This window comes from Hevea brasiliensis, chromosome 5 (assembly GCF_030052815.1).
Source record: "Hevea brasiliensis isolate MT/VB/25A 57/8 chromosome 5, ASM3005281v1, whole genome shotgun sequence".
Lineage (NCBI taxonomy): Eukaryota > Viridiplantae > Streptophyta > Magnoliopsida > Malpighiales > Euphorbiaceae > Hevea > Hevea brasiliensis.
Genome location: NC_079497.1, coordinates 109,252,674 through 109,306,400, shown reverse-complemented (window position 1 = coordinate 109,306,400; position 53,727 = coordinate 109,252,674). Strand labels below are relative to the sequence as shown.

At 36.4% G+C, this 53,727-nt stretch overlaps 3 protein-coding genes across 6 annotated transcripts; 1 reads left to right on the top strand and 2 right to left on the bottom strand.

Annotated features, from left to right (window-relative positions):
- Window positions 1–16,458: 16,458 nt before the first annotated feature.
- On the bottom strand, window positions 16,459–19,226 carry LOC110631983 (transcription termination factor MTEF1, chloroplastic). Of its 3 annotated transcripts, none has more exons than XM_021780047.2 (2): window positions 18,531–19,226; window positions 16,459–16,771 (listed from the first exon to the last, which is right to left on the bottom strand). In XM_021780047.2, exons 1-2 carry the CDS (start codon window positions 19,137–19,139, stop codon window positions 16,760–16,762), a joined length of 621 nt encoding a protein of 206 aa, XP_021635739.2. In that variant the 5' UTR covers window positions 19,140–19,226; the 3' UTR covers window positions 16,459–16,759. The 3 variants fall into 3 exon arrangements, with proteins under 3 accessions (XP_021635739.2, XP_058003381.1, XP_058003382.1); XM_058147398.1 differs by lacking the exon at window positions 16,459–16,771 and adding an exon at window positions 17,091–17,951; XM_058147399.1 differs by lacking the exon at window positions 16,459–16,771 and adding an exon at window positions 17,091–17,946.
- A 140-nt stretch (window positions 19,227–19,366) lies between these two features.
- LOC110631985 (2-Cys peroxiredoxin BAS1, chloroplastic) lies at window positions 19,367–22,818 on the top strand. Its single transcript, XM_021780049.2, has 7 exons — window positions 19,367–19,691; window positions 19,841–19,915; window positions 20,193–20,274; window positions 20,370–20,449; window positions 21,663–21,788; window positions 22,209–22,322; window positions 22,489–22,818. The coding sequence occupies exons 1-7, from the start codon at window positions 19,482–19,484 to the stop codon at window positions 22,603–22,605; spliced, it is 804 nt and encodes a 267-aa protein (XP_021635741.2). The 5' UTR covers window positions 19,367–19,481; the 3' UTR covers window positions 22,606–22,818.
- Window positions 22,819–24,603: 1,785 nt separating this feature from the next.
- LOC110632006 (cytokinin riboside 5'-monophosphate phosphoribohydrolase LOG7) lies at window positions 24,604–29,570 on the bottom strand. 2 transcript variants are annotated; one of them, XM_021780086.2, is made up of 7 exons: window positions 29,367–29,570; window positions 28,169–28,266; window positions 27,195–27,225; window positions 26,747–26,846; window positions 26,522–26,592; window positions 25,097–25,240; window positions 24,604–24,786 (listed from the first exon to the last, which is right to left on the bottom strand). In XM_021780086.2, exons 1-7 carry the CDS (start codon window positions 29,472–29,474, stop codon window positions 24,688–24,690), a joined length of 651 nt encoding a protein of 216 aa, XP_021635778.2. In that variant the 5' UTR covers window positions 29,475–29,570; the 3' UTR covers window positions 24,604–24,687. The 2 variants fall into 2 exon arrangements, with proteins under 2 accessions (XP_021635778.2, XP_058003380.1); XM_058147397.1 differs by lacking the exon at window positions 29,367–29,570 and adding an exon at window positions 29,101–29,279.
- Window positions 29,571–53,727: the final 24,157 nt, after the last annotated feature.

The window sequence follows — 53,727 nt, the reverse complement described above, 5'->3', positions numbered from 1 at the left end:
AGTTCAGAAGAACATTCTTACCAAAAGTTTGTTATAAATAGCTTGTATGTTAGACAATATAGAGAGAAATAATTCCTATATTGTTAAAATACAAGGGAATGACAAGAGTGAAATATGTATAGAATTATATATATATAATTCAATTTATATTATTCTATTATGGCACTTGACAAGTATATGTGTGAAATAAAATAATTATCATATTGTAATTTTCGTAAATAAATTACGAACAGATGTGTTTATTAACAAGTAGATGTGTCTGTTAATAGACAGACATGTCAATTCTATACAAACAGTCACAACTGTTTGTATAGGTGTCTGTTAATAAACAGACATGTCTATTCTATACAAAAAGTCATAACTATTTGTATAGGTGTCTGTTAATAAACAGATATGTCTATACAAATAGTCACAACTATTTGTATAGGTATCTTTTAATAAACAGACATGTCTATTACATAAACAGTTGTATCTATTGGAGATAGACAGATGTGTCTATCTAGTAAAGGTGCCATGACTTTTCATTCTTTATAAATATGGATGAGTTTTTTCAATCCAGATATACTACTTCTACTTCTTCTTCTTTTCTTCTAGTCTCTCTAAATTCAGTTCATATAAAGAGTTCTTAAGGGAAATCTTCAGGAGTTGCTGTCTGCAGATTTCAGGCTTTGTTGTATCCTGGAGGTATATTACCATAACCTTGCAGCAATCTAGTGGGGGCAATTAATACCTTAAAGATAGTGATTCATCATGCCTCAAAGCCTATTCTACACCCACTGCCTCAACAATTTTAAGGTATTAATCGCAATAGAGTCTAATGCTGTTTCCGTGATGAATCAAGAGTTCATGAAACTTGATCATTTTAAGGAACAAATTATGTTCACTGAGAAGGTAAAAGCAGATCAAGAAAAGAAGATGAATTGCCATGCAGAGGTCATATTCTCAACAACTCATCAGATAAGTTATAAGATTTGTTTACCTCTGTCAAGTCTCCAAAAGAAATTTGGAATTCGTTAGAATTCGAATATAATACAGAAAAAAAAGGTATGGACAAATTTCTCATTATGAAATATTTTGAATTCTAAATACTTGATAATATGTCTGAAGAAATATAAGGTTATATTATGATACTAAAGCTCATGGTGAATGTGATAAAGAGGGTAATAAGATTTTATGTACATAAGTGGTAAAACAATTTTATATGCATAAATCCTAATTCATATTAATTGTATCTATCACTAACTAGGTGGGGATATTGTTAAAAATATTAGTGATAATAAAATTTGTCACATTTTGATAGAGTTATGTTTGTTCATTAAAAGGCATCAAAATGAACTATTCATTACCGATAGCTATATCTGTTTTAAAAGGTGTAAATGAACAAATATAATTGTTTTAAAAGATACAAAGTGAATAGGTGTATCTGTTCTAAGAGGTATAAGTGAATAGTTGTATCTATTCAAAGATGTATAAGTAAACAGTTGTATATGTTCTAAGAGGTATAAATGAATAGTTGTATCTGTTCTAAGAGGTATAAGTGAACAGTTGTATATGTTCTAAGAGGTATAAGTGAATAAATATAATTATGCTAAGAGATACAAAGTGAATGGTTGTATCTGTTCTAAGAGGTATAAATGAATGGTTGTATCTGTTCTAAGAGGCATAAGTGAACAGTTGTATATATTTAAAAGGCATAAGTGAACAGATGTAATTATTCTAAGAGATACAAAGTGAACGGTTGTATCTGTTGTAAAAGGTATAAGTGAACAGATGTAATTATTCTAAGAGATACAAAGTAAATGATTGTATTTATTCTAAAAGGTGTAAGTGAACAGATGTAATTATTCTAATAGATACAAAGTGAACTATTGTATATATTTGAAGAGATGCAAATACTTCATAAATAGCAGTTTGGAACAAAAAGAATCTATTAACTTTTCTTTTTTTGTCTCTTCTCTTGATTTTTACAGACAATCAATATTTATTCTTGGGAAAATTTTAAAATTACTGTCTAGATTTATATTTTGGTTATTATCCTTGAGGGATCTGCCTAAAACTACCCAGCTATAACAGAGTAGGGGTTTTACTCTTTGTCAATTTCATTATATTGAGGAAAGCAAATACTCCATATGATATTTATTACAAATTGACTGAAAATTTTGGTAGAATAATTATTCAAATTGAGTGTGTTAGTGCTATTGGTAGCTTAATGCATGTTATGCATTGCACTACTCCTGATATTGCTTTTGCAATGTATAAATTGTCAAGATATACTAATAATCCTAGTGTGGAATAATTTCAAGGGTTTTTGGATATTTAAAAAAGGAATTATAAACTATAGATTATTCTGTGATAAGTTTTCAATTGTGCTAAAACCATATAAAGAATTGTATCCATGCAAAGAGTTATGTCCCTTGGCCAAAAGATGTAACTAAATGAAAAGATGCAATTCTTCTAAATAGTTACATGCATGAAGAGATGAACTAATTGGCCAAAAGATTGGTATATTTTGAGTAGTAAAAATAAGAGCCTTACAAGTCATTTGTAAGAAGTGACAAAAGAACAAATGAGTATGCATTTGTGTGTGTGTGCAAGTTTAGCTTGGTTCTTTATTGTTGGATACTCTCATTTTAAACAAGTTATGGAGCAATTTATTTCTGCAAATAAGGTACAAATCTTGACTGTGAATTATTTATGCAGTTCATGTTATAAACATGTGATTATATGGTTGACTAGTGAAATAAATATGGTGGAGATCCTAAAGTGTTACAAATGCCAATTGGATATGTAGTACTAAGGATAATAAGTCAACCTTTGGTTGGGTGTCCACTTTAGGTGGAGGTTTTGTTTCTTGGGCATCAAAGAAACAAACTTGTATAACTTATTCTACGGTAGAATCCGAATTTATAACTTTGGCGAATGTTGGTAAAGAAGTAGAATGGCTGAGAAACTTGTTATCGGATATTAAGTTGTGGCCACAACCTGTGCTATCTATTTCTTTATATTGTGATAGTCAAATCACGATGGTTAAAGCTTATAGTAAAATATACAATTGAAAGTATATATATATATAAGCTTAAGACATGAAAATGTAAGACAATTAGTCTCTAATGGTGTTATTACCATGTTTATGTTAAATCCTATAATAATCTAGCAAATCCTTTAATAAAAGGGCTCTCGAGAGTTATGATCATAAGTACATGTGCTGATTAGGATTTAGAATATTCCATTAAATTTACTAATGATGGGAACCCTACTTTATAGTATTATTACTAAATAAAGTTTAAAGGGTAACAACAAGTCATTAGTAAATAGTGTAATTAAAGTACTTAATGTACTAAGTTAATGGAATGAGGATGAGTGTTTATACTCTTAATGAAGTTTAAAATTATTACAAAGGAAACTTCACCTATATGGACATAGGAAGTGGTGCCGCTTCAACAAAAGTGAGAATAACTTTTGTAAATGTTCATGAAAACAGAAGGTAGCACAAGGCCATATTCATGCTAAAATTTTGGTGAACTTTTTAAGTCGAACTAATTGATTCGTGTGTGTAGTATTTCCGGTTCTATTTAATAGGAATCTAGGTTTAAGCTAAGGCCACCATGATTTCTTTAGAACTTTAAGTATTTACACTGAGGAAAAGTTTAAATCGAAAGACACTTTTCATTATGCATGAAACAATGGGATCTAACAATACAAGCTAAGTGGGGGATTGTTATAAATAGCTTGTATGTTAGACAATATAGAGAGAAAGAATTCGTATATTGTTAAAATATAAGGGAATGACAAGAGTGAAATATGTATAGAATTATATATATATAATTCAATTTATATTATTCTATTATGGCACTTGACAAGTATATGTGTGAAATAAAATAATTATTATATCGTAATTTTCGTAAATAAATTACGAACATATGTGTTTATTAACAAGTAGATGTGTCTGTTAATAGACAGACATATCAATTCTATACAAACAGTCACAACTGATTGTATAGGTGTCTGTTAATAAACAGACATGTTTATTCTATACAAAAAGTCATAACTATTTGTATAGGTGTCTGTTAATAAACAGATATGTCTATACAAATAGTCACAACTATTTGTATAGGTATCTTTTAATAAACAGACATATCTATTATATAAACAGTTGTATCTATTGGAGATAGACAGATATGTCTATCTAGTAAAGGTGCCATGACTTTTCATTTTTTATAAATATGGATGAGTTTTTTCAATCTAGATATACTACTTCTACTTCTTCTTCTTTTCTTCTAGTCTCTCTAAATTCAGTTCATATAAAGAGTTCTTAAGGGAAATCTTCAGAGGAGTTCTTTGTCACAGATTTGTGCTTTGTTGTATCCTGGAGGTATATTGCCATAACCTTGCAGTAATCTAGTGGGGGCAATTAATACCTTAAAGATAGTGATTCATCACGCCTCAAAGCCTATTCTACACCCACTGCCTCAACAAAGTTTGCATTGGATAGTTATCGGTACATCTCTGCCACCAGATCAGCGTCATCTTGTGAGTTTGTGTATCTGGTTATATTCCTAATGGCCTGGAGCTTACATATCAGTTACTGATACAATTGATTTGTTGTTGCACTATTGCAAGTTATATTCCAATCTGGTATGCAATGAAACATGAAGCGCTAGTATTTGACTGTGCATTGTTGGTACGATCCCTAATTTCATTGGACAGTGTTTAACTCTATTAACTTTGGAGTTAAATGTGTCATTTTAAATAATTGAAGGATTTATTTAGAAAAAAAAAAGTTTAAGGATTTATTTAAATTTTGGACAATAATTTAAGGACTAAAAATGAGCCATTTGCTTAACTATTAAATATAAATAAATTAATTTATATATGACAAGTAGTATGTGACAGCAACAAGGATAAGTGTTACGTTATCACGTGACAACTTTAAGAGAAATTATATATATTTATATAGAGAGAAAAAAAACTTGTAACACCCTAAAAAATTTTAAATTTTATTATTTTATGAGTAATATTGATATTTTAATTATTTAAATTTTAAGAAAATTATTTGAGATTTTTCGGATTTTAAAAATCGGGTTCGATTTTCAAAAATATAAACATTGATGTTTTTTAAAAATTAATTTAAAGACCACGTGGCAAAACTAAAAATATATTTGGAGTCTACGAATTTTTCTGAGTTTTCTGGATTTTTTTTGGAATTTTTGGACCTCGTTTTCGGTCCCGAGGCAGAGTAAAAATTCAAAATTTTGTATTCTGAATCAAACCAGACCGGATCGAACCGATCGAATCGGACCGGCCTTCTTCTTCCTTTTTCTTCCTCTCCCGCGCGCGTTTCTCCTCCTCCCTTCCTCTCTCTTTTTCTCTCTCCTCCCTCGTCCCCTTGCCGCGCCGCCACCTCCCTTGCCACCCCAGCTCGTCGGCGCGCCGCCTCACCCCTCCCCCACGGCCGGCCGCCGCCTGGAACGCCGAAAAATGGCTCCTGAAGCGACGCGCACGTGCGCGCGACCGTTCGTCTTCCCGGCCAAAATCCAGCCGATCCGGCCACCAATCGGACCGGGTCTTGTGTCTAAACTCATATACTTGTCGAGAGCTTTCCATAGACACCAAGAACACCGAAATCCATCAAGCGGTTTATCCAATTTTTGCCCGGGAAGTTTTAGCCCATTTTGACTTTTGGGATAGATTTCTCACAAACCGTAAACCCCACGAGAGTACCAGAGCGCTCCACTCGTCGAGAGCTTCGCGGCAACATAAATTTCAAATTTTTCCCACATCGTTTTTCGGTGGGTCCCATAGAACTTCGCAGTGTTTTCCGAGCATTAAATGAGCTTAGAAAATTCTGAAAAATTTATGTACTAACCCCCGTGTTGTGGGCTTCGTGTAGGTATCCTCAATTCGCAGAAATTCGACAGTTGTCCGGGTCTGTGAATTTTCGGCCAGACAGACCCGCTACCCGAAAAGTCTTCGAACTGGATCTAGATTTTGGCTACCCCACCATTGTCAAACATCCCGAGCGCATTCCTGAAGTCGAAATCGGCAAAGGTAAACCCGAACCTTACTTTTTCACAATTTTCTAGTGCTTAAATAGGATTAAAAATTCATAAAATATTCGTAGTAGCTCAGAAAATTATGATTCTTCTTGCAATAGCCTAATAATATTGCTAAGGACCGCGGGGCAAAGTTTTAGAATTTTTAGAGTTTATTTGGGCAGTTTTTGCAAGAATGATCAATTATAAGGACTAAATTCAAATTTTACGTATTGTGATGGATGACTGATTTGATGGGCCCAGGAGGGGCTGTGTGATGTGATTGAATTATGGATATATGAGTTGCAAATATAAAAGTGTGTTTTGAGCCCTTTTACAGGTTGGGTAGGTCCTAGGTATAGGGGAGACTCTGCCGGATTTTCGGTACAACTTAGGACGTATTTGGTCTTTTCATGATTTGTATTGAGTCAATTGTGTTAAATAATTGTAATGTAATTGTCAGGTGAGCCGATGCCTTTCTTCCTCCGCCTACCGCCACAAAGGACCGTTGTCAAGTCTGTGAGTAAAATATTAATTTTAATTGTAATTTCACTATTATTATATGTTCAAGCATGCCCATGCATCACTTATATGCATATATCTATGTAGATAAACTTTAGGCACAATTTATGTTGCATTCATAACTGTGAAAGTGCCATGTATATTGTTGTGGTAATTTGGAGCAATGTGCGTGCGTTGGCGTGCATGTGATGTGGTGTGGACTATGGATAAGACGGGTAGACACGGCTTGAGATCTTCGCTGGGACTCGGTCCTTCGGGGTAGACAAGGCTTGAGTTCTTCGCTGGGACCCCAATTTGGTTATTAAGTAAAAGTCCGAGCTGAGTTCTTCGATGGCACAGTTGGAATTAAGAGAGCTGTATAGGGGATCAGCTCCCATATATATTATGATTGATATTACCGGGTGCGTGAGTGCTCCAAATTACCTTTTTGATGTTATGATGTGAAATTATTGCTGGTGTTGTATTTCACTTTACAGGATGCATTAGTTTTAGATAGTTATAGAGATTATGGTGAAAATTGATATTTTACTCTCTGAGTCGAACGCTCACTCCTGTTAAATATTTTTCCAGGCCACAGGAGGATATTTTTGAAGTTAACTTGCTTTTCTCCATCGCAGGTCATTTTCTCATGTTTGTGTAATTCTATAAACTTCTACAAATTTCCGCATGTGTTAGAAATATTTAATTGATTCGGGTTTGTAATATAAATTGTTATGTGGACCTGTAAACGTATAATGATATGCATGTTTGATGGACTGGATGAGGGAGCTGAGCTCCCATATATTTTTATGATGATATGAGTATGTGGAGGGTGAGCTGAGCTCCCCAATTGAGTATTTACTGTGTTTACAGGTCGGGTGAGTCAAAAACTCCCCGTTGGAAGGTCCATTTTATGGCCGAACTTTGTCCGGTTGATTTCTTGATATTGGGCCCAAATGGGCCTTAGAGTTGGATTAATGAATAATTAGGCTTACTACGGGCCTCGAGAGCTTTAGGCTGGCCCAGGTCCTAGTGCCGGTCCGGCCCATAGGTTGGGTCGTGACAAATGTGGTATCAGAGCTTAGGCTCCAGATTCTTAGGGATTGATTGTCTAAAGTGTTAGGAAGAGTCTACTAGGAGTCACATGCGGAAAATAGGGTCCATAGAGTTTCTGCTTTATATATTGTGTGTAAACATGAGTCTATAGAGCTATGTAATGTGCAGTTTTGAATTTTGTGGGCTAATGCTGCTGAATTTTAGGAAAATGCGTAGAAGTAGGAGAGCTGTCACTGCACTAGAACCAGATGTGCCTGACGAAGTGTCAGCACAGGATGAGGCGCCTGCCCCGAGGAGGCGGGGTAGGAGGCCTAGAGCTGCTCAAGTAGAAGAGCAGCTGCAACCAGTTCAGGATCAGTCGTTTATAGCACAAGGTCCCATGGACCCCATGGCAGCTACTCTAGCTGGGTTGCAGAGAACCATCCACATGATGGAGCAGTATATGGTCCACCCTCCACAGCAGCAGCAGTCCACCGCACCAAGAGAGGAACCTTACAAACAGATAATTAATTTCAAGAAGTTGGTGCCTGGAACTTATGATGTGTCAGATGATGCATATTGGTTTTTGGATTCCTGCAGACAGGCAGGAACAGAATTGTAGTTGACTGATAGAAGACTAATAGAGTGTATGCAGCATGTCATGGGGCCTATGCCTAGACAATGGATGAATGACTACATATTACCTCGGATGGAGGGTTTGTCGTGGACTCAGTTTGTGGAACTGTTCATCTATCGGTTTGTGCCAGAAAGCTTCATGGATCAAAAGCAATGGGCCTTTGAGGCTTTAAGACAGAATGGCAGGTATGCCCCTACAGTAGTAGCTACAGAAACTATGAAGGTGAAGAGGTTCCTAAAGGGGCTTGATAGGAGGTATGCAAAGCTGGCCATGATGTCGGATCAGTCTTTTGATGTGGTGGTTGACCGAGCCAAACAGATTGAAATTAGCTATGCTGTGGATGACAGCGGAAGAGCAAAGAAAAACAGAGCAGAGGGTTCTTCAGGTGTTCCCCACATGGGTACTACGGATAGTGGTGGCCAAACTAATTACAGAGGAAGAAGTAGGAATAAGAGAAGTGGTTTTAGACATAAATCCCGAGGGTTCAGACCAGGGTACGGATCCAGCAGTGGTCACAGTTCAGGGTACAGCAGTTCTGGGTCTGGTTCAGGATCCTCTTTGGCACCTTGTGCACAGTGTGAAAGAGGACATTCAAGACCTTGTATGATGGGTTTAGGAATATGCTTCAGGTGTGGCCAACTAGGTCACTTTGCTAGGGAATGCCCCATGTTCAGCGAGCTACATATGGGGTCACAGGGTTCTGTTGCAAATGTTCCTCGTCAGTTGTATCCGGGTGCTTCCAAAGATGGCAGTGATGGGCCAGGCCAACAGGGCCGAGGACAAGGGGGACGTGGATTTGGAGGCAGATCAGGAGGTAGAAGTCAGTATCAGGGTTCTGCCACTCAGGGTAGGGGTCAAGCTCGGGTTTTCACCCTGACCCATCAGGATGCTCAGGCTTCAAATGCAGTTGTGGCAGGTATTCTTCTGGTCTGTTCCTATGAGGCTCGTGTTTTAATAGATCCGGGTGCTACGCACTCATTTGTCTCCCCTGTGTTTGCCATGAGATTGGGTAGAAACCCTACAACCTTAGAATGTCCTTTGTCGGTAGCTACCTCACTTAGTGACAACATAGATGTAGATATGGTTTTTTCGGGTAGCTCAGTAGTAGTGGATGGAAAGATCCTCCCAGCAGACTTGGTTCCTCTACCAGTGATAGATTTCGATGTAATTCTGAGAATGGATTGGTTGGCAACTCATTATGCCACTTTAGACTGCAGGAACAAAAAGGTGCATTTCCACATACCTGGTGTGGAAGAGTTTAGCTTTGATGGTGACAGGAGCGTGGCTCCATATAATTTGGTGTCAGCAATTAGTGCTAGAAAAATGTTGAGGCGTGGATGTCAAGGATATTTGGCATTGGTGAGAGATACATCTGTAGAAGGTGTTAACATAGAAAATGTTCCTGTTGTCAGAGAATTCATGGATGTCTTCCCTGAGGAGCTTCCAGGGTTGCCACCAGGAAGGGAAATAGAGTTTTGCATTGATGTTGTGCCGGGTACGAACCCCATTTCAATACCGCCTTACAGGATGACACCAGCAGAATTGAAAGAGCTAAAGGAGCAACTATAGGAGCTTTTGGACAAGGGTTTCATACGTCCGAGCACTTCATCCTGGGGTGCTCCTGTTCTATTCGTGAGAAAGAAGGATGGGTCATTGAGGTTGTGTATTGACTACAGACAGCTGAACAAGGTGACTATGAAGAACAAGTATCCACTTCCTCGGATCGATGATCTGTTTGATCAGCTCCAAGGGGCTAGATTCTTTTCCAAGATAGACCTGCGATCAGGCTACCATCAGTTGAGAATCAGGAATGAGGATGTGTCCAAAACAGCATTTAGGACGAGATATGGTCATTATGAGTTCTTGGTGATGTCTTTTGGACTCACTAATGCACCAGCAGCCTTCATGGACTTGATGAACAGGGTGTTCAAACCGTTTTTGGACCGTTTTGTCATCGTATTCATAGATGACATTTTGGTATACTCTCGGACCGAGGAAGAACAGTGTGGCACTTGAGAATGGTGTTGCAGACTTTGAGGGAGCACTAGCTATATGCCAAATTTTCAAAATGTGAATTTTGGCTAGAAAGCATCTCATTCTTGGGACACGTGGTTTCAAGTGAAGGTATTCAAGTAGATCCCAAGAAAATTAAAGCTGTAACTGATTGGCTTAGGCCTACAACAGTTACTGAGGTGCGAAGTTTTCTGGGTTTAGCTGGCTACTATAGGCGTTTTGTGCAAGATTTTTCCAGGATAGCGGCTCCCCTAACTAAGTTGACTAGGAAGAATGTTCCATTCATTTGGACAGATGACTGTGAGGAGAGTTTCCAGAAGCTTAAGGAGTGTTTAACCACTGCCCCTGTGTTGACACTACCTATGAGCGGTGAAGGATACGCCGTGTACTGTGACGCCTCCAGAGTTGGCCTAGGGTGTGTTTTGATGCAGAATGGAAAAGTAGTGGCTTATGCTTCAAGGCAGCTGAAGAGGCATGAACAGAACTACCCCACCCATGATTTGGAAATGGCGGCTGTAGTCTTTGCACTAAAAATCTGGAGACACTACCTGTATGGTGAAGTGTGCGAGATATACACCGACCACAAGAGTTTGAAGTACATCTTCCAACAGAGGGATTTAAACTTGAAACAGAGGAGATGGATGGAGCTTCTGAAAGACTATGATTGCACTATCCAGTACCACCCTGGGAAGGCCAATGTAGTAGCAGATGCTCTGAGCAGAAAATCTTCTGGCAGTTTGGCGCACATTTCAGCAGAGAAAAGACCGTTGATTCAGGAAATACATGAGTTGATGGATCAAGGTTTAGTCCTAGATCTTTCAGATGAGGGGGTATTGTTGGCTCATTTTTCAGTGAGGCCAGACTTGCGAGACAGAGTTAGAGTTTCCCAGCACAGAGACCAACAATTAATGAAGATCATAGAAAGAGTACAGCAAGGTGAAGGTGGTGAGTTTGGATTTGCCAATGATGGCGCCCTAGTGCAAGGTTCTAGGATATGTGTGCCCGATGTGGACAATCTCAGAGATGAAATCATGCGAGAGGCACACTATACACTGTATAGTGTCCACCCAGGCTCCACCAAGATGTACCATGATGTGAAGGATATCTATTGGTGGAATGGCATGAAGAGAGACATAGCAAACTTTGTGTCCAAGTGCTTGACTTGTCAGAAGGTGAAGTTTGAACATCAGAGACCGTCAGGGAAGCTGCAAGAGCTCTCTATCCCAAAATGGAAGTGGGAAATGATTACTATGAATTTTGTGACTGGGTTGCCTCGTACCACGTGAGGATATGATTCGATATGGGTAATTGTAGACCGTCTAACCAAATCAGCTCACTTCTTGCCTGTGAAGACTACATATTCTGTTGTACAGTACGCCCGACTCTATATTCGAGAAATCGTCAGATTGCATGGAGTTCCGGCTTCCATAATATCTGACAGAGGGCCACAGTTCACTTCTCGATTTTGGAGAAAGTTGCAGGAGGCACTTGGCACACAGTTGAACTTCAGTACGGCTTTCCACCCTCGCATGCATTTGACAAATTGAAGGACAATCCAAACACTGGAAGACATGCTTCCCATGAGTGTTTTGGATTTTGGAGGTCAATGGAATGATCAACTAGCTTTGGTGGAGTTTGCCTACAACAACAGTTACCATTCAAGCATCGGGATGGCACCCTATGAGGCACTCTATGGAAGAAAGTGTAGGTCTCCTCTATGTTGGACGGAAATGGAAGAAGCAAAGGTACATGATGTAGACCTAGTGCAGTACACTTCAGAGATAGTCCCTTTAATCAGTGAACGATTGAAAACAACTTTTCAAGAGGCGTAAGAGTTATGCACCCTGCATTTAAGGGATGTGGAGTTTGCAGTAGGCGACTATGTATTCCTGAAGGTTTCTCCAATGAGGGGAGTCATGAGATTTGGAAAGAAGGGCAAGTTGGCACCTCGGTATATCGGACCTTTTGAGGTTACTGATAGAGTTGGAGCAGTTGCCTACCGGTTGGAGCTACCACCCAACCTTTCTCATGTTCATCCTGTGTTTCACATCTCCATGCTCAGGAAATATATTCCAGATCCTTCCTATGTACTTCAGCCGGATGTAATAGAACTAAAAGAAAACTTGACGTTTGAGGAGCAACCTGTAGCCATAGTGGACTATCAAGTGAGACATCTAAGATCAAAACAGATCCCTATGGTTAAGGTTTTATGGAGGAGCCAGTCAGTGGAACAATGCACCTGGGAGTCAGAACGGGACATGCGTAGCAAGTACCCTTATCTGTTCAATGTGTAATCATGTACTTTATTCTGCCTTGTGTAAAATTCGAGAACGAATTTTCTGTAAGGGGGGAAGAATGTAACACCCTAAAAAATTTTAAATTTTATTATTTTATAAGTAATATTGATATTTTAATTATTTAAATTTTAAGAAAATTATTTGATATTTTTCAGATTTTAAAAATCGGGTTTGATTTTTCGAAAATATAAACTTTGATGATTTTTAAAAATTAATTTAAAGACCACGTGACAAAGCTAAAAATATATTTGGAGTCTACAAATTTTTCTGAGTTTTCTGAAATTTTTGGACCTCGTTTTCAGTCCTGAGGCAGAGTAAAAATTCAAAATTTTGTATTCTGAATCGAATCGGACCGGCCTTCTTCTTCCTTTTTCTTCCTCTCCCGCGCGCGTTTCTCCTTCTCCCTTTCTCTCTCTTTTTCTCTCTCCTCCCTCCTCCCCTTGCTGCGCCGCTACCTCCCCTGCCACCCCAGCTGGCCGGCGCGCCGCCTCACCCCTCTCCCATGGCCGGCCGCAGCCTGGAACGCCGGAAACGGCTCCTGAAGCGATGCGCACGCGCGCGCGACCGTTCGTCTTTCCGGCCAAAATCCGGCCAATCCGGCCACCAATCGGACCGGGTCTTGTGTCTAAACTCATCTACTCGTCGAGAGCTTTCTATAGACACCAAGAACACCGAAATCCATCGAGCGGTTTGTCCAATTTTTGCCTGAGAAGTTTTAGCCCATTTTGACTTTTGGGCTAGATTTCTCACAAACCGTAAACCCCACGAGAAAACCGAGAGTACCAGAGTGCTCCACTCGTCGAGAGCTTCGCGGCAACATAAATTTCGAATTTTTCCGACACCCTTTTTCGGTGGGTCCCATGGAACTTCGCAATGTTTTTCCGAGCATTAAATGAGCTTAGAAAATTCTGAAAAATTTATGTACTAACCCCCGTGTTGTGGGCTTTGTGTAGGTATCCTCAATTCGCGGAAATTCGGCGCTTGTCCGGGTGCGTGAATTTACGCCGCATGCACTACTACCGGAAAAGTCTCCAAACTGGATCGAGGTTTTGGCTACCCCATCATTGTCAGACATCCCGAGCGCGTTCCCGAAGTCGGAATCGGCAAAGGTAAACCCGAACCTTGCTTTTTCACAATTTTCTAGTGCTTAAATAGGATTAAAAATCCATAAAATATTCGTGGTAGCTCAAAAAATTATGATTCTTTTTTCAATAGCCTAGTAATATTGCTAAGGACCGCGGGGCAAAGTTTTAGAATTTTTAGAGTTTATTTGGGCAATTTTTGCAAGAATGATCAATTATCAGGACTAAATTGAAATTTTACGTATTGTGATGGATGACTGATTTGATGGGCCTAGGAGGGGCTGTGTGATGTGATTGAATTGTGGATATATGAGTTGTGAATATAGAAGTGTGTTTTGAGCCCTTTTGCAGATTGGGTAGGTCCTAGGTATAGGGGAGACTCTGCCGGATTTTCGGCACGACTTAGGACGTATTTGGTCTTTTCATGATTTGTATTAAGTCAATTGTGTTAAATAATTATAATGTAATTGTCAGGTGAGCCGGGACAGTCTTCTTCCTCCGCCCAGCCGCCACAGTGACCGTTGTCAAGTCTGTGAGTAAAATATTAATTTTAATTATAATTTCACTATTATTATATGTTCAAGCATGCCTATGCATCACTTATATGCATATATCTATGTAGATAAACTTTAGGCACGATTTATGTTGCATTCATAACTGTGAAAGTGCCATGTATGTTATTGTGGTAATTTGGAGCAGTGTGCGTGCGTTGGCGTGCGTGTGATGTGGTGTGGACTATGGATAGGACGGGTAGACACGGCTTGAGATCTTCATTGACCGGTCCTTCGGGTAAACACAGCCTTGAGTTCTTCATTGGGACCCCGATTTGGTTATTAAGTAGAAGTCAGATTTGAGTTCTTCACGCACGCTTGGAATTAAGAGAGTCAGATAGGGATCACCCCATATATATTATGATTGATATTACCGGGTGCGTGAGTGCTCCAAATTACCTTTTTGATGTTATGATGTGAAATTATTGCTGGTGTTGTATTTCACTTTACATGATGTATTAGTTTTAGATAGTTATAGAGATTATGGTTAAAATTGATATTTTACTCTCTGAGTCGAACGCTCTCTCCTGTTCAATATTTTTCCAGGCCACAGGAGGATATTTTTGAAGTTAACCTGCTTTTCTCCATCGCAGGTCGTTTTCTCATGTTTGTGTAATTCTATAAACTTCTAGAAATTTCCGCATGTGTTAGAAATATTTAATTGATTCGGGTTTGTAATATAAATTGTTATGTGGACCTGTAAACGTATAATGATATGCATGTTTGATGGACTGGATGAGGGAGTTGAGCTCCCATATATTTTTATGATGATATGAGTATGTGGAGGGTGAGCTGAGCTCCCCAATTGAGTATTGACTGTGTTTACAGGTCGGGTGAGTCAAAAACTCTCCGTTGGAAGGTCCATTTTATGGCCGGACTCTGTCCGGTTGATTTCTTGATATTGGGCCCAAATGGGCCTTAGAGTTGGATTAATGAATAATTAGGCTTACTACGGGCCTCGGGGGCTTTAGGCTGGCCCAGGTCCTAGTGCCGATCCGGCCCATAGGTTGGGTCGTGACAAAACTAAAGCCAAACATTTCATTCTTTAATTTCAATTTTAGTTGAAATTTCAAATTTACATTTAAAATTAAGCATTTTTACGTTATTTTAACACAGTAAAAACAATCTTTAAAAAGGAAAAAAAAAAAAAAAAAGCCCTCTAAAACAATCTTACCCTATATAAGGTCCATTGACAAATACTTTATCAGGATGCCATTTTGTACATTAAAAAAAAAAAAAATCAGCAAAACAGAGACCACGCACATTATCTAATATAATACCAATAGCATTTAAAAAAAAGCCTTAAGCCTATATTTGAGTATAATCAATCTCACAAAAATGAATGCTAACGTTTTTCATTGAATAGACACCACGCACATTTATCTTTCCATATGATAAAAGCATGATCACATTTCTAGTGGAGATATATATTTTAAAATAATTTATTTTAAATTTGTTTTGAGTGTTTAGATGAAAATAATTATATTAAGTGGTAATATATTTATAAATTTACGTTTTATATTTATTGTATTTGACATTAAATTGATAAAATTGTTCATACATATCTCATATAGGATTTAAAATATAATCGTGACTCAATTTGTATTTCAGAATTCGATTTCTATTATCGTGACTCAATTTTTTTTAATTAATTTTTAGTTAATCAATATATATATATATATATATATATATATATATATATATATATAAAATATAATACTATTAGAAACATAAAAATATGGAATTATGAATTTGTGTTTTTGTTATATATATGTGTATAAGTTTTTTGTTACACACTATTTTTTAGTATTGACGTCAAGAATTGATATATATATATAAATATTTTATTATGTTTAAATTTTATTAAGTAGCATTAATAAGGATAAAACTACCCTTAATGTCCAATTATTTTAAAATTGTGACATATTAAAAAATTGTAAAATATATTGATTATTAAAATTTATTTTTAGGTTAAGTTTTATTTATAATTTATTAATTTATGTTAAATTTTAATTGTGATTTTATATATTATATATACTTATTTGTATATAATTAAAATTAAGTAATAAATAAATAAATAGCCCCACAAAATAAATTTTTTAGCTTTTGTCAGTAAAAAATTCCTAGCTCAGGCTATCAATTATAAAAAAAAAATACCGATAATTGTTGGCACAACGGTAAGGCGCATTATGTTCTGAAGGAGAGAACACAGATTGGATCCTTATAGAAAACATTATAGAAAACATTATGAGGAGGAACGGGTCCATTCTATTTTGTTCATCAAAGCATATTCAAGATTTCTCATATCCTTTGATGGTGTATGGTTTGGACCCATTGTAAGCAACAAGGGAGTTAGTGCTGCCAACATTATTTTTGAAGGAGATGCCAAACAAGTAAAGATGCTACTGCTGGTCTTATAGAGACTCCTTCAAAAGTGGAAACCTGTACTTTGGATACCTCTCGATTACAAGAATGCTTCTCCAGTGTTCCGTTCCACTTTGTATATTGAGAGTAATTGGGCTGCCCATCCAGTGGCAAGAAAAGCTGTTCTCCTCTTATCCTTCTGTGATGAAGCTAATCTCCACTCCAGGTGAGATGGAAACTGTCCAAGCTACCTTACAAGCTATCAACCCATTGATGTAAAAGATAAAATGGCACTTGACAAAAGATTCTATATTAATCTTCGATAATTTGAGATTAAAAAAAAAAATGCAATAAACGTTGCCTGCGCCTAGTAAAAGAAAAATTGTAACAATCGTCTATTTGAAGTATTTTCTTATAAATATTCAAGCTATAGCTGTAAGCTCCAATTCACCAACGCCTTTAATGCACATATAAAATTTATAGTTTCCTAGTTTTATAGAAGGGAACTAACTCTAATGAACCTGGAGGATTCAACAGCAATGATTACTTAATTTGCACCACAAAAACCAGTAGTAATATGCTTAAAAAAACTGGACTTCAGTCGAGCCAATTGATCCTGTAAAAATTTGTTCAGTCCAACTTTCACACTAGCAAGTTGCACTAGCAGATGAACAAGAAACAAGATACCAAAGTATCGATCCGCATTCAGGACACCAGATACTTTAAAGCTTAATAACACAGAATTCTACAGTTATGTATCAAAAAGAGTGGAAAAAGAGAGAGGAAATGTTACACAGGATCACAATCTGACTTGTAAAAGACAAAAGCCTGATGGAACTTCAATTATCTGTGATATGTAGAAAATAAGAACAAAAGTGGTTTTAGCTTTGAAACACTAGATGCCAGAAACATTAAGAAAATGTACTTTTTGAGTACTAGCAGAAATCATCAATTACCAAAGATGAAAATCAACACAAACCAACAACTAAACCACATAACTTAATAGTGATAGGTTCCTCTTCCTCCTACCCTTTTCTTTATCAATCTCCTCTCTTTTCTCTTTCTATCTCTTTCCAACAAACACAGGACCAGTGTGGCTGCTGTGCCAGCACTGACTATGCATTTCACTTGAGTAATTTCAAATCTCAAAGGCAATCGTAAGTTTACCATCACTAGCAAATTATGCAGAAAAAAGAAACTTTTTTGTTCTCCTAAATCAAACAAAGTTAAGCAACAATAACCCATCAGTACTTAGCCTGCAGAAACAAATGCAACTAATATATATACACCGTTTTGTGAATTTGAATGGTTATTCATCTATGAAATGCAGCTTCCCCCTCCTTTTGCAGAGGGGTTGTCACCATAAATCCATCGATGCCCTTCTGCTCACAATGAGTCATCTTGCTAACTGCTACTGCACCAAAGCTCACCCTCCTACACTATGTATCCATATAGGCATAGAACTAGAATAGCAGACTTCACACAATCATAAAACACAAAGATAAATAAAAAGCAATAACATTTAAACAACAATTTACAGACACAAAAAGCACAACAATTCAAAGATACAAGAAAAATGTAAAAATCTATTCTGTGTTAGAATCAATATGCCAATTTATACATGACAAAGGAGAAGAGCTCAATGGCATCGAAGAATTACAACAGACTTCCAATCTACCTCGAAATTGTTCCTCACTGATCTTTAACAAAGCACGTAGAGGGAAATACATACCCTTCTCTACACAGGATTGGTGCCTCGGCTTAATCCTATTTTCTAAACTAAATGAAAAGTACTGTGGAAACTCTTTGAGCTCCTTCAAATCTCTTCCCATTTCCACCACGAAATAATTCAATTTTGGCTCAATATTGTCTTTTATACTGTAATTAAAGAGTGGGGGAAACCTCCTAAACATGGATTTGGCGTCTTTACAAAGGAAACCCATTTTCTCAAAGTATTCAATTCTCGGTAATAGTTTGTCTTCCACGCTACAGGAAAGCAAAGAAGTGTGTTTGTTTACCTCTTCTATGCCAATGCTTTGGAGGAAGTACAGGGTGGGACGCAGCCGCTGCTTGACGCTGGAGACGAGCAATCTGGGCCGTCGATTGATGACGCGCTTAATATCGAAGCCGTTGACACGGGCTTCCCGGAGGAGGAAGGTGAAGACGGGAAGGATGGTGGAGGCATTGGAGGCGAGGATTTCTGGGCACATGGAAACAATCCGGCGGAACTCCAGGGAGTTGAAATTCATGGAGAGAAATAAATCGACCATGGATTTTATATCAGCGAGGGAGGCAGAGAGAATGATCGGACGATGGTGGTCGACGAGGGAAAATATGTCGATACCTATGGAATCAAGGTAAAGCATTTTCTCTTGAAAATCTGCATTGGGTGGTGCAGGCGGAGGAGGGTTATTAAGAGGTGCAGATAAGGAGGGGATTTCAGTTATTTTGGGGGGCTTGGGAGGGATAGAAACGGTGTTTGTTTTGGAGGAAAGGGAGGGAAAATGAAGAGTTCTTGAGCAAGAAAGTGAGGGAAAATGATGGTGAGAAGAGGAAAAATTGTGGAGACTGAAAGGGTAAGGAAATGAGGATTTGTGGTTCGAGAAGAAATGGATTTTCTCTTGCATTGTTGCAGTGAGAGCTACATGGTGGGGCTTGAGAGAGGGAAGAAGAAAGTAAATTGTGATTCCTGTGGTGGGTAAGGATAATGCTCCAAAATTATGATTTGAAGATGATCAGCTAATGCTATCTGAAATCTGAACCTGAAAATGGCTAAGTGTAGTTTGGATGGGCTGGGCTTGGCTGTCCAGCTCTGTTTCTATAAAACCCAAGCCCACCAATTCTGCCAAACCAGTCTCGTCTTTGGATATTATCTTTTGTCTTCACCAATCAGTTCTCCGTCTTTGAAGTGAGAGGGTTAGTGCTTACTAGTGGTCTCCGCTTCGTCTCTTCCATCAAAAGAAGAAGAAATGGCTTGTTCAGCTACTTCAACCACCGGTCTCATCTCCTCAATAGCCGCCACCACCAAATCCATGGTTTCTCCCATCTCAAAACCCTCTCACCTACCTCTCCCCAGTTCCTTCTTTGGCCACCGTAAGCCTCTCCAATCTCGCGCCTCTCGATCCATCTCATTGAATCGTGGCTCTTATTCCAGGAAGAGCTTCGTTGTCAAGGCCAGTGTAAGTCATATTTTTAGATTCGTTGATTTTGAGATAAACAATTGTTCAGTTTGACTACTATTATGCTAAGTATAGTGATAATTTTGTCTAGTCACGAAACCCTGTAATTTAGTTTCTTTGTGCTTTTTGTTTTGTATATCTTCGTGCAGGGTGAGCTTCCACTGGTTGGAAATACAGCACCAGATTTCGAGGCAGAGGCTGTTTTTGATCAGGAGTTCATTAAGGTACGTTTAATGAGGACAATGCTGTGAAATATTAGGTTGTTGTAGGGAGCTGACAGTTCTTGCAAAATGCTGAATAATGGGACTGTCTGTGAAATATGCACTTCTGGCTGCGAAATGTGCTTTGAGTAATTTATAGGTTGTCAGCTGAGTGACTATACTTTTCCAAGATACATTGTGAAAATTGTTTTGAGAAGGTGGATTATGTTCTTTTGCCTTGTGGTTGTGATATTATGTTATGTATTTTGATTCTGTTTTGACTGGTCATCTGTTGTTTCAGGTTAAACTCTCAGAATATATTGGGAAGAAATATGTGATTCTCTTTTTCTATCCATTGGACTTCACATTTGTTTGCCCCACAGGTTTGTTTTATGCTTATCAAAATATAAAGTAGAAATTTTGGCGACAGACAGTGAGTCCTAATTGTTATTCTCCATTCTTATACTCTCATTTGCAGAGATCACTGCTTTCAGTGACCGCTATGCAGAGTTTGAGAAGCTAAACACTGAAATATTGGGTGTTTCTATCGACAGTGTGGTAAGTTTCTTGTCAAGAAGAAAGAAAATTTCAATGACTTATGCAACTGACTTCATCTTTTGGTGATAGTTTTTATTTTATTTTATTTTTTTAATTTTTATTTAACCTAATGCGTTGCTGTCTTTCTGTGGATGCTTGTACAAATATTCTCATTGAGAATGTGGCTTTAGCAAATCTCCTAGATGACTCTATGTATTTTTCGTATCTTATTAAGAATACGGCCCTAAACAATCTCGTTTAGATTATGGATCTGGACATGGCAGAACACCTGTGTGTGTGTTTTCACACAGTTGGATTTGTATGATAGGATTTATGCAGGCATTGTGATGCAGTATAGGAAGATGAAGATCCCAACACAATTTAGGAATTATTTTTAATGTAAAATTAGTAAATTTAAGAGTTTTATTATTTAGGAAAGTATTTTTATTGTTTAGGAAATTTATTATTGTGTCTAATATTTCCTAGTTTATATTCCTAATTAGATATGAATTACGATTTCCTAATCCTAATTTGACTAGGATTGGAAGCTTTATACATAGAGCTAATTTTCTATTATTCAGGAGGTTTTGACCATGATTATTAATTGAGAATAATACAATTGAGAATTGGTTCTCTTTTTATTAAGGATTTGTTCCTTGTTTCTCGTTGTTCTACATCACTTTGCAGCCAGAAAAGACTCATAAATTTTTCTTCTTCTTCTTCTTCTTCTCTCTCTCTCTCTCTCTCTCTCTCTCTCTCTCCACGGCTCCACCTTTCACCTTATCTCTATTACCTTGTTTATCTACTTGATTTCGGGATAATGACAGTGGTTTTTAAGATTTGGTTCTTTTTGAAAATATGTTCTGATAACCTTCTTTTTTTCCCTTTTCTGAAATGATCAACTGAGATGATCGTCAAAATTGAGAAAATAAAGAGGATTTTGATTGAAAAAAAAAATGAAAAAGGTGCTTAATTGTGAAAAATCTCAATTTTATTTTGGTAATAACTTCGTAGATTGTGTGTAAAATATATGCTGTACATTAAGCTTGTGACCAGAAGTCAGTTGTTAGTTTGTGTTATTGATAGACCATTGTTGAACAGCTGCTATATTAGGTTTTCTTCTGTCTTTAGTAATTTGTACTCGATTTGCAATTGCAATTGTAAATGGAATTTAAACTTTGCTGTTTTACAGCAAATCCAAATTGCTTATTGATCCTGATTCTCTTATGTGCAGTTCTCCCACCTTGCATGGGTTCAAACTGATAGAAAGTCAGGCGGTCTGGGAGATTTGAAGTATCCCTTGATATCTGATGTCACTAAATCAATTTCAAAATCTTATGGGGTGCTAATCCCTGATCAGGTATGGCAAATGCTCATTTTTGTCAAATCTCATCCTAAAGAGCATAATGGTTTTTGTTTCTTAATTTATTGGTTTCTTTCTTCTATCTCTCTCTCTCCGTAAGTTATTTTGACAACCTTGTGAGTGCACCCACGCACAAATCACACTTTTTATGTGTTAGCACTTAGCAGTCTTGTCTTTGATATAACCCTTGCATCTGGTTGTCATAGGAACTATTTTTATTTTATCAAGACAAGCAATGGTTTACCTTGTTCATTTTGCGTTATGCTTATGCATGCTTACATATTTTCAACGTCCTGATTCTCTGATAACATGTTGGGATCAGTACTCATCTGTTTATGGTTGTCACTGATCTTCTGCATGCTGCCTAGATCATCGAGTTTCATACTTTTCTCTTAGAACGTTTGGCGTTGATGTCAGGGAATTGCTTTGAGAGGACTTTTCATTATTGACAAAGAAGGAGTAATCCAACACTCCACCATTAACAATCTTGCTATTGGGCGAAGTGTTGATGAGACCTTGAGAACACTCCAGGTGATTATGATTAATGATTCAAAACGTTGGAACAATGATTGTCTAAAATACAAGGATTTTTTTTTATTTAGATCAACTTTGTTTAAAGGACTATAGAAGTACTAGTTAGTATATGTTTTGTGATGATCTAATCGGATTTCATTCCTTATATTTATGCTTGCATCAGGCATTGCAATACGTTCAAGAAAATCCAGATGAAGTTTGCCCAGCAGGATGGAAGCCTGGAGAGAAGTCCATGAAGCCTGACCCGAAGCTGAGCAAGGAGTACTTCGCAGCAATATAAGAGTGATTAGCATTGACATCCCAAATTTCATATCGATTTCAGATAGGGAGATGTAAACCATTTTTGTTGTTTCTCATGTAATGTCTCTTTAGGCACGTGATTAAGAGCAGTTTCTGGAATAAGGGCATTGGGAGAGAACATGCCTTGCTTCTGTTGTTTTTGTGAAAAGGATTGATGCAGCAAACAAAATGGCCTCATTTAATTCCTTGTTTATATTTGTGTGTTACTGATTGTTTTGTAATGTTAAAAGCCTATAAATAAATAAACAACGCCTTGGAAATTTCAGTAGAATGCAATTGCATGGTTGCGAAAAGCTGAGGGAAGTACCGTTGGTAGTCGATGAAATTTCATCATTGAATTCTTGCCCGACAAGCCTAGTAATTGGGACATAATTGCATCAGTTACTTTTAACCATGGAGAAAAAAATAATAATAATAAACTGAAAGGTAATTTTATTTATTATTTTTTTAACCGAAATATAGGTCAGAAGAGGTGGGCATTGATGAGGCCCAGGTTTAAACAAACAGTCCGTCAACCCCGCCCGCTAGAAATCTAATAGCTTCAGGAGATCTCCACCGTAGTATTGCAGCAGACGCACCCCAGCAGCCGAAGGCTGTGGGCACAGACCACGGCCACAAACTTCACAACGAAGCTGGAAAGGACAAAACATCGAAGCCTCGCCACAACTCATATGAAGTCTGATTTACATGTAAATTTTTTTTTAAAAAAATTTTCATAATATTATTTATTTATAAGTGTTTTATATTTTAATAAAATTATTAAAATTTAAAAAATAGTCTCTTTAAAAGGAGAAAGTCCATAATTTAATTTTTTTTATTAAAAAAATATTCTTTATTAATTTATTTTTAAATATTTTAAACACAAAAAAAATATAAAAATAAACGGAGGCTAAATAAATTGATCAAATATGAGGCGCGAATCAATAAATTATAGACACTTATTCTCATAACTTAAAGAAATAGATTAGATTGAGTCCAACTTATAATTATATCATGGTTTGACCTGTTAATAATTAATCTTAATTAGTTAATTTTAAACGCAATTAGACGTTACTAACAAGAGATCATGTGAACACCAGCTTGAATTCAAAGTTGATTATAATTTATAATATATCCTCCACAAAAAATGGATATTCTCTCCGCTGTCGTTGTTGAAACGTTGCTGATTAAAAACGCAGACCCAATTTAATTATTTAATTATATACTTAAAATTAGTTTATTATGTCTCCATGTGCTGTTCATGAAACATTTAATTTGCAATCATATCCATAGTTGCTCATAATTTTATAACAAGGAATATTTTATGTTTTTTTTAATATATAATATTATATTTTTATGTATATTATTCTAAGTGCTTTTTTTTAATTCATTTAAAATCAAATTATCAAGCTCCAATAATTCAGGAATATCAAATGAATAATGTATAGGGTTAAAATTTGTTTTTAATTTAGTTGGATGAATAATATTTAATTCAATATTTTTAAAATAAGGCAGTTAAAAGTAAATATTTAGATTTAAGTTTTTACTTTTTTAATTCTTTACTTAAACTCTGTACGGTCACAGAATTTTAATCAAAATTAAAACATTATTATTTAGAGATTAAAAATTATTTATAAAAACTTAATTTTTAAAAATTAAAATAGCGTTTTAATTAAAATTAACAAGCTATTTTAATCTTTAATAGCTAATTACTAACTACTAATATCTTAGAGTTAATAGTTAATAAACAACTAACAGTTATTAAAATAATTAATATTATTAAATATAGCTTTAAAAAAAAAAAAGATTATCTAAGGATGAACTAAGGACAGAGACAAAAAGCATTTCATTTTCATTTTCATTGAATCCTTCCTTCTCTGTTTTCACAAAAAAGGTAAAGACCAGAACATCATATACAATTTTTTTTTTTTTTTTTTTTATTTGATAAGAGACATTGTGTTTGCTCGGCCACCACCCCACCCCCCGGGTGCGCCACATGTACGGTATTCTACACCGTATAAAAAGTTATATACCAACTAGGCAAAAACCTCAAAATGATCCATTTGCATATACTCCAATGGAGCTACGAGGTAGCTACTCCTGATCCAGGCACATAATTTAGTCTGTCAACTTCCTCCCATACTAGCTTGGATGTTATTTCATTGTGTTCGGCTTCGTATTCCTGCCACGTGTCATTTAACCAGATACATTAACATTACTGTTTATATACTAATCAAATAAACTTTGGTATGAATCCAATCAAAAAGGGAAGAAAAATACTAATCAAATTAAGCAATCAAAATTACAGTGACCACTACTCATTCTCAACTATTAAAGTGGGGGCACCACTATAAATGGGAATGTATGGGAATTTAAGGCACATAAATTCTCACTTAAACAAGTCTTAAGTCTAAACTTTGATTAACCATTTTCTTTCTGAAATTTGAAGCTGAACCAGAAGAAGGTTCTCTACTATTTCTGTAGGTATTTACCTCAAGTTGTCTGACCAATTGCTTGGCAGTTGGTGCAGAAACGATAATGCGACGTGAGCTAGGAGATATGAAGCCCTCATCAACGGCCTTATCAATGAAAGACAACAATGAATTATAGAAGCCGTCAACATTCAAGAGACCCACCTGCAAAAAGATTTCATTATTGATTTGAATAAACTATAAGGCATCAATGTGTCAGCATCTAACAATAATATTAAAAAAAGTTATCCAGTAAAGCAACCTAATATACAAAACAAGAACCACCTTCTTTTGACCGGCCATTTTAAGGTTACTGGAGAATTTTCTTTCTCCCATTCAAACGGAGATAATCCTTATCAATATTAATAATGGAAATCATGTAGCATGATCATGATTGAAAAGAATATCTTAAGCTATCTTCCATGTGAATCCATCGGAGTACCACATGATTTGATTCGTTGGTCCTTGCTAAATTGATAAAAATTTATTGACCAAGGGAGGGGGAGGGGGAGCATTAGCTAGCTATTTCTTTTTCTTTTTCAAGTGCGCGGAACACCAACAAATTAAGAGCCGTGTACTCAAGAAACATGGCATATCAAACATGTTTCATCAAGCTATTAAGCTTAGGGACCGGCTACAAATATTTTAACATGTGAAATCGAATATATTAATGGGAATTCCAGACCCATCATACGTGACATCATGTCTATGCAACAATATGAGTCTATGATAAGTGTTTGAACAATAGCATTTAAAATTCAGTTGCAAGAACCCATTACTATTCAATTGGCTGCTGAAACCATACATCCCATGTATTTATTATCTTTGATTCCCTTAACCAGATAATTTTACTTTTTTTTCCGTTTTCTGTTGTGGAGATAGGGTGGGGTGGAAGACATATTGGACATGTTTGTTTCTTAGGATTCCGTTCCCACCCTCAAAGTCCTTTCTTTATTTTTATAATTTCTTCAAATATTCCTTAAAGAAGTCCCCTTATTCCTATAATAAAGGACTGAATGAGTTTGATTTCTTACTTAAAGGTAATATATATATATATATATATATATATATATATATATATATATATTTTATTGTCTTTTTCATGTTCGATATATATATATTCTTATTCAAGAAATTTTTTTTTTTTTTAATCTTAATTTAAGGTACAGAAAAGGTATTCAAATTCTAACTGAAAATGATAACAAATATAACTTTTTCATGCATGTCCCTAGCTTCGGTGGTTGGGGATTCTATGCTTTTTTTGCTAATAACATTTAAATTATGTCATTTTCCTTTTGTCATTTTAGTAGTTTATTTCCTAAAAGATTATTTCGTATTTTTTACATTTTCTGGTGAATGTTTCATTTTGTCAAAAGAAATTTGCATATAAATTGCTTGTCATCAAACTTTTGGTTTAAAATGGAACAAGAGAAGAACATTTCTTACAGGTTTGCGATGAATACCAAGCTGAGCCCATGTAATAACTTCCAGCAATTCTTCAAGGGTGCCATAGCCCCCTGTCATCAATAAATGTCGCACGTCAGGTCATAATAAAATTATAGTGTATGTATGCTTTATACTATAAAATAACTTGTCATTTTGTGATAATCCTGATTTGTGGATCAAATCTAAAGCCCCACCAGCAATGAAATTTATGGACGAAACCCTTACCTGGAAGGGCTATGAAAGCATCAGCTTGGCGTGCCATCTCAGCTTTCCTTTGATGCATATCAGAAACAGCTCTTACTTCTCCAACAGTCTGACCAATTATCTGTAACCATAGCTTATGTTAATCCTACTGCTTCAAAACTTGTCATCAGGCAATGTCTAATTTAGTTCCACAAAGCATGTCGCCAATAGTAACTAAGCGCATTAATTCATTATCCAGTAAACCTTGTTTGAACCTATAAAAGTGCCTACTAAATGCAGAAAGCAACCAAAGAAATAGGGTCATCCACAAACGTTGAAAGACAAAATAAATGCAGCTACAGATAGAGACCTATCACCAAAAGTACTCATAATTGCCTTTGTACTTGCACACTAGTAAAGATGAAGTTATTACATACAATAAGCAAAAGACCAAAAGAAGAATTTCCTTTGTACTAGTGTCTCAACGCACCTCTCTGGGCATTAGTGTCTTTGGAATAACTCTGCAAAACAATTAGAAACCATAACTTTTAGTAACAAATGCTTTCTACAACTTTAGGGAATTATCTAAATAGAATGCATTATTTCCAGAAATCGAACCTAAAGTTGATGATTAAATGGTACAAATGAAAGTTTCAATACAAAGTTAACGTGATATGCTTGCTCCTTCAATCTATAAATTTATTAAGCATATGAAAATTGTAACAGGTGTAACAAGGTCTTTATGAAAATAAAGTGGTGATCCCTTTATTTATTCATGAACTTTGTCTTCTAAAAAGAAAGAGAAGTACTCTCTAATCAATGCCTTAAAGTTTAGGTACTTTCTACCAAGCTTTTCAGTATCTTTTCCTCCTAATTGGAAGACATTGTATTGCACTGACATTGCAAGGACCATAACGAATTCACTTTACCCAACTGAACAAGGCTGAGCAAAAAGAGCCTCCCTGAACATTAGTTAAAACGAATTAAAAAAAAAAAGACCTTAGTTAACAAATTCTTGTGGATACTACACGACAGACCATGTTTATGAATAATGATAATTCAGAAATTAGTATTTAGTATTATGTTCATAGTCCCTGAAAACTGAAAAAAGCAATGTTTCCCCCTTTTTTGTATGGTTTCGAAGGAAAAAGAAAATTGTAGGATTCCCTTTTTCTGTATGGGCCAACATTTGATCCTATGATGTTTGGCTTTGAGCAGGTTTGCGAAATGAGAACTCGAGTCCCACTTCATAGAAAATTGGGAAACTTTGCATGGCTCTAGTGACAAAATAATGAGGAATGCTATTGCTAACCAATTTCAATGTCCCTTGGAAGAAGATAACTCTCATGAGAAAAAACGATGCTTGTCTTTATTTTTTACTAGGCATTCCAAGATAAAGATTGAAGACCAAGTTAGAGAGAGAGAGAGAGAGAGAGAGAGAGAGAGAGAGAGAGAGAAACTAACCCTAGAACATGGCGCCCACCATCATGAACTACCTGAGAAACAAGACCCATCAATCCCACGCTCCCACCTCCATAGACCAAATCAATCCTTCTCTCCACCTTCAAAACCCATCGAAAATCAAACCCGTTAACACGTGTCTCCACAGTGTCCAATCATCAACAAAAACACTATATATTACCATAGTTTAGCTAAAAGCAAATTACAGACAACAACAGCGATAATAATAATAATAATAATAATAGTAATAAGCTTGGAGTGGATGACTAGCGAGTGAAAAAAACATTCTTGAAAGAATCCCATAAACAAAAATCATGGTGGTTTGGTGATTGAAGCTTGTGGAAGTGCCCCCAAGGTTTCTAACAACACGTTTAAAGGAGTCATGATACCAAGGCAGCACGTTTGGTTCCCCAGGGAACAGCGCAATTCTTTTTTCCATTTGTTGTCAATAAATTTAAAAATACAAATTAAAAAAAAGAAAAAAAAAACAAAACAAAAACAAGGATCATGTAAGAAGGCTGCTCAACTGACAGGCAGGTTACAGCTAGCAGCCTTTCATGCTAAACATAAACCCTAAACCTTCTGTCCCTTATTAGGTTAATTAACCCAACAATCATAAGCCCACGTTGAGTCCTTGTTTCTTGCAATTTTCAACTTACAGCCAGGTTGCAGCACACCACCATCACCATCAACACCACAGCCATTGGGAAAGAGAAGAAATCGAAACCAAGGAAAATGTATTTTGCAATAAAAACACAAACTTTAAAAGGTAAAAAAAAAAAAAAAGGACCAAATATCAAAAGAAAGAAATATTCTGACAAAAAACAAACACTTCAACATCAATGACAGAAAAACTAGATACATCTATGGCAGAAAAATGAAGAGGAAGTTCAATTGCACCCTGTCAATAACCAAGACCACCGAAGAAATCTTACGTTGGATAAAAACTCATGTGGAATTCTAATGAATCCCCAAGAACCAAAATGACAATCTAAAATCTTCACAAAGGGATCAGAAATAACTCTGGGCAGCTACCTAGGTGAGTTTCTTTCTAAGACCCAGAAACAGAGAGAGAGAGAGAGAGAGAGAGAGAACCGAAATGGGTTCAGATTGAGATTGGCTTGTACAGTTCTATGAAGAAAAATGAATAAGAATCAAAAGAAACAGAAGGAGATTCCAATATATATGTAAAGTATATTACCAATTCTTTGCCCAACTCAACAGCGGCTTCTTGATAGCTGGCTTTCTTGCCCGTACTGCTACCACAGAAGACACAAATTCTCTGGAACCTGGACTTAATTTCTTCCATATGAGCTTCAAGTATGAAAAACAAATCGGATGGAGAACTGGGAATGAGAACAAAGTGAGAATTTGTTTAAATATAGAAAAAACACTCAAGCTAGCGATAACTCATCGGCCAAGTATACATATTTCTCATTTTTTTATTTAATAAAAATTTTTATTAAATTGAAATAATAAATAGATAAAAAATTTTAAATTAAATGATAAATTTTAAAATAAATAGATAAGAAGTTTTAAATTTAAAATCTCTCATTTTCTCATGTATTTTAACTTATTTATTTTAATCCTACTGGCTAATTAAAAATAATATTTGTAATAAAAGAGCGAAATGTGCATATGTTACTCTGCTGTGCATGATTATAGAACTCGATGCATGTTTTCCATTCCAACAATTGTTTTCCGCCAAGTGGTGCAGATGTTTGAGAGCGCAGATCACAAGTTGCCACGTGAACGCCAGTCAACTTCTTCCATAAACGTATAAGATACAAAAATTCCTGTGAGTGAAATACCCGAAAAAGTCCATCTACCCCTATTTTATTCCGTCTTAATATTTTTATACCTTTAATTATTATTAAAGTTTATTAAATATAACAGTCTTGTAAAAAGAAATTGTAATAATTCTATATATATATATATATATATATATATTCAGTTAACTATACAAAATTAAAATTAGTAATTAATGCATTCAATTTAACTTACGATTTACTCAAACTCAAAGCAAATAATTATTTATAAAAATATTTATTTCATAATCTATTTATAAATGCTCAGGTGGATAATACCGTTTTTTTATTGATTGTGAATCGTATATATAAATTTATAAAAATTAATAAATTTTGATAAAATTATTATAATTTTATTAAAGAGTTATTTTTTTAATGTTTATCTTTAATTAAAAAAAATAAAATATTAAAAATGAGTTGGTGTGTGCGTATTTGCAGAAAAAAATTAAGAATAAACTCATTTATTAGTAAATTAATCTTTTGAAATTACATATTAACTATAAATAAATATATATATATATATAAATTTATAAAAATTAATAAATTTAAAAAAAATTATCATAATTTTATTAAATGCGTACCCCTCATTTAAACGTATAATACAAGAACAATAAATGGGTTTCTTTTATACTAAGTTATCATATTTTAATTTTATTTTTATACTATTTTTTTAATCTTCAAATAATTCTCTTGTCTTATTATTAACAATGCATGCAGCTCACGTGTGAACCCCAGTTTTTCAGGTCCGCCTACCACTTGAAAGCTGAGCTGGTGGAAAGCTTCTTATATAAATTAATATTAATTAAATTAAATAAAAGATTATTATATAAAATTAATCTTTGTCTTTTTCTCAATAATAGAACAATTACCATTGATCACAAATGATATATGAAATTGGGATTACGAATCCAGGATTTATTTTCAGTTTGCCCAAACAACACTACTTATAATTTTTTTTTTATTCATAAAAATATAAGGGTTTTTTTTTTTTTAACAAAGCTAATGGACATGGCATTCCCAGCCTCTATCTTCGTAGTTGCTGGGATGCCATTTGAATAACATCAGCTCGTGGCTATCTCAATTTGAGGTAGCATCGATTCCCACTTGAGAATCACCCTCATTTATAGCCGATGAATTGCCTCTTCCATAACAGTGAAAAATAAGAGAGAAGAAGGAAGTATTGAAGAAAGTACCATGATGATGGAGTCACAGTGTCAACAGTTATGGGGTGAAAGATATAAATACGATTGAATATACGATTATTTTATAATATTAATTTTGAAATTAAGATTATTTTAATAATTAATTAACTCTAAAAAAGATTTCATCCATATTGGGTATTGTGATTTAGAAAACGTGGGTTGTCTGGGGCTTTAAATGGGCCCAAAGGCAAATCTAAGCCTGTAAAAGACGCACAGAACAAAACTTCCATTCAGCTACGGCTTCACATTGCCGACACTACTCATCACCGTCGGATGGAGATTTTCCCAGTGCGATGCATGAACGCGGAGGTGTGGACCCCAGAGAGAATATTACGGCGGACACACGTGCGACCAGCCGCCGGCAAACTAACCGACTTGACCAAAGGGAGAAGGAGGGCCGAGTGTGTGTGTCTGCAATCAGACATATCAGTAAGAAGAGAAGAAGTGTGTCTGAAAAATTATTAGTAGATGGGCGTGAGATGGTAGTATGTCAGGTTTCACAAATGCTTTTGTCTTCCACTGTCATTGATGATGAATAGAGGGACAGATTTTCTCGAGATCTTCAATATCTCGGAACCTGCCGCCGCCTATAATCTCTCGATGATTAGGCCTACTTTCTCAAGATGATGCCTGGCATTTCTTCAATTAGGGTTATATTATCTTAATTTGTATTAGACCTCGCTGGCGTCATTAGTGTTTAATTAATAAAGAATTAGTAGTTATAAAACATGTCAAATGCGGCATTATAATGAGATTAAGTATATAAAATATTTTGTTCTGTTAATATTTAACGGTCCAATATAAATGTAAGGTTGTTGTAATGCTGACATCAATATGATACTATGCTGACATCGTCTTAATATCAAATTAATGTAAGCATGACGTTTAATTCATGTTCTTTTAAAAATTAATTAAAAAAAATAGTCTGTGTACTATGATTTTTAACATTTTAGATTTGTGGACGATACAAACTTAGCATTTATTAAAAAAAGACGTAATTTTAATTATTGAATCAAGTCTATTGAAATGTAATATACATAAATAATATTTTTTGATATAACGAGTTATTTTTTAAAAAAAATAGAAAAGGATCAAGAAAACTATCCCGTTGGAGCAGTAATACCTTACAACCATTACATCTATCCTCAGAAAATAGATGGTCACTGTTCCTAGGATCTCTCAGGTTCTGGAGCATGCAATGAAGATTGTGAATGTTGTGATAACTACTGGGAAAATGAATATGACCATGCATTCTGTCTAATAAAAATTGGAGAAAGCTCACCAAACAAATAAGGAGAGCCTCTTGCAAGCCTCAATAAGTTCTTAGAAGAGACTATCCAGATAATAGCCCATGGATTGGTATTCATGAAGAAACCAAGCAGAAAAAGCCTCTTCCCATCTATGAGCTTGCCCTTGAGATCATCAGAAAAGAAGGAAAAAAACTACCTCCTCTCAAGCCAGTTTCTTCCCCACCTCCTGCACTTCCTCTGGTACAACCCTGTATGATGTTCTCACCTGTCTTTTATGAAGCATATTTTCCTCCATTAGCACAACAGATAGATCACCAGACCAAAATCTCCACCAGACCTTTCATTCACTCAACTAAGGTTGATAGTTAAGGTCAGATGACCCCGATCACTCAAGCTAAAGAAGTTTTGAACTGGCAAACCAAGAATGCTGCTGTCCAGAATAAGGCGCTACAACATATTGATTCCAAGATTGATCAAGTCCTCACCAGGACTCAGCATGTTGATCAAAAGATTGACTCCTTCACTGCTTTTGCCCAAAACATGTATAAAGACTTATAAGGCAGAATTACCCAGCTTGATAGAGATCTGAAGGCTTTAATCCAACAACAAAGATTTGGTGTAGAATTTAACCAAAAGGAACAGGAAATAAGAAGGCTGAAAAAACAATTAGCCCAAGTTGAAGCAGACTTGCACAAACCCACAGAAGCTCCGGTCTCTTACAGCCCATTCAGCCATTTCTCTGCTCAAACAACTCCTAACCCTTTTCTTCCTACTCCTGAACCTGTTTACTCTCCTTTTGGACCATTTAACTATTCATATGAACCATCTCCGACCACGAATCACCCATCTCCTTTGTTCAGATCTACCCCAACTCTAACACCTACCAGATATGAGGCAAAGAGTCCATCTTCCTAGGAAGAATCCCATCCTCCGAAAAGGAAAATTGATAAAGGGAAGGATAAGATGTATCTGATCCTCCTCCTCAGCATATGGTGTCTATACCCTCTGAACCAGAACCAAAAGAAGATTCTTCTGATGATTCGTCTGATGACAGCGAGGATGGATAAATGGATATCACGACACTGCTCATGGCTAATCCTCAGCCAACAGCCTCCCAAATAGGTCCTTCTCCAACCGCAGACTCTACCAATGGCACTACGGGCCCTACAGGGCCTTCTCAAGCCCAAGATCCCCATGTTGAGATCCCTGATGATGAACCAATTCTAGATTTTAGACTACCTGGCGCTCCACAACAGGCAAGGCCTAGTTCAGGCCCATGGTTCACCTTAGATGATATTCCCCCATCAAGATGGAGAGATCGCCTTGCAGAATTTAAAGCTTGGCTTGATGTCCAAATGCTTCGAGAAGGTGCTGACTCCCACTCTATACTCAGAGAATTCATCTCTCGAACTGTTGGCACATTGCAAGACTGGTTTTCCTCCATTGGAGAATATCAGAGAGCTCAATTTTGCCACCTGACTCCCTTACAAGCTGTCAATGCTCTCTTTGCTGAATTCCTCGGAGATGCCTCCTTATACAGCAAGCAGCTAAGGCAAGAGTTCTTTGATATGCGCTGTTGTTCTTTGAAAAGATCAGACATTGAAAAACACTACCAGCGCATGACTCAACGTTATTATCTACTTAATGGTTATAATAATGTCAACCTCAGGCACACCTAGATTGCCTCCCTACCAGAAGCATTACAACCAGAACTCCACAGAAGTATTGCTGCCACCAGAAGAGCAATGAATGCTATCACTATAGGAGAAATCCATCAAATGACTCTGGCCTGTCTGGACAAAATGTGTGAACAACAGAAGCTGTTCAAAGACATCATTGACAACAGCAAGGCTTTGAAGAATGTATGCCAGAAGTCTCACCTTGCCATTAAATGTAAGGAAAAGAACTGTGAATGCAAGCCAAAGAAGAAAGCACATTACAAAAAGTATCCTTCTGGGTTCAAACCCCCTTTCAAGCAAAAGAAGGGAAGAAGGACGGTCAGATACTTTCGGATGAAAAGAACGGGTACAAAAAAGTCTGACAGGTGCTATATATGTGGCAATCGAGGTCACTATGCCAAGAACTGCCCTAAGAACCCTAATAAGGCAGTTAAGCTGTTACAACACATACAATAGGCTTCTCACATCTCCCTGGAGCATGATGATGTTGAATCCCTGTTCTCTGAACAGGATGAGCCCGATGAAGATACAGTCTTTGCCTTTGGAGTGGACACTGGATCAAAAGAAGATTACTCATTCACTTCAGAAGAATCCAGTTCAGATACTGAAGCCCATTACCCATCCTACCTGGCCCAACATATCCAATCCTCCCAATCCACTTATGGCCCAGACACTATTCCAATTCCTTTAGTCCCGATTCATATCCTTCCCAGCAAGTATGAACGGCCCATTAGTGTCATTGGCTTCCTAGATACCGGGGCTCACAAAAGCATGATGAACCCAGCCATCTTATCCTCAGAGTACTGGGTCCCTCATGAAGAATACTTTAAGGCAGCAGATGGGAATGTTTTCAAGACTAGCCTCATCACCAAGCATCCAATTGGAATCCAGTTCTTCCCCACTTGTATCCTCTGGACTAAGGTTATTGGGTCAGATCTTTCTGACAGACAAGGATCTATTAATAGGCTTTGACTTGTATCAACAGGCGAAGCATTTGAAGATCCTCCCCACAGGATTGAAATATAAGAGAAATTTTCAGCCATTTACTTCTGTCCCAAGGTTATATTCTCTGGCTGATGCCTCAGCTGAGTTCCAAGAACACAAGGAGCTACTCTTAAGGTCTTGTGCAGATTCCCATGCACATTTTCGCCATCACCACCCCCTATGGAAAAATCCGAAATTCTTTGTCAATCTTCTATTCAAACTAAATGAAGATATCAACCCAACAAAAGCATCACACCCAGGGATGAACCCTACAGACTTGGCTTTAGCCCAAGAAGAGTGCAAACAGCTTCTCCAACAAGGCCTCATAGAACCCACTTTCTCTCAATGGGCCTGCCAGGCCTTTCATGTTGAAAAAAGATCAGAACGATTAAGAGGAAAGAAAAGACTTATCATTGATTACAAGCCCCTCAATCATTTCCTCCAAGATGATAAGTTCCCATTACCAAAGGCTGAAGCCTTGTTCACTCAGCTACACAAAGCCCATATTTTTTCCAAGTTTGATCTCAAAGCTGGATTTTGGCAATTGGGTATTAACCCCTCTGATAGGCCTAAGACTGCTTTCTGAATCCCTACGACCCAGTACCAATGGACAGTCCTTCCATTCGGCCTTAAGACAGCCCCATCAGTTTTCCAAAAGGCCATGACAAGGATATTTGAGACTATACTTCATAGTACTCTTATTTATATAGACGATATCCTTCTCTTCTCCAAAGATGTTACGGCCCATAGGACACTTCTCTCTACATTTCAACGATTGGTAAATTCCTATGGAATTATGCTATCAGAAAAGAAGAGCTCACTGGCCTAAACTGATATCGACTTTCTTGGAATGAAAGTCAAGGATGGAAAATACCAACCAGGACCTCACATTGCAGAAGAATTACTGAAGTTCCCTGATAAGGACTTAACAGTAAAACAAATTCAGCAGTTCCTTGGTATTATCAATTACATCAGGAAGTTTATCCCACATGTGGCTACCCACACTTGCCAGCTGTAAAAAATGCTTAAGAAGGATGCCCCACCGTGGAAGGAAGAACAGACATATGCAATCAAAGCATTAAAAGAAGTGGCTCTGAACCCGCCACCACTAAAGATTCCCAGCATTGGACACCGCATCCTTCAGACTGATACCAGTGACACCCACTAGGGTGCAGTCCTCATCAAAGAAATACAAGGAGAAAAGCATATCTGCGGACATGCTAGTGGAGAACTCCCAGAGCCTCAGAAACATTATCATTCGGTCTATAAAGAGATATTAGCTGTCAAAAATGGAATAAAGAAATTCGAATTTCATCTGATTGGCCACCACTTCACTGTGGTCATGGACAGCTCATCCTTCCCAAAAGTTCTAGACTTCAAAAATAAGTCTCTTCCTGAACCACAATTACTGAGGCTTAAGGACTGGTTCGCCAAGTATAAATTCACAGTCCAGCATATCAAAGGAAAGCATAATTTGGTTCCTGACCTCCTATCCAGGCCCAAAAACCTCTACCTGATCCAATCTTTCTCTACACTCCCTTTGATCCTTATAGCATCATCTTCATCCGCACATACTTCTTCTCCAATGCATAATTTCCTAGTTCCTACTCCAGACAGTTTCCCTCCCGGATGCTCTCTAAACCAGCCTATCACACAAATAGCTAAGTTCGCAAGGGATCATCTGTTTCACTACCTGAGTGCAAAAAATACCCTAAGAGGATTACTCCCATCCTCGTCTATCTTATTCTTGACAAACCTTTCCTCACCTGTTTCAGTATCCACCCTGGCAGAGAACTCATCCTGGAAGAACTATGGCTCCTCTGGTGCATGGTTACTCTCTATTCCATAGGAATATAATTCCCACTCATGGCATTGTATCAGTATGTTATGAACAACACCAACAGGACTCTCCTGTCTAGGTTTCTGGAATGGTTCAAGGCCATTTCAGCATGGCGCTACAGTCTGAAGCGCATCATAGACACCCATGGAATAGAGGACAGGCCCATCAGTACTCAGCCCAACATCAGAACCATGTTCATTTTTCACAGGCCTTTCTCTAGGAGGCTCGATGGACTCCTCTGGAACCAGAATACTGAATACGAGTGGAGGACTTACGTAGGATCAATTATTGACAAGAATGCCATGGGACCCTTGAGAAAACAACTAGCTGAATACCTCTGTGAAATCAACAGCTATTATTGCCTGGTGCCTCCCCATGTGAATTGTACATCACTTGGTCCCATCTGGTCTCTCACTGATGAGCCTATTGACTGGACCCATCCCATGTGGTAAGATTCCCAGGATCCAATGGACACAGTGTCATGGGATGCCATTCAAAGTGCTGACCCACCATCTCCTGTACACCGACAGTGGCCAAAGGACTTTTTTGGAATCGACTCTGATGACTCTGATTTTGACACCCTCAATCTGTCCACCACTCCATGACAAAAGTTAAAGTTTGTCAGTCAATAATGTAATAATGTGTGTGTCTTTATTTTACCTTTAAGAGTGTCGGTAGTCAGTTTCTAACTGGTTGCCTGTAATGCCAAGAGCCTCCAAGTCTATATAAGGAGTGCTCTCTTCAGTTGTAATCAGACCTAGTTCCGCTTTCAATAATATTCTCTAAAAGTTCTCTTCTATGGCCTTCTAAACTCTTCTTTGAACATGCATCATACTCTTATAATCAGAGATACGTATGCTCTACACTTGCCTCTCTAAGAGGATCATGTGTATCAGAAATATCTTTGTTTTGACATTAAGGTGCGACGGTCCCGTTATCACATGTATAATGAACAAAAGGGCACAGCCAGAGAGTACCTGTAGAGAGGGAATAGGCATAGCATGAGTTTATTATATGTGTGGTAAGGGCCCCCGGCTTATCTTGGTATCAGAGCCTGATTATGTTTGTATTATACATACTTTACTGGTGAGTAGGGGAGAAACTTTTAAACTATGGTATTTCTCTTAACCACTGTATCACTGTTTTCTGCCATCTTCTCTTACCTTGTTATATCGGCTGGAAACTAGTAACTGCTTGATTCCTTCCTAGAAGGTAGAGCGATCTCTAGCCACAATGCCATGTACCAAACATGGCTTGTCAAACACCCAACCCTGTTGCTGAAACTCATCTCCAGACCCCTTCTCCTTCTGAGATTGTTAATCTCACCTCTTCTCTTTCTTTTTCTTCACCACTCCGAAGAACACTATCCTCCAGAATTGATAATCTTGTAGAAATATCTACTCTACCTGAGGATGCTCAGGTTGGAGAGTCACTCTTACCTCTTCTCAGTCCTTATAATATCTACAAATGATCTGGATCTCTTATCAGATCTATCAGATCCTTGATTTCTTCCAGAAGATCTTTGTCAAAAGAATATGTTCAGGCCTCCAGAATGGATCAATGCTCTCTCCAGAGTTCATCTGCTGAACAGTACGTCACTTTAGAAATCCCTCCTCAGCTCATTCCTAGATGGAGACAAGAAGGTTTTTCTCACCTCCACTTTGGAGCTGTTTGACTTATCCTCAGTCTACATGGACGACGAGGACTTCCAGTGACAGCAAGAGTATCACTCCTTGATACAAGGTTCTTACAGTATGAACACGCAGTGATAGGGACATATCTTACCACTTTACATACTGGAAGTGTGGTATTGACATTTTTTCCAAACTACAATCTCTCCCTTAGAGATCCACATCTCAGCACTGCTTTGAAAGTCCAAATCCAACTCACGGGTGCAGCTCAAATCACATCCTCCATGATGGCTACGTTACGCCACCAGATTATCTACAGGCTGCAAGATCATGCAGTAGACTTATCTCAGCCATCTGTATCAAATGACGCTTTACTTGTGCTAGCGGACACTGAGACCACCCCAACAATTGTTCAGATACCTAGGCAATTGCCTAGAAATGAGCTTGAACAGCTCATCCCAAATGATTGGTTAACCAATTATGAAAGGCTCCATTTAACATCTCAACTAATCCAGATCACAGAATCATCTTTCAAGAGGAATCTTGACAGTACAGTACAAACTTCCTTCCAGCCACCATGGCATTCTATAGGATCCTTGCCTGTATTCTAGACCATGATGGTCCAGCCATTAGAAAAGGAGCAAGAAGACTATCCCGTTGGAGCAGTAACACCTGACAACCATTACATCTATCCTAAGAAAATAGATGGTCACTGTCCCTGGGATCTCCCAGGTTCTGGAGCATGTGATGAAGATTGTGACTGTTGTGATAACTACTGGGAAAATGAATATGACCATCCTCTGTCTGATAAAAATTGGAGGAAGCTCACCAAACAAACAAGGAGAGCCTCTTGTAGGCCTCAACAAGTTCTCAGAAGAGACTATCCAGATAATAGCCCATGGATTGGTATCCATGAAGAAACCAAGCAGAAGAAGCCTCTTCCCATCTATGAGCTTGCCCTTGAGATCATCAGAAAAGAAGGAAAGAAACTACCCCCTCTCAAGCCAATTTCTTCCCCTTCTCCTGCACTTCCTCTGGTACAACCCTATATGATGTTCTCACCTGCCTCTTATGAAGCAGACTTTCCTCCATTAGCACAACAGACAGATCAGCAGACCAAAATCTCCACCAGACCTTTCATTCACTCAATTAAGGTTGATAGTGAAGGTCAGATGACCCCGATCACTCAAGCTGAAGAAGTTTTGAACTGGCAAACTAAGAATGCTGCTGTCCAGAATAAGGCGTTACAGTGTATTGATTCCAAGATTGATCAAGTCCTCACCAGGACTCAGCATGTTGATCAAAAGATTGACTCCTTCACTGCTTTTGCCCAAAACATGTATAAAGACTTACAAGGCAGAATTACCCAGCTTGATAGAGATTTGAAGGCTTTAATCCAACAACGGAGATTTGGTGTAGAATTTAACCAAAAGGAACAGGAAATAAGAAGGTTGAAAAAACAATTAGCCCAAGTTGAAGCAGACTTGCACAAACCCACAGAAGCTCCGGTCTCTTACAGCCCATTCAGCCCTTTCTCTGCTCAAACAACTCCTAACCCTTTTCTTCCTACTCCTGAACCTGCTTACTCTCCTTTTGGACCTTTTAACTATTCACATGAGCCATCTCCGACCACGAATCACCCATCTCCTTTGTTCAGATCTACCCCAACTCCAACACCTACCAGATATGAGGCAAAGAGTCCATCTTCCTCGAAAGAATCCCATCCTCCGAAAAGGAAAATTGATAAAGGGAAGGATAAGATGTATCCTGATCCTCCTCCTCAGCATATGGTGTCTATACCCTCTGAACCAGAACCAAAAGAAGATTCTTCTGATGATTCGTCTAATGACAGCGAGGACGGACGAATGGATATCACGACACTGCTCATGGTTGATCCTCAACCAACAGCCTCCCAAACAGGTCCTTCTCTAACCGCAGACTCTACCAGTGGCACTACGGGCCCTACAGGGCCTTCTCAAGCCCAAGATCCCCATGTTGAGATCCCTGATGATGAACCAATTCAAGATTTTGGACTACCTGGAGCTCCACAACAGGCCAGGCCCAGTTCAGGCCCATGGTTCACCTTAGATGATATTCCCCCATCAAGATGGAGAGATCGCCTTGTAGAATTTAAAGCTTGGCTTGATGTCCAAATGCTTCGGGAAGGTGCTGACTCCCACTCTATACTCAGAGAATTCATCTCTCGAACTGTTGGCACATTGCAAGATTGGTTTTCCTCCATTGGAGAATATCAGAAAGCTCAATTTTGCCACCTGACTCCCTTACAAGCTGTCAACGCTCTCTTTGCTGAATTTCTCGGAGATGCCTCCTTATACAGCAAGCAGCTAAGGCAAGAGTTCTTTGATATACGCTGCTGTTCTTTAAAAAGATCAGACATTGAAAAACACTACCAGCGCATGACTCAACGTTATTATTTGCTTAACGGTTATAATGATGTCAACCTCAGGCATACCTATATTGCCTCCCTACCAGAAGCATTACAACCAGAACTCCACAGAAGTATTGTTGCCACCAGAAGAGCAATGAATGCTATCACTATAGGAGAAATCTATCAAATGACTCTGGCCTGTCTGGACAAAATGTATGAACAACAGAAGCTGTTCAAAGACATCATTGACAACAGCAAGACTTTGAAGAATGTATGCCAGAAGTCTCACCTTGCCAGTAAATGTAAGGAAAAGAACTGTGAATGCAAGCCAAAGAAGAAAGCACATTACAAGAAGTATCCTTCTGGGTTCAAACCCCCTTTCAAGCAAAAGAAGGGAAGAAGGACGGTCAGATACTTTCGGATGAAAAGAACGGGTACAAAAAAGTCTGACATGTGCTATATCTGTGGCAATCGAGGTCACTATGCCAAGAACTACCCTAAGAACCCCAATAAGGCAATTAAGCTGTTACAACAAATACAACAGACTTCTCACATCTTCCTGGAGCATGATGATGTTGAATCCCTGTTCTCTGAACAGGATGAGCCCGATGAAGATACAGTCTTTGCCCTTGGAGTGGACACTGGATCAAAAGAAGATTACTCATTCACTTCAGAAGAATCCAGTTCAGATACTGAAGCCCATTACCCGTCCTACCTGGCCCAACATATCCAATCCTCCCAATCCACTTATGGCCCAGACACTATTCCAATTCCTTTAGTCCCGATTCATATCCTTCCCAGCAAGTATGAACGGCCCATTAGTGTCATTGGCTTCCTAGATACCGGGGCTCACAAAAGCATGATGAACCCAGCCATCGTACCCTCAGAGTACTGGGTCCCTCATGAAGAATACTTTAAGGCAGCAGATGGGAATGTTTTCAAGACTAGCCTCATCACCAAGCATCCAATTGGAATCCAGTTCTTCCCCACTTGTATCCTCTGGACTAGGGTTATTGGGTCAGATCTTCCTGACAAGGATCTATTAATAGGCTTTGACTTGTATCAACTGGCGAAGCATTTGAAGATCCTCCCCATAGGATTGAAATATAAGAGAAATTTTCAGCAATTACTTCTGTCCCAAGGTTATATTCTCTGGCTGATGCCTCAGCTGAGTTCTAAGAACACAAGGAGCTACTCTTAAGGTCCTATGTTGATTCCCATGCACATTTTCGCCATCACCACCCCCTATGGAAAAATCCGAAATTCTTTGTCAATCTTCCATTCAAACTAAATGAAGATATCAACCCAACAAAGGCATCACACCCAGGGATGAACCCTACAGACTTGGCTTTAGCCCAAGAAGAGTGCAAACAGCTTCTCCAACAAGGCCTCATAGAACCCACTTCCTCTCAATGGGCCTGCCAGGCCTTTTATGTTGAAAAAAGATCGAAACGATTAAGAGGAAAGAAAAGACTTGTCATTGATTACAAGCCCCTCAATCATCTCCTCCAAGATGACAAGTTCCCATTACCAAAGCCTGAAGCCTTGTTCACTCAGCTACACGAAGCCCATATTTTTTCCAAGTTTGATCTCAAAGCTGGATTTTGGCAATTGGGTATTAACCTCTCTGATAGGCCCAAGACTGCTTTCTGCATCCCTACGGCCCAGTACCAATGGACAGTCCTTCCATTTGGCCTTAAGACAGCCCCATCAGTTTTCCAAAAGGCCATGACAAGGATATTTGAGCCTATACTTCATAGTGCTCTTATTTATATAGACGATATCCTTCTCTTCTCCAAAGATGTTACGCCCCATAGGACACTTCTCTCTACATTTCAACAATTGGTAGATTCCTATGGAATTATGCTATCAGAAAAGAAGAGCTCACTGGCCCAAACTGATATCGACTTTCTTGGAATGAAAGTCAATGATGGAAAATACCAACCGGGACCTCACATTGCAGAAGAATTACTGAAGTTCCCTGATAAGGACTTAACAGTAAAACAAATTCAGCAATTCCTTGGTATTATCAATTACATCAGGAAGTTTATCCCTCATGTGGCTACCCACACTTGCCAGCTGTAAAAAATGCTTAAGAAGGATGCCCCACCGTGGAAGGAAGAACAGACATATGCAATCAAAGCATTAAAAGATGTGGCTTTGAACCCGCCACCACTAAAGATTCCCAGCATTGGACACTGCATCCTTCAGACTGATGCCAGTGACACCCACTGGGGTGCAGTCCTCATCGAAGAAATACAAGAAGAAAAGCATATCTGCGAACATACTAGTGGAGAATTCCCAGAGCCTCAGAAACATTATCATTCGGTCTATAAAGAGATATTAGCTGTCAAAAATGGAATAAATAAATTCGAATTTCATCTGATTGGCCACCACTTCACTGTGGTCATGGACAGCTCATCCTTCCCAAAGGTTCTAGACTTCAAAAATAAGTCTCTTCCTAAACCACAATTACTGAGGCTTAAGGATTGGTTCGCCAAGTATAAATTCACAGTCCAGCATATCAAAGGAAAGCATAATTTGGTTCCTGACCTCCTATCCAGGCCCAAAAACCTCTACCTGATCCAATCTTTCTCTACACTTCCTTTGATCCTTATGGCATCATCTTCATCCGCACATACTCCTTCTCCAATGCACAATTTCCTAGTTCCTACTCCAGACAGTTTCCCTCCCGGATGCTCACCAAACTAGCCCATCACACAAATGGCTAAGTTCGCAAGGGATCATCTGTTTCACTACCTGAGTGCAAGAAACACCCTAAGAGGATTACTCCCATCCTCGTCTATCTTTATTCCTGACAACCCTTTCCTCACTTGTTTCAGTATCCACCCTGGCAGAGAACTCATCCTGGAAGAACTATGGCTCCTCTGGTGCATGGTTACTCTCTATTCCACAGGAATAGAATTCCCACTCATGGCCCTGTATCAGTATGTTATGAACAACACCAACAGGACTCTCCTGTCCTGATTTCTGGAATGGTTCAAGCCCATTTCAGCATAGCGCTACAGTCTGAAGCGCATCATAGACACCCATGGAATAGAGGACAGGCCCATCAGTACTCAGCCCAACATCAGAACCATGTTCATTTTTCACAGGCCTTTCTCTAGGAGGCCCGATGGACTCCTCTGGAACCAGAATACTGAATACGAGTGGAGGACTTACGTAGGATCAATTATTGACAAGAATGCCATGGGACCCTTGAGAAAACAACTAGCTGAATACCTCTGTGAAATCAACAGCTATTATTGCCTGGTGCCTCCCCATGTGAATTGTACATCACTTGGTCCCATCCGGTCTCTCACTGATGAGCCTATTGACTAGACCCATCCCATGTGGCAAGATTCCCAGGATCGAATAGACACAGAGTCACGGTATGCCATTCAAAGTGCTGACCCACCATCTCCTGTACACTGACAGTGGCCAAAGGACTTTTTTGGAATCGACTCTGATGACTCCGATTTTGACACCCTCAATCTGTCCACCACTCCATGATAAAAGTTAAAGTTTTTCAGTCAATAATGTAATAATGTGTCCGTCTTTATTTTACCTTTTAAGAATGTCGGTAGTCAGTTTCTAACCGGTTGCCTGTAATGCCAAGAGCCTCCAAGTCTATATAAGGAGTGCTATCTTCAGTTGTAATCAGACCTAGTTCCGCTTTCAATAATATTCTCTAAAAGTTCTCTTCTATGGCTTTCTAAACTCTTCTCTTTCTCTCCAAAAACCTTTGAACATGTATCATACTCTTATAATCAGAGATACGTATGCTCTACACTTGCCTTTCTAAGAGAATCCTGCGTATCAGAAATATCTTTGTTTTGACATTAAGGTGCGACGGTCCCGTTATCACATGTATAATGAATAAAAGGGCATAACCAGAGAGTACTTATGGAGAGGGAATAGGAATAACATGAATTCATTATATGTGTGGTAAGGGCTCTCGGCTTCAATAAAATTTTATTAGTTTTTCATTCAATTTCTGTTGAGAAGGGAAGGATTTTATTTTTTAAAATATCTGAGGTTATGTCTTATTCTACAATATTTTTCAGGGCAATATAAATATTTTGATTTTAATTAAAATATTATTTTTTATACTATTCATTGAATAATATTTGTATTAATATTTAAATCTTAAGTGATTGATTAATAAAAAATTATTTTTTTTAACTTTTAGTGATTGAAAGCTCATTTTGATAAAAATTGATAAGATGTGTCATTATTTTTATATTTAATAATTAATTTTATTGGATACTTATATTTTGAATCGCTATATAAATAATTAATTATTAATTACTAATAGTTAATAAAAAAATAACTATAAAAATAATTAATATTATTAAAATATTTAATATTTACCGAACATAGATTATGAATGATCGTTTAGGTGGACTGGGATTTAAATTGAGATTGTTACAAATATTTTTAAAAAATAAAAAAAAAAGAAAATTTTTTTATTTTTTTTTATTTATGAAGCTCATTATATTTAAAAATATTATTTTATATTATCGCGTCAACACACTAATGATCTTAGAGCAACATGATTTTTAAGTGCTAATGACTGCTATCAATCACAAAATATTATCTGCATGCTGACATTAATGTTATGATTAGAAGTTAAGTGCTAATGCAGCAAATTATTAAAATATTGTTTTAATATAATTTGAAACCACAAAATCTATAAATATTTTTATAGTTTCCCTATTTAATATTACGCCATCTAAATTCCAATCAGCATTAGCAATTTTTTGAAAAAAAAAAATTAATAATTTATGGCCTATTGATAATTAAAAAAATATTCAAATTTTTACATGCATGTTTTATTTTAATTAAAATTTTTAATTTTTAATAAAAGTATGTAAAATTACTAAAATAACTTATTAATTAAAATAAAAATTTTATATTTTCTTAATGAGCTCTATATTAATGAGCTCTACCATTAAAATGACGCCCGTATTAATGAAGTAACAATTTCAGACTTAATTATTTAGCTAAAATTGAAATTTCATTACAAATATTATTTTACCATTTGATGCAATAATTTATAAATAATCTATGATTTTCATATTATTTTTTTGAGATTACATATTAAAAAACATGTAAAAATTATAAAATAAGCAAGTTGTTTATATTCAATAATTTGCACTAATTAACACTATGAAATGAAAGATCCAAAGAGCATAATGATGATGTTACACCATCTAATCCTTTTCTAAAGGATTAATCTAAATACTTATATTGTAATCTAAATATTTAAATATTGCTCAATTTAAAATATAAAAAATATTATACTTAAAAGGGAAGTGTTTTGATTATAAATCTACGGTATAAACATAAAAAGTAAATATAAATAGTTAAATTATAATATTGATTTGGTTAGTTATTTTGATATGTAAAATAATATAATCATTTATATAAACTCAAATTAAAAATAAATTAAATTATAATTTGACTAACATTTTCTTTAAAGTTAATATCTTAACTCATAATAATGCTCCAAAATAAAACTCATAAAGGATTTCATAATAAATGCTTTTGTCTCACTTTTGTAGTAGAGTCGTCATTCATGGGGATGGTTTTAACATAATTATGCTCGGTCTAAAGGAATTAATCTTTCATCCAACCTTAAAACGGGTGGGAAATATCTTGAATATTAAAAAAATTAAAGAAAAAAAATCTGTCCAAATAATAACAAAAGAATTTTATAATTGGATCTTATTAAGTGTTTTTAGTATGTATATATAATGTAAATGAAAATTTAAATAATAAAAAATTACATCTAATTGAGAAATATTTTATAATTATTTATTTTAAATATATTAAATTGATGGGTGAAAATGCGCTCTTAATAAATAACAATGTTATTTTAAATTCAAACAATTAATAAATAGTATTTGAAAGCATGAATATACAATTGATAACTTGGAATTCACGTTATTGGTGATGAAAGATGGAATTCAATAACTTAATTAATATTATTTTTATTTATTTTAGTAATCGTTAAATAATTTTTAATAAATATTTATATATGAAATTTATCATATGTATATGGAAAGATGGTGGTGAGGCTGCGGGTATTTCTATCGGTAAGATTAAAATTTAAAATATAAATATAAATTAAAAAAATCAAATTATAGTTTTATGTTGATTTAAATATTATATTCATATATTTTGCTTAAAAAAACTATTTATTACTAATTAGAAATTTAGTTAGTAATTTTATAATTGAAGTAAATTTCTGTCACAACCGGCGCAAAATTTAAATATTCTTAAATCATGCAAATCTTATCAGAATATCTTGAATAAATATATTATCACTTACTAATCCCAAAAAAATAGACAAAATCCAAATAAATAAAATGCTGAATAAACATCATAAATATTCCATAAGTAAACTATAGAATCTCTACAGATTTTAAATAAAAACTTAAACTGTTCAATAAACTAAACTAATTATTAGCCCGAGAAAATATGAATTCGGACATGCCATGAGAACAAATAAAAAATTGTCCCTCTCTAGAAAATTGACTGAATATTTGGATCAGCTGCAGAATTCTACTGATCTGAAACAGATAACAGACAGAAAAAACGTGGTTTGAGCTAAATGCTCAATGAATGATAATTATAGCACACAACGAAATAGGAACAAAAAGACGCTTGATTAATTTCACAATAAATTTTCTATTCAATAAAATTATACTCATGCTGTCAAAATCATTAATAAAATAATTTCACAAAACATAAATATATATATATATATATATATATATATAATTCATTCAATAAAAATTTTATGGTACAGTGCACCAGGGTGATAATATCCCACATCACCAAAGGTCAGATGGTAAGCGCGCTACCAAATATTAGATACCTTTTTTTTCCTTCACAAATATCAATGCACATGATACTAATGCAAACCATAAACTGCAATGATGCATGACTCGACAATGCAACCTAATACCGTGATGGTCCACACGGTGGGGCTAGATAACAGAAACAGATACTGGGACATCACCAAAGGTCAGATGGTAAGCGCGTTACCAAATATTAGATACCTTTTTTTTCCTTCACAAATATCAATGCACATGATACTAATGCAAACCATAAACTGCAATGATGCATGACTCGACAATGCAACCTAATACCGTGATAGTCCACACGGTGGGGCTAGATAACAGAAACAGATACTGGGCACAGGTACCAATTCAAAACAGAAAATCAATTTGTACAAATCAATCAAAATCAATAAAAAATTTTAGATAACAAATAATAACTGATAGTGCAATTCTAATAGTTTATTTTAATAATTTCAGAGAGTCAATAAGATCAAATAAATCTCAAATCAATTTACTGTAATATATTGGTAAATTTTATAGACAAATATCTATCAATATAAATGCATTAAATGCCTGTTCGCGGAATCCTAATGGCTCTAATGCAAAGATAGTTGACAAAAATAATTATTTAATCAAAATTGAAATAAAATTCAATAATAAAATAAAACTCTAGAAAATCACATGTAAAATAATTGTTAAAATATTGATTTAAAATTTCATTTAATAACAAACTTAATGCTACGAAATTTTAAAAGGGACTAAAACGGTGCCATGTACTATAATTACCACTCATATGGAACCTCCAAAATAATAATTATATTCAATGGAAGAGTGACAATTTTAACTGACAGATTGAATATTTGAATCTCCTATACACCCAAAATATAAGAAAAAAATATCAAATAATAATAAAATAAAATAACTTATACATATATATATATATATATATATATATGATCTAAATTCAAAGTTATCGTCTCACAGTAATTATAATCAACTTAATTTAATACCAATGATCAAAGAAAAAAAATAAATTTTTGGGGTAGTTGTAACAATTCAAAGAAATAAAATAAGATCAAAATTCACCCATTATTGAACAAAGAAAAGAAATTTTTACCTTGAAAATAGAATCGAAAGTGATGAATAGAGAAATAAAAATTTATTGATTCTCTGCGCACATCAGATTATAAATTATAAATATATATATATATATATATATATATTTATTTATGATTTATAACAATAATTAAAAGATAATAAAAATATCTGTTGAGAGTATTTGGTATAAAAAATGAGGTGACAAATAGGTTTTGAGAGCAAAGTTTAGCAGAAGAGATGATTAGGTATATATATATTTCAAAAGTTCTATTATGTGTTGAATTGGATAAGAGTTATTATTAAGCTGGATTGTTCAGATTGCACATATATATTTAATTTCAAAATAATATATATATATATATATATATATATATATATATATATATATATATATATATATATATATATATCTAAAGATAAATAAGCAGGTCATTCAATAAAAAAAAATATTTTTTTTATAAATATATTAAATTATTGTTAGCTAATTAAAATAAGATAATAATAAATAATAAATATATATGGGTTTCCACATACTTCCCCCCTTAAAAAAAATTCGGTTCCCAAATTTGAATAGACAAAATTCTAATATAAAGAATCAAATAAGTGAGGATATTTGGCTTGCATTTCAGATTCTGCCTCCCGTGTGGCCTCACTACTTGAGTGATTGTGCCACAAGACCTTGACCAAAGCCACTTTCTTAAACCGAAGTTTCCTAATTTGTGGATCTAAAATCTTTATCGGTTGCTCCTCATATGACATATCATCCCTAAATTGTATGGTCTGAGGTTGCAAAATATGAGATGGATCTGATACATATTTCCTAAGTATAGAAATATGGAAAACTGGATGTACATGTGCAAAACCAGGTGGAAGGGCTAAACGATAAGCAACTGCTCCAATTCTCTCCAAAATTTCAAATGGACCAACAAAACGAGGGCTAAGCTTCATTTTCTTCCCAAACCTCATGATTCCTTTCATAGGTGAAACTCTCAGAAATACATGATCACCAATCATAAACTCTACATCTTTACGCTTAGGGTCAGCATAACTTCTCTGTCGACTTTGGATAGTCAAAAGTCTATCACGAACTAGTCGAACCTTCTCTAAAGTTAACTGTATCAACTCTGGTTTAGTAAGCCTTCTTTCTCCAATTTTATCCCAACAAATCGATGACCTACACCTTCGACCATATAATGCCTCGTATAGAGCCATCTCTATACTTGCCTGATAACTATTATTATAAGCAAACTCCACTAAAGGCAAATGATGATCCCAACAGCCACCAAAATCCATAACGCATGCACGAAGCATGTCCTCAAATGTCTGTATCCTTTCTGACTATCCATCCGTCTGAGGGTGAAAAGTAGTACTAAAGTCTACTCGTGTTTCTAAAGCTTATTGGAATTTCTTCCAAAATTGAGAAGTAAACTGAGTACCATGATCAGAGACAATGGAAACTGGAACTCCATGAAGACCAACAATCTTATTTATATACAACTGTGCAAGTTTAGCAAAGTCATATTTACTCTTCACAGGAAGGAAATAAGCAGATTTTGTCAATTTGTCCACTATCACCCAGATTGCATTGTAACCACCTCGTGTACTAGGTAAACCCGCAACAAAGTCCATAGCAATATGCTCCCACTTCCACTCAGGAATAGGCAACGGCTGAAGTAACCTAGATGGTCTCTGATGTTATGCCTTAACCTGTTGATAAGTCAAACATTTTGCAACAAAGTCTGCAACATCCCTCTTCATGCCACCCCACCAATAATGCTCCCTTAAATCACGGTACATCTTAGTTGAACCTGGGTGTATTGTGTAAGCATAATGGTGTGCCTTCTCCATGATTTCTCTTCTCAACTCATCAACATTGGGAACACAAAGTCTAGTGCCATAACAGAGAACTCCATCATCACTTAACATGAACCCTTGAGCTTGGCCTTGATGAATACTATCTATAATCTCACACAACTGAGAATCCCTCTTCTGAGCAGCCTTAATTCGATCAATCAAGATAAGCCTAACTCGAAAATGTGCTAAGAATGATCCAGCTATGATTTTAAACTCAACTCCCTGATCTAGCAACTCATGTAATTCACCAATCAGAGGCCTCCTCTTGGTAGATATATGGGCTAAACTACTAGAAGACTTATGCTTAGAGCATTAGCCACCATATTAGCTTTTCCAGGGTGATTCTATATGATGCAATCATAATCCTTTAGCAATTCTACCCATCTCCTTTACCTAAGATTAAGATCACGTTGGTTAAAGATGTATTTGAGACTTTTATGGTCAGTGAAGATTTCACAAGTCTCACCATACAGATAGTGCCTCAAGATTTTTAAAGAAAAAATTACTGCAGCCATTTCCAAATCATAAGTTGGATAATTTTGCTCGTGCCTTTTCAACTGATGAGAAGCATATGCAATAACCCGTCCATGCTACATCAAAACACATCCTAAACCAATCCTATAAGCATCACAATATATTACATAACCCCCTGATCTAGACGGAAGGGCTAACACTGGTACTGTAGTTAAACGAGTCTGAAGCTCCTGAAAACTTTTTTCACAAGCCTCAGACCACTGAAATTTTATATTCTTCTATGTCAACTTAGTTAAAGGTGCTGCAATATGAGGAAAGTCTTGAACAAACCCTTTATAATACCCTGCTAAACCCAATAAACTACGAATCTCTGACATAGTTGTGGGTCTAGGCCAATGAAGCACTACCTCAACTCTTTTCTTATCAACATACACCCCATCCTTAGATACTGTATGGCCTAGGAAAGCCACACTATCTAACCAGAACTCACATTTTGAGAACTTAGCAAATAGCTTGTGTTCCCGTAATGTCTGAAGGATAATTCTCAAATGCTGCTTATGCTCCTCTTTACTCTTTGAGTGCACCAGAATGTCATCGATGAACACTATAATAAATTGATCTAAGAAAGGCTTGAAAACTCTATTCATGAGATCCATAAAAGCTGCTGGAGCATTGATAAGACCAAAAGGCAGTACAAGAAATTCATAGTGTGCATACCTAGTCCTAAAGGCAGTATTGAGCATGTCTTCTTTCATGACCCTCAATTGGTAATACCCAGATCGAATATCAATCTTGGAAAAACACTTTACACCTTGAAGTTGGTCAAACAAGACATCTATGTGTGGAAGAGGATACTTATTACGCACAGTCACCTTATTCAATTTTCTATAATCAATACACATTCTCAAAGACCCATCCTTCTTCCACACAAATAATACAGGAGCACCCCATGGAGAAACACTAGAGCGAATAAACCCCTTATCTAGTAGGTCCTATAGTTGCTCCTTCAACTCCTTAAGTTTTGCGGGTGCCATATGATAAGGTGGCATAGATATGGGCTCAGTTCCAGGAACTAAGTCTACACCAAACTCTACCTTTTACTGCAAGGGTAAACCTGATAAATCTTCTGGAAACACATCAGGAAACTCCTTAACCACTGCAACATTCTCCAAACCTGCACCTTCTACCTGAATGTCTCTAACATAAGCTAGATACCCCTTACACCTCTTTCGCAATAATAGGCTAGCACTCACTACTGAGATAAGATTACTAGAGGCTATAATTCTGCCTCCCCAGGAATTTTAAAGAGTACAACTTTATTATGACAATCCAATGAAACGTGATAAGTGGCTAACCAATCAATGCCTAAAATCACATCAAACACAAATATATCTAAAGAAACAAGATCTGTAGTTAATTCCCTATCTCTGTTGTGAACTATACATCCCCTATATACCATATCAGTGTCTATTGTGTTCCTCATAGGTGTTGATACAGATAAAGGATACTCTAACAAAATAGGTGGTGTACTAAATATCATGAAAAAGTATAGAGAAACAAAGGAATGGTTGTGCCCCAGTCTTAGCCATAGGCATCTGTTCAGATGTCTGATTGATAGTTTGAGGTGGTACCTCCCTTGTTGGATTAATGTTTGCACCATTAAGACCCTTGGCCCTAGCTCTCCTCTTACGTTTAACAGACTCAGGCACCTATTCATTTTAATAAACAAGTATTAAATCTGAAAATGTGAGCCAAATTAAGACAGGTGAAAAAGTACGAAGGACGCAAATATCTAAAGCAATGATAAACTGAAAAGACGTTAAAGATCCTATGCTCCGCAAGTTTACTAGATCTCAATCGAGCTCTGATACCATCTTTGTCACGACCCAAAATTCTGAGTCATGACCGACACATAATTTAAGTATTTTTAAATTGTGCAAGTTTTATCAGAGTATCTTAAATAAATATATTATCACTTATTAATCCTAAAAAAATAGACAAAATTCAAATAAACAAAATGCTGAATAAACATCATAAATATCCCATAAGTAAACTGCAGAGTCTCTACAGATTTTAAATAAAAACTTAAACTGTTCAATAAACTAAACTAATTATTAGCCCGAGAAAATATGAATTCGGGCATATCATAAGAATAAATCAAAGATTGTCCCTTTCTAGAAAATGGACTGAATATTTGGATCAGCTGCAGAATTCTACTGATCTGAAACAGATAACAGACAGAGAAAACGTGGTTTGAGCTAAATGCTCAGTGAATGATAATTATAGCACACAACGAAATAGGAACAGGCAGACGCTTGATTAATTTCACAATAAATTTTCTATTTAATAAAATCATGCTCATGCTGTCAAAATCATTAATAAAATAATTTCATAAAACATATATATAAAAAAAATTCATTCAATAAAAATTTTATAGTACAGTGCACCAGGGTGATGATACTCCACATCACCAAAGGCCAGATGGTAAGCGCGCTACCAGAT

What these genes read in the sequence shown, in the direction of transcription:
- LOC110631983 (XM_058147398.1), bottom strand. Translation starts at nt 19,139, where the DNA reads ATGCAAGAGAAAATCCATTTCTTCTCGAACCACAAATCCTCATTTCCT. An exon ending in AAAGCATTGGCATAGAAGAG is followed by an intron (nt 17,952 to 18,530) that starts GTAAACAAACAC and finishes ATGGATACATAG; the next exon opens with TGTAGGAGGGTGAGCTTTGG.
- LOC110631985 (XM_021780049.2), top strand. Translation starts at nt 19,482, where the DNA reads ATGGCTTGTTCAGCTACTTCAACCACCGGTCTCATCTCCTCAATAGCC. An exon ending in GCTTCGTTGTCAAGGCCAGT is followed by an intron (nt 19,692 to 19,840) that starts GTAAGTCATATT and finishes ATCTTCGTGCAG; the next exon opens with GGTGAGCTTCCACTGGTTGG. An exon ending in AGACCTTGAGAACACTCCAG is followed by an intron (nt 22,323 to 22,488) that starts GTGATTATGATT and finishes TGCTTGCATCAG; the next exon opens with GCATTGCAATACGTTCAAGA.
- LOC110632006 (XM_021780086.2), bottom strand. Translation starts at nt 29,474, where the DNA reads ATGGAAGAAATTAAGTCCAGGTTCCAGAGAATTTGTGTCTTCTGTGGT. An exon ending in TTGAGTTGGGCAAAGAATTG is followed by an intron (nt 28,267 to 29,366) that starts GTAATATACTTT and finishes TGGGTTTTGAAG; the next exon opens with GTGGAGAGAAGGATTGATTT. An exon ending in AATTGGTCAGACAACTTGAG is followed by an intron (nt 24,787 to 25,096) that starts GTAAATACCTAC and finishes GACACGTGGCAG; the next exon opens with GAATACGAAGCCGAACACAA.